Source organism: Nymphalis io, chromosome Z, assembly GCF_905147045.1.
Source record: "Nymphalis io chromosome Z, ilAglIoxx1.1, whole genome shotgun sequence".
In the NCBI taxonomy this organism is placed as follows: Eukaryota; Metazoa; Arthropoda; class Insecta; order Lepidoptera; family Nymphalidae; genus Nymphalis; species Nymphalis io.
In genome coordinates, this window is record NC_065918.1 from 10,603,222 (window position 1) to 10,675,310 (window position 72,089).

Here is a 72,089-nt window from a genome sequence, read left to right on the forward strand (position 1 = left end):
CGAACCCGTGTTTCAAGCCGAAGCCAAAATTAGTAAAATCTATTATGTAAAGCTTGTTCATGAAACCGTCGCCATATTGTGGACTATGATCCATATAATTCCAATTCTAAATTACGCGTGATCAAAAAGTGGTCACTCGCAATATCTGTTACAGAGATACCTTTTAAACCAAATGAATGACTTTGTGTTTCGTAACATTATAAATGCGAAATGTATTAAAATAAGTATTGCTTTTAACCAAACCAATAACATCGTATTTAACAAGTACTTTCTGACATTTACGTTTTTGATATTGAGGTTTACCTACTTTGTACTTTTTAAATTCATAATTTTCGATTAATTTAATAAAAACATGGACAGGGGACGAATTCTACTAACTTCTATATGATTCCGATATTTTCCAGATTCAATTCCAATCCCACTTACTACTCTATATTTATAGCGATCGGAACCGAACCGGTATTATGTTAACATATATGTCGTTATGCCAAAACCATAAACCTTAATTGTTAACTTTTACGCTAATAGTCGGTAATTAAATTAAAGAATAGATAAACGGCAACGATCACGATTCGATTCGATTGCGATAGTGAAAATTTGTTAGTAGAATTGGTTCCCAAATATGTAGAAAGGTATATATGATATCCTAGTAGCGTCGTGCTCCAACGAAAGGGATAACGAATATCCTTCAAGTCTATCTCCATCGTTTTAATTAATTGAACTTTCAATTTCTGCTGTCAAAAATATTACAATTGTTTATAAACATTTATGTATAAGTGTACTTATATATAACGATAATATATGATGAGGTTTGTTTTCGTAGTCTACTCCTTATTTTTGCATACTTTGAATGGTTAGAATCCATTGGCGCTTTGTACTTACTACTTAATGAATTCCGTGAATTTAGGATAGAAAATAAAATTAAAATAACAAATATAGTTATTTTACAGAATAATTAAAACTTAATCGAAATCCTTTTTTTACTAATAAAATCTTTAATTTTTAAGTTAGCGATCTAATAAATATGTATATTTAGGTACCAAATAGGTAACCTACCAATTGATTGTGTAAAAAGAATTGCACAATACGGCAAATTATAAATGGCCGGTCGTCTTGACGACATGACCGGCATTTTAATTTTTTTTTTTTATTAATGATTTACGTACCAAATATTTAAACAAAGGTACTATACGATGTTAGTATTTTAAAGCTGTATGAACCAGACTGGAAATCATCAGAATGCACGCGCAAATTAACGCGGGTGATACGTGTTGCACAACTTATATTGAAATAAAAAAAATATTAAAATTTTCATCAATTTTTATTACGTTAAGAAACCTAAATTTGACAATTTTCCATTATTGTTTAAAATAGCATTCTTATACTATATTGAATTTTTGTATTTTTTTTTAATTCAGTTCCCAAAAACATGCACAAAGATAATTATCATATTCATTTAGTAATATTGAGGTAGTTATTAGTTTCTGAACTTATACCAATTATAAATGGTTCTAAAAATAACAGTAAAAATTCAAAAGAAAATTTGGTTGAATATGTAAGAAACGTCCAGTACGAACAGATACTGAATAAAAAAAAATCAACCTTCCTAAAATGTACATTGGACCTTAAAATACTCAGACGAGAAGCAACAATAACAGCTCCCCAATACATGACCCTCGGGCTCTGCGCACGGGGCATTGCGCTCTCGGCGCCGAATGCCGTGTGCTCGACCGCGCTCTTTTTATAATATTAAACAAGTCAATCAATATTTAATCGTAATATTCCTTTTGCATAGGTACTATTTTAAGATACATTCATGCACATAAAATGAAATCGATAATTCAGTCGATCACACGCCAAATACACAAATAATTGATTACACACATGAGAAATGAATATTAAAATGTCTATAACAGTAGAACCATCAAACAAGAATGATAAAGTATATTTTACCAGCGAGAATGACATTTAGATGGCTGGACGTGGGCAACGCGGCGATGTAGTTCAGTCTCGGGCCGCGCGCCCGCGCCTGCCTCAACTTAACACTACTTCACAACGATACAATAATCAACTAAAACTATTAATTTCTGCTTCCTAACACAAATCATAATGTGCAACATTATGATACTCTTGCTTACAAATGGAAGGAATTAACGACATGCCTATATGTACACTCCTCCGGTCGCAGTCGAGTGGCCGTTTACAACGAATAAGATACTGCAAAATAAAATATAAACGGCCGACGCGCTCGCACATATTGTCCTACAGTATATCATGTTTTATATCTGTTTGTGGATTGTCGTTTATAATTAAATCATGTCAATCGAGCAGACAGTTTTTGCAATGAACTGATATTTTAAAAAACCAATTATTGGCCAGTCCCTGTTAAACCTGGTTCTAAACTGGCGCCTTTATCACCTAGACTATAAACAATCTAGTGTAATTACTAAGTATTAGAACTTTTTCTATAACGAGAATTGTTATTTTTAATAATACATTTCAATCGCATTATTAGCCACACAATTACAAAATATGCCCAGAGAGGTTGAGGAACTTTTAAAATTCTGTAATTGAGCAGCTAATAAGATCAAGAGACCATATCATGTAAACTTTGTTAATATTCAATAAAGTACACGCCTATAGTACAAAACATATTCCCAATATTAACAAACTGTTACATGATATGACGTATTTATACAAACAAACAGGAACAACTTAAGCTAAAGGCTTGTTTACAAAAAAAAGCCTGTTCAAGCAAAATGACAGTTCGTAAATCTTGGGCAAACATAACTTAGCAGAAATCTAGTTCCGCGCAGGTCTTAATTACCTATTGTTTAAAACTAAGACCGTAACTGCCCCGCGCACTCGCTAAAATGTCAGTAAATCATAATCATCGACAAACAAGTTTATATTGTATTTTTTTTCTATGTGATAACAATTAAGGAATGTTAAATAACACCTCAAGCGTTAAAATAAATTGTTAGAGATAGTGTTCTATCATTGTCAGATATGTATTTTAGAAGACATACTGTACGAGGTGTTATAAAAAAAAGCGTGAGCGCGGGGTTATATTTAGGGGCAAAATTTATATGCCATTAAAATTGTTTAAAAATCACAAATATATTATTTGCCAACAATGTTTTATTAGTTACTTTCACTATTCAAAAATACACAATGTTTTGAATAGGTGCCCCCATTATGTTTTTAGATTGTCATGATACGGCAAAAATATTATTGATTACCAGACTACCTACTGTCATCATATTCAAATTTTATTACGTCCTTAATGCCAATACTGTCAAAACCGTTAACATTAGTGATGTTCCGAATAAATAAATATAAAATAACTCCCAAAGTACATGAAGTAGTCAGGGAAGATTACAAAATACTTGGCATAAATAGGTCCATAATGTACGGTACGCAGAAAGGTACAGAAAATATTCGCACAGAACGGCTATTTATTTTTATTCGATGAAAGTATGTAGGTCCGTGTTAAAATCATTAAATCGTTCGGTAACAGTACATTCGGTGAAAATTGAATGCCAATAGCGAGATAGTTTTAAATAATATGTGGAAGTATCCAGGTGGGGTCGGCAAACGATGACTGCTTAGGCGCTCGGTTGTTCAGAGCGGCGGCGGAGCGGTGGGCCAATTTGAAATGAAAATTATTTTATGCACCTGGGAGCGAGCGCAAGTTTACGGCGCCGTATAATATAATTCATATATTCTAACCTCGAGAGCAGGGTTACAACGGATGTAATAATTAATAAACACACAAAGATAAGGTCTCAAATTTGACCTCCGCGGAAAGCAAAAAAAAAAACACTACTGGGGCTTGCGTAGCACATCCATTGTATTATCTTAAATATGCAATTTGATGACATCACATTATTGACTTAAGTTTTGATTTATTATATTGAAAGTATGCTTTCAGAATATTTATATCGCCGCTTACTTCAATATTTATTAACTATCTAAAATTTAATAAATTTTACTTTAAGATCGTCTATTACTAAAAAACCATTCATTATAAACTAATTTAATATTTTATCTAGACACTATCTGTCGATAAAAAAACACTAAACGAGTAACGAGTAATAACGCATTATTCTACGGGGGCAACTCGTTTATCTTAATCAGGTACCAACCCGACTCGAGCCTCATTACGTTTACTACGTTTTTGCACATAAGAGGCGAACGGACGTGTCGCGTCAAATTCTCCATTGCGGAGGAGAGCTCCGTTACAACCCTGCTCGAAAGAATTAAGATAATGGAAAAAGAATGTCAAAACATTCTTACATTTTTGCCAAAACTTCCATATATTATTATCACAATTATAAATATAAATATCTAAGCTTTTCATCAATTTTGATATCATTCACTTAATCTTAAACTTTCATAGTTAAATATCTCACTTGGCACAATTATAACGCAAATCGTACACTCGCATAAAACCGTATCGTCGCGTGGAACCGAACGACCGCTCCGCATCGCTCCGCACTAGCTGAGCTGGTGCGGCTCGGTGTGACGATCGCCATTGTCGCATCGATACAGGAAAACCGTTATAAAGCTAACAAAGACAAAATTACAAAGAAAACGATCAACAAATGTCACTTACAAATTAAAACTCGTACCTTTTAAACCTTACCGTCCAACGATGACTACTATATCAAAAATATTTATATCCATCGCAGGTGGAGTGCAGCGCCGCTGGTTGATTCGAGTAAATAGTCGACTAGTCAGTCTGTCGCATGGTCCGTCTTATGGTCAGTCAGTCAGTTGGTCAGCCCGTCCACAAGACGGCGGTCGGCCAAGCACCTTTTATCGGTTCGCGCGCACAATGAGTTACATTAGGATATCCTTACTTCATAGTTGCAAAGCTTTTGATTGTCGTTGAGCCTCATGAGTAAAGCGATGTCGTGTATCTCCATTCCAGATCAGAGTTCGCAACCCACACACCCTTTCGACTAAAATCAACAGTATATTGTAGTGCTTTAACAGATTAATCTATTATTTCATAACAAAACAAAATATGTATTACATCTCGTTTGTATAAAAATGGTGCTGTACTATAACCTATTGCTACTAACATGTGTATATGTATAGAGAACATAATCGTCAACTATTGCCTTCAGTGAAAACTCTTTACAATGCAGTATAATAACATGGTATGAAAACAATATAACAATTAAATATATTCCGGCTAATTAATATATATTCACAACTGTCACTATCGTTAAAAAAAAATAGTGTATATGAATAATATATATAATATACATAATATATATCCAATTACTCATCAACATTAATTCCGGGATAAAATTCGTCAATAGTATTTAATTATAATTCACTACGTTAATATAATTACTTCAACAACAACATTGGACACAGGCTGCCAACAAATCAAAGCGCTTGAGGCTGCGCATAGCAAGACTACAAAGGCAGAGCTAAACGGAGCTGGGCCTTTGGACTGGAATTCAGGGTGGGATCGGGGCTGAGGCGGAGCGGGGCAGGCGTTGCCGTGGCTGTGAAGTGGCGACGGAGAGGTGGCGGCGGGTGGTGGTGTCGGTGTGACCGGCGCCTACTGCTGGGCGGGCGGCGGCGGCGGTGCGGCGCGTCGGTGGCGGCCTGGGGCGCTCGCCTGCGCCACCATCGCACGAATGCGCCGTTGCGCTGACTGCAAGCAGCAACGCGACACATCACTACATTGTCACAGAATCAGATTTCATCGCGACAAACCTTCGTTAACGAACGATGTACTAAAACTCGCGGCGCCTTATAATAAAGTACTGTTAAAATAAGTATATGTTAATCGCATAGCAGAATAAATATGTAGCTAACAAAAACCTTTAACTCATAAATTAACCTTACACTTAATAACATAACTACTTTTCATACAACCTCTCATCCACATACAACTTCTCGCACAACCTCTGACAATTTTTGCGACCCTTTTATATTTCGTATGTAATGTACATGTAGTTACAACGTCCATGCAAACAATAATATATAGCAGCTTATGAGTAACATTGTTTTATAATAAAAATACAAAGATTATTTGTTTAAACATTTATTTAAATAAACACATCGCAGTAATTGATACATTCGCTTGATGTTTATATAAATGGAAGGAGAAACTCACCTATGGAAAAGATGAAAACGTTAAAAGTGCCTCCATGACGGCCGTCAAGTGGCATTTCATTGTGACATCACCCACTGTGCGCACGTCGTCACAGGGCTCTCATCCCGCTTCGGGCGACTGCTACAACATTTAAACATTTATTATGCCGCAGTGAGTCGCCAATAACTTCAACCATTTCGCATCGCGCCAGCTATTAAAATTGAGTACTTATCTTATAGCGGCAGACGACTCCCAGGCAACCCGCAACCTCGACACTAGACTTGTAACTACATGTACTCTTTGCTAAATCGCGATTGTTATCTTTCATACGTAGCATGTATTCTTCCTCTTACATACACATTTAAAATTCAGTCAATCTCTCAAATCTCAATCAAAAACCAAATAGTCACACATTTACGAAAGAATACAATAATTACACACACTACAAATTGAAGATGCAATCCTTAATAACGCAACACATTCAACGTTAAGCTGCATACATGTTTTAAAAATAATAAATATCAATATAAAATAATTACAAGTTTAAAGGTTTTAAAAACATATTATATTATTTAAATACTTTTAAAAAGTTGTAATTTTAATACGGGTTTAAAAGCTGTTTTTATATTTCTTTTAAAATTGAATTACAAAAACAGTTCAACAGTAGATAGTTTATATGTTAATTGTTCTAAACAAATGCAGAGTAAATTTTTCAGTATACGTTTTTTTTACCTATTATTTTGTATTATAAGAAAGTTATCTTCAAGAAAGGAGAGCATTTTGACCATTTACTTGATTGTAGCTCATAATGTTTATCTATAGGCTGGTGCTATTGTGTTTTTTACATTTTAAATTAATGTACGTGACTTTATAGGGGCAACATTTGTTTAAGTATATTAATTTATTTTATGCTATGAGTCTGCAACCAGTTTTTATAATTTAGTTACACATATTTTTCATTTTAATTTCTGCATCATTGGTTTAAAGGACAATTTTAACTACTGATAATTAAGTGATAAACCAAGGCCGCTTACATGGGGTGGTAGAAGTCACTAAGTAGTTAGTACACATTGTACATTTCTAAAATTACAAAAACTTTTTGAAATTGACCCATAAGTTAATATTTTTGTATATTTTATGATTATCAGCTTGTATAACTTTAACCCAAAATTACGCAAATAAATAGTCATTAATGTTTTATCACTAAGTAATATTTTAAGGATAGTATAGTAAGTAAAATTGTGGTGCATTGTATATCTTGTAAAAGTACTGACACATTACTGACACACCTTACTTATAAACGTTATTTAGAGAGTGATTAGTTAAAAAATGCAGTGTCTTCTTTTTTCGAATGTCACTTGAGTTTTTAACTTTCGGTAAGCAATATTTATTAAAAAGGTCGCTTATATTAATATCATATAGAATGTAGTCAGTTTTATCTTCGCTTAGCATATAAATTATTTAATTAGTCGTAATTAATTTAAAACTATGACAAAGTGTCAGAACAATATTCTCAAGTAAATTGTATGGTTTATTTAAATGTTTTATATAAGCATATAGTTCGCATTGTTCGCGTTCAAAGATAAATTATTTATTTAAACAAAATTGTAATTAAAACTCTTAAGGTAAAGAGATTAATTACACGAGTCGCGAAACCAAATAATCTAAAAACACACGACGTAGTTCAATTTTAATCGGTAAACTAACGATCGGATAAATGATTTAGGAAAGAATAAAGGACAAACATACAAACAACAATTTACATATGATATATGTGAAGATTTTTTATTTTTGCAATGGCTGTTTTTATGTTTAAACGAATACCTGTAAAAATTGCTATTGCTTTTTTCCATATCAAATAAGTAATGCAAAATTTATGACCAATATTGAGACAATACCGTACCGTCGACTTCACCGTTGATAGCTAATCTATTCCTAAATAGATATAATCCTAGCCACAAATTGAAATGATGGGCCAGTTGTCAGTTACTCCGTTTAAAATAATTAATGTACATATTTGTAGAATACAGGCTATTAATTTCATAAAAAATATTTTGTCATCACCAACCTGGACGCTGTAGAAAGGTCCAACGATGTGCACGGTGGTCTCATGATCATGAGCGGCGGCAGCCGGCGGCTGAGGTTGCTCGGGCAACTTTATCAACGAGCCAGTAACGCGCTGGAGCTCACGGACGTTCTGTCCTCCCTTGCCTATGATACGCCCAACTTGCGATGAAGCCACCACGATCTCAACAGTCAGCCGCACGTCTTCTGACCCCGACATGAATCCTTCCTCCCGCATTTTTTCAAAGATCAGATATTGTGCCTGTAATTATAAACCATAAAATTAAGATACTACTACGTCCATGATCCACATTTATAATATTCATTGTCATTTTAATATTTGATCATCATCAATCATTTTGATTAACAATTTACCTTCCATTGCGCTTCCGGGCTACCTACGATGGTAACTTTGCGCTCTTGTTGCGCAGCTGCAGGACCGACTGCGCCCGCGCTGGTGCCGCCCTCTGCGCCCTTTTCCTGCTCGAGAGGCGCTATTTTCACAGAAGCATTGCTGAATCGAATAATGTTCCGAATATGCGATCCCTTAGTGCCGATGATAGCACCCACTGCGTTGTTAGGGATGTACAAATAAGTGGTCTCTTGCGAGTCGCCAGCGCCCTGTTGCGCGCCACCTTGGCCGGCCAGCGGCGCATAAATGGGCGGTGGGAAGGGCGGCGGTGCACCGCAAAATCCGCGGCCAGTCGACATCATAGCCATCGGGTGCAGACCCGGGAACATTATACTCTGCGGTGCCAGCACCTGCTCAGTAAAGGAAACACCCGTTTTTAAATTATTCGATTTATCGTTACTTCTTATTTTTTACACCGCTTAGAAAGTGTTAGTTTATTATTATACTTGCCTGCAGATCATTTTCATAACTTTGACGCAGTTTTGCTGATATTTGTGACTCTGCTTTAGCCATATTTTCAATAGTCCCCTTTACAGTGATGATTCGCTCCAAATTGAAGCTGTTTATATCATTTATTGAAGATACAGTGATCTTGGTGTCAGTTTCTTGCATTATTCTTTTAATGGTATTTCCACCCTTTCCAATGATGCGCCCGATCAAATTATTGTGTGCAAGAATTTTAAGACATATTTCCCTGTAAAATGGAAAAAAGACTTACTGTATTTCATTGTGATTAAAATGGTAAAGAACTTACAAAAATATAATTAAAACAGCCTTATTATATAGAACTAGTACGACTAGAGTAACAAAATAAAATAAATGAATAAATTACCCTTTGTTTGTATTATTTGCTTCTTGCTGCATCACCTCCAATATTCGTTTGCAAGCATTAGTGCAATTGTCTGGGTTGCCATAAATGGTTATGGCCTTCTCCAGGGAGCCAACGTTATCTTTGCGGTGGACATCGACACGAGCACGACTTTGCTGAGTGATGAGACGAATAGTGCTGCCCTGACGGCCGATGATAGCACCAACCATATCACTTTGGACAAGCAAGCGCAACGGAAAGTCCGTAGGGCGCGCGCCAGTGCCAGGTGCGCCGCCGCCGCCGCGGCCACCACCCGGTCGCCCACGCCGGCCGCCTCGCGCCATCCCATCCGCCGCCTCCACCTTCATACGACTCCCCTCCACCTCGCACCCGTTTAGTCCGTTGATGGCTCTGTCAAATACAAATCATCTCTATTTATAACATATATATATCATACTTATTTTATGGAAATATTCAACAAGAGAAATTTTATATTACTTTTGTAATAATCCGTCTTCTTTGTAGAAGTAGAACTTACATAAAATAACTAAAATAACAAACGATATATAACATATTTATGTAAATATACAATAAATATATGTAACTTTTTTTAAATTTAACTAATTTAGAAAAATAAAATAATGATCATGTATTAAGAAAACAAAAGTACAAATGAAACTATTTCCTTAATTCAGAAATTAGTAATCTTTCGTTTACATTAAAATTCCTTAGTATATATATAAATACACAAAAACACACCCACGCACGCATTTCAAAGTTAAATGACCACATGCAAAATAAAATACGATAAGATAGAAAAGTGTTGTCCATTATGAATATATAACAGAATGTTTAATTTATAAACCACACCCCATGCAAATTTTAAATAGATTTCCTGAAAACCAGAACTATAAGAAAAAGCAATAGATTTGCGATAGTAAGAAAAGAGAAGGCAAGAAAAGAGACATCACAAATCATGCATCAATGCCTCGAGTGCACAGTACCTAGAGAAGCGAGAGACACCAAGCAGCCGAAAGAGTGACAAGGCCCAAAAGATGTCTTCAAACTTTATGGACTATACTCACTGCTGCGCTTGCTCCGGGGTCTCGAATGTGATGTACACCGCTTGGGTGTTGGCATCGCGTGAGTTCGCTTTGTCGCAATGTTGCACGTTGCCATACTGTGAGAGCAGGGGCTCGATGGTGTCGAAGCGAGCATGCAGGGGGAGCCCACTGATGAGAATCCTTGATCGGCTGTGAGAAGCGACATAACCTATCACTTATTATTACAAAACATCGTCATCAAGAAACCTAATGAATAATCTTATTCTATAGGAACGTTTCATGGCATACACCGGTAAGACATAAAACCAAAAACAGCTCATTGATTCAGTGTAGATTAATTTATTAAAATTGAGGCATTTATTATCGTCATGGCGGCGGCAGGCGGCTAGCGACCCTCAATACAAAATGGCGGAGCGGAGATGACATCATCGGCAGCGCACTACTCCGCCCCCTCCCACGCCAATTGCGCTCGCTGCCATTCACAAGTGTGTTTGGTTGTGGTTCCATTGCACTCTCGCGTTCAGCGAGTGACCCCTGATAGTGCATTTACTTAGTTAACCACTACTCACGGAGCGACTTACACATGCGTAAAGCCTTTATTAGGAATACTATCTCTAAATACAAATAAATTGTAAAGTTGCTATAATTCTTTTGTTCTATAACAACAGATAACTGAATTTTAGTAAATAACAAAACTTGTTAAGTTCAATATGTTACATATTAAAAATTAACAAAATATTAATTTCGTGTGAATCAAAACTAAAACCATATGCATCATTATAACATTACTTTAAAATAAATAAGTGAATAAATAAATGTGTTATTCATGCATGTAAAAATATAAATAATGCAAGTATTATGTACGTATACGCCCATTTTTATTTAAAGGGACAACAGGAGTATAGCTGGTAAAATTAAAGGGTCGACACGTGAATGTTTTCACTGTTTAGTGACGCTAGTGGGGTTGAACAACTCGTTTATTTCTGTTATGAATTATATTTGTAAAGAGGAAGCAATAAACCAATACCATATAAATGTTTACTGTACTATTACTCTATGATTAGTATCAATATTATAGTTTCATTTCAAGTTTTATTTACTATCATAAAATTATTTGTAATTTTATCATTAGCATAAAATCGGAATTACATATAATATGCAACAAGTCGTCAGTAAACTACTAGCAGGAACTTCTTGCATTAATATATATATATATATATATATATAATTTGTAGAAAGATTTGCATCTAATATAACGCTAATACTTAATTACTTATAATATAATAAGTCCCTTTATTACGCTAAGTGTTCATTTAAATCATAGTAAGTTTGAAATCAATATATTAACAGGAATTTAAATGCCTTACAATCGTCAACCGAGATTTGAGGTACACAAATTGCCGACCACAACAGTATGGAAAAATTAATAAATCACGAATTTACTATAATAATTTGAATGTTTATTATGGCTTTTTTATATCTAGTGTATATGACTCAATAAAAATGAAAACAGTTACAACCAGTTAGTGTACGATAGACTCCAAAAAAACGAGATTAATTAAATTATAGTTCAAAAATATATAAGTATATATATAATATTATAAGTTCAAAAGAATAAAGTACAGGTAGAACACAAAAATGTGTAAAATTTCTAGCAATACCGGACGGACGCCTATTTTAAACTAGTGATAGCGCGTGATTCCTTTATAATTATTCCTTTACCTTATTACCTATACCTTTTAAGTTCGATCTATGAGGAATCAGATAACAAAAGAATACAAGGTATTAAGCTAAACCTGAATTATAAAAAAATATGTATAAATATATAGAATTCTAAGAATGCGGAAATGCGGTATTCTATCTTAGTTCTTATGTTTTTCATTTTTAGAAAAGAAACAATTTAGTTGCAAAGACTGACAGCCCACAAATTAGCTATGTATTAACAATAATTTTTCAACTCAATATCAAAGGAACAATATAGTTAGGAATTTGTGTCTAATATGATTACGTTATATTTAATATAAGTAACAAGTTAAACTATATACCAAATATTGTTGTTGCAATGAATAGGTCAAATACTACATGAAAACCGGTTTTATGTTAGTAAACAGAAATCAACAAAGAAATGAAAGTAACTGAAAGGAATTTCCTTAGAATGACTATGGGGGCGTACATTATTTTATTGGAATAATTTGTCACTCGTCATCCAACGATATATGTTTTATCAGCGTGTGCTTGGCTCTCGGAATGGTGACTCATGCCGCGCCGCCGCCGGCGCCGCCATTTTACTTTTAACTTTACGCACCACGTGCTCAAGTGCAATTCATTTTGTTCAAGAACTACTCCCAACCCAAGGTATCAACCAAGTGAACGGTAAATATACAAACTAGTTTCATACGACCCAGTATTAAAAACTTCGGAAAAAATATCACACAACAGGGTGTGAGGAAGTAGTAAAGAAGTGTCATTTAGCCGCTCGGATAGACATGTAGCGTCTTCGATAGGCATACCTGCGGTATTTCGCCATTGTGTCCATAAGTAGACTGCGTAACTGGCGCAGCTCAGAAGACTTGATTACACAGGCGCCGAAGCTTTATAAGTAGTGGGTATAAGAGACTGCAACGGGACTAATGTACTGCTCGAAGAAGTAACAAAAACAAGAAATGGGTTGGAAACTGCCGGAACTGTGTGCGAAAATGAAACTGGGATGAGGGGGGCAAAGCGGGGACGCGCTAAAAAGTGGCACCAGCGCGAGCGTCGCCGAATGACTGAACGCACAGAGCGGTGCGGAGCGCGGCGGGCGCGGCGGGCTCAGCGGCGGCTGGGGTGCGGGCGCGGGCCCCGTCACAACGGCCATGCAATGCAAAACAGCGACCGCCACTGCCCCGCCGCCCGCGCTTCTCCCGCCGCCTACCTGATAAAAACTAACAATCCATTCACCCCACTCACTAATTACTCTACTCTGCAACTTTCAAGGACAAAATAATCGTACCGACATTGCAGATAATTTGACCGCAATGCTATGCGAATCAACAGAAAAGATTATTTTCCATAATTTATCCTAGCCCTTACAAGAAATAGCCAAATAAAGAAAGCCAGAACAAACTGTTGGTCTTTTTTAATTGTTTTAACGCACTAGCGTTATCTCGTGTTAATCATTATTATGATAACGACTTCAGAGGTGATACAAAAAATAACTAGTATCGGTAATTTACTATCTATATGTATAAAATATGTAATACACTAAGGTGTTATTCTATATGCATCAAGAATTCAAGCGAAATTCAGTAGCCATATTCTTTCAAATTACTAAGGGTTGAAGGATTTAATGAACTCCTCTTACCTATATACTTCTCACTGACTACTAAAGTCTATTATATATATCAATCAGGTATTTAATTTAATTTACAATAAGGTTTCTCGACGGGACACCCCAAAACTTTTTATTGCCCCCGATTCTTCTTTATTTTTTTGATAATAAAACAGAAATGATGTATGTAAAGTAGGAATATTCAATACTACTATAAAATACTATAAAACTTCATGTTAAAAGGGAAGACGTCGCTTAAAAATCAATAGAGGAGGTAAATTAATATAATTTTTGGTGTTTTAACTTTCTTAAAACCAAACAAACCATTTAGAAAAACTTAACTATTTGCTGTAATAATTTGGACTGACCTGAATTTACCCATTGCAAAACATGATCAAATTTTGCTTTATACCTCTTGAAATATTCACATACGGTCGAATACAGTTAAAAAAAAAATGAATGATGTATTTAACATCAAAAATATACCGAGGCAAATAGTACTCTCGTGGAGATTATAAAGCGAAAGACATACTAATGAACCGAAAGACTCAAAAACACTCATCAACTCCTAACTATTAGAATAAATACCACAATAACACAACTTTAAAATAAGCTTTCCGAAGCTTGACGGTAGTGTTTTTCTCGCGGCTTACGAAAGTCGTTGAAACATAATCTGTACTCTAAAATACACCCCCCCCCCCCTACAGCGTTGGCTAGTCTGTCAAATCAGAATCAGTCAGAAAGAAACAACTATTTTAGAAATATCTTCGAACACAATTTTTAAAATTAATAATATTCAGTTTAGTACCTTGAGTTTGTTTTTTGTATTTTTTATAATATCCTTGTCCAAATTTGAGAAGTTACCGGCTAAATTAAAAGACTTTCGTGGTAGTGGTTTGCAAAGTAAGTCAAAGAAAACGTTTCTTACGAACGCTGCCTTAACGATGAGACATATATAATTGAGTTTTAGAGAAAAGTTGTAGAAAAAGTTAAAATGCCTACAAAAATTAAGTCACAAAAAGTAGTTTTTTATAATAAAAAAATAATTTAAATCGTTAGGTCACGTCCATTAGTCATATTATCAACAATTATGAGTTAATATCAAAATAAGTTAACCCTAACGTCTCAAGTGTTTAAAACGAAAGACTTTTCCCTTTTACTGCATATAGTTTGGACCAATGGTTAAAGATACTACGACATGGGTATGGAACCGCAACCGTGTCGTAATCTATTGAGTGTTATTTCTATTAGACGGTTTTTTTCATATACAACACGTCAATCTATTTAAAAATAAATTGCTTTATTACCAAGGAAATTTTAATTAGATAAAGACAAGAGACAATTTAATTTATGTGACCGAACATAAATTCGATCACAAGTAAAAATGTTTACCGCCCAACGAAGTGGGCATGGGTCAGCTGTTTTCATATAATAATAGAAATGACTACTTACTGTACATAGAGGCTAAATTAAAGTTAATTGTAAAATTTGTATAAAAAAATATGAACACTATTAATGATGAATAACGTCCAAATACATGCCTGTAATTTATCAGGAACCCCTTTTAACATTCAGGTAATATAAACCAACTGTCGTTAATAGTACATTAATATTCTTACGATTGTGTAAAAATAAGATTATAAAAATAACAGATGTTGCATGACCTCGCAAGTAACTGCCGTGCATACGATACGGAGTCCGTAAGTGTATATATATATAAAACACTGTCCCGCGTGAAACTCGCGAAATGTGTAAGAAACAACTTTTTTCATTAAAACGTCTAGAATTTATCTCAAAAAAGAATTAACTGCAGCATCGTATAAAAATAAATAGCATATTACTCTTTTTTGTAGATAAATGATAATGATAATTCATAATAAAACTTCATATCTCACAATACAATAAAGGTTAAAACTGAGGTTAATTTAAGGTTATTGAACTTACTGTAAAAAAAAACCACTAGGTATAATAATGCATTATTTGGGTACAGATAATATAATATCGAAACTGATAAGTACTTTTTAACACGATTCCATTGACCCAATAAAATTAACATTTAATTAAGTTCAAATTATTAACATATATTCTTTTAAAGTAGATAACATATATCCCATTCATTAAACACAAAACAATTATTTTTACGATTTACCTTTTAAGTCAAGTAATATTAGGAGTTTTATAGTAACTAGTAATAAGTCGGCTACGATATTTTAACCTAAATAGTAGTAGTATTGCTTATCTTTTTACAAGAACTAATACCAATTAATGGCTACACGCTCACCGACATAACTAGCGTAATTTTAAAAGGCAAAAACAACAACATTAAATATTAATCGCATTCTGAAACGGAAAAGAAGTCTATCCTAAAGCGATATTACTTCCGATGCTTTATCGACGTAAATCCCATCAGTTACTGTCGATGGATATAAAAAGCCTACTGCAATCGGACAAGGGCCGGTTGCACGGCGAGGCACGTGCGCTCCCGTCGCCACCTGCCGATCGGCAGGTGCAACACCTCCGGTCCACGCCGGTTGTAAGTCATTCTTTTACATACATAATATGTAGAAATCAGCTTGGCATATAATATGCAAAAACAATAAAACGTAATATATTAAAACAAATAGGTACTTTTGAATCTAGATAAAGTCAGCAAGTGTAAATCTTTTATTTTAAAATTTATTGCGTATTATTTGTTCAGTCTATCTGTCTATTTTCCACAGGAATTATTTGAATGAAATATCGGAAAGTTAGTATTAAATTCGAATTTTGACTACATAATATTTATAAAAATATCGCCCCAGTTACGATATATGATCATCGAACTTCATCCCATCTTGGAATTATATCGTAATGTTGAGTTTGTATAATGTCAATCGGATTAAGTTGTAAATAAACGAATCACGTTTATTTTATTTGCTATTTATTATCTAGCATATTTTTTTAAAATTTAAACATTACAGATAAATCGCAGTCTCCTACTTACTGTTACATTGTTAATGAAAATGAAGCTATATTCAAATTAAAATAATACTTATTCTATAGCTACAAATATTGTTTTAATTAATATCAGTATTCTGAGACATTTCCCTCATTAATGCCTCACTTTATATTTAATCATGTTGTATATATATACATACATACATTATTTTGGAATCTATTGTGTTTGGTCGATTGCCATTAAAAGTAATGAGAGCTGCATGGAAGGTACTCGTTATATCATTACTTATTATATATTTTTATATATTATTAGTACATTCTAACGATGACGCTGAAGTAATGGTGACAATACGTCCTATTGTAGTTATGGCCACATTATAAAAAAAGCGGTACAAAAATTACCCTAATCATAAAAATATTGTACGCTTTTCATTGATATAATTTTAGGTGTATTCTATTATATTAGGACCTAACGAGTTATTTGTCTTGAACTTCAAATCTTTTAAGGCTACTGCTATAATTCCCTTCTTGTTGGCGAGCATTTCGCTCAGGACACCGATAGTGATTTAAAATTAAGGTCAATTACAAATCGATACTGTCAAGTAAGCACTAGCTATTTTACCACTGCGTTTTTGCGTAAAGCTAAGTTCTTATTTGAAAAAAAAGAGGTATAATTGCTATGCATGTTGTGGCTGATGGTCTAAAATGACACATGAGGCAGACAAAGGGTTATCATGGATGGTGATAGATTTATATAAATAAGTAAATGTGTCGCTTCTACATTGAATAAAGATTTTATGCTCTTTTTTGACTTTATGCTCCATGACAATGTTGTAAAGATGTAGAAAAAAAACTACTATGCCATTTACTATTTTCAAGTTGTACCCTACAAAAAAAAAAATTACAAAATTCTGTGCGCTGGCTATTTGGATTATTTTTTTTCCTAAATTTTCGATGGTTTCGGAAAATGAACTTCATAAAGTAAAATAAAACCACCTATTATTCAAACAAATAACAATAAACATTACAGAACAAGCAAATTTTTTTGGCTGATCAATAACAAGTTGTGTTAGAAAGCAGAAAATTTTATCGTTTTATTTCCAAGATATATGAGAAAAAACTTCAATCGCCTAATAGGCATGATGACAGTATTAAAGAATTAAAAAATAAAAGATTTTAGAGAAGAAACTTTTTTAAATGGATTCTTTTATAATGGATTTAGATGAATAAGATTTTTAATAAAACAAAAGTATAAAATTCTGCAATCGGCCATTTTATTTGAAACACAAATCAGAGCGAATGACGTCACGCATCAGTATCTATAACCCTTTCTCTTGAACAGTTGTTGTGTTTACGCGTTTCAAAAAAAATTTTGCATCATTTAATTAGTTGAGTCGTTGGTTATTCGGGGTTTTGTGAAGAAAATAAAACATCCAAGATCCGTCAATGATGGAACAAGGTTAAGGCAAATTCCTCTAATCTGCCCAGGATTGATTTGTTGATGTTAGAAGAGTTTTCTTTCATCAAATAAAGACTTTTGTTCATATGAATTTCGGAAAGTGAAAACTTCCTTGTAAATACATTTTTATTTATGTTTAGTGTTGTCATAGGTTTTTTTCTGTTAACTATGTAGTATTACTCGCAGATGAAAACCCTTATTGTTACCAGCAAGAATTTTTAAGACAATATTTCATTTGGCTCCACTAGTACTGAATTTACCTATTTACGAATACTTCTGTAAATCTAAATATATCATAAGTATATAATTAATCTTTATGAATCTCTGCCTCTATATATTTAAATGAAACGTCTAATCTCAGGTGATTATTTTAAGCTAATAAACACCCTGTCCATTGTCACCTTCTGCTTTCGTCTATTAATCTCAATCATCAATTTTGTTTATTTTTGATCCTCACGACTGTCATATGGGGATGATGCTATTAGCTAAGTGCAACTTAAACGCGAAGGGAAAATTTGCACTGTGAAATGCAAAGGGAAAATTTGCACTGTGAAATGCAAAATTAGCCCAGAACACAAAGTCCATGCCAAGTTGTATGCAGTCACATTGACAGTTGATGAAGATGAGGAAAAAGTAACATCCATTGAATGCCACGATTATGTTGCTGCTCAAGGAGGCTGCAAGCATGCTATAGCACTCCTTATGTGGGTCCATCGCAGAAGCGAAGAACCATCTTGCGTTAAGCCACTTATTTCTCACAATTTTCTTGCTTGGAACATACACAAATAATTTGTTAGATGTTGATATTGATGTACACTGGCCGCCAAAAAAATCGACCCACCCGTATTTTTTTACTTACAAAGTTGTTATCTTAACTATGCGACGACCTAGGTGGATTGTTTTACTTATGGGACATACATTTAACATTTTATATATTGATATTGATTTGGAGGAGTTGTAAGTGTTATTGAGGATATTTGGAATATTTTTAAAGTATTGATAAGAAAACGTTACTTTGTGCACAAAGTGCATGGTTAGTTTATTTCCAGTTCTTAACGCGGAGTCATCTCGGTTCGATGTTTATTATTGATTAAGTGTATGAAACTTTGTTGAAACAATAATTTTAATAAGTTTAAACATAAAAAATGGATACTACTGAAGCAGAAGCTGCTCAAGTCGTAGCTCTTATTCATGAGGGGTTAAGTCAGCGAAATGTGGCTAGAACACTAAAATTAAGTCGTTCAGCGGTGCGAAGAGTGTACAAACGCTACTTGGAGACTGGGGAGTATCGCCGGAGACCAGGATCTGGCAGGGGGCGTGTCACGAACCCGACCGATGACCGTTTTATTGGTTTGACGTCTTTAAGAAACCGACATCTTTCGGCTGTTGACGTTCAAGGTAGACTCCGAGAAAGTCGTGGAGTGTCTGTGAGTGAAAATACTGTAATAAGAAGACTTCGAGAGCAAAACTTAACCCCTCACAAGCCAGCAACAGGACCAAAACTCACAGCATCCCATCGACAAGCAAGACTACAATTTGCTAGGCAGCACGTCGATTGGACACTGGACCAATGGGAGACAGTATTGTTCAGTAATGAAAGCCGAATGTCTCTAGTAGGCTCTGTTGGGCGACGTAACGTCATGCGAAGGCCAGGAGAACGCTACTCTCAGTGTTGCATTCGAGAAACAGTCCGATTTGGTGGAGGCTCTACAATGTTTTGGGGAGGTATTTCTTTGACGGGACGCACAGAGCTGGTTTTTTTCCGTAATCGTGCTGTTAATGCTGAAACTTACATAACGGACATTCTTTTCAGATTTTTCAGACACAACAAGTTTATACATACAACGTTTACTACTGTCGTTTACTGTGGCGTGACGTCACGTGTAGGCGCCATTACACCTGCGGGTGTTTTCGAGCGAAATTCAAAATAGGTAAATGAAAATACAATTATTTGCGTAACAAGTTAGTTTATTACTAAAATATTATTATTTTCAGTAATAATAGAAGTGTACCTACATTATAGAAGGTTATTTCAAAATCAGTCATCATGCCTATTAACGATTTTTCCGACGGACGATGTTCTTTTTCGGTATCCATTAAAAAAACCTAAACATTCGGTTCAGAGTTGAAATTGAATTCGATTAGTAATTCTATATTTACAAAATTAAATAATGATACAAACACCAACGCATTTTATTAGATACTTAATCGTGTGCATAATTTATTTAATTTTTTTCAAACGGTTAATTGAATAGATCTTATATCTGTCGGTTGGAGCCTTAAAGTAATAACAAGTCAATATACATATGCTAAAATAAGTAATCTTAAAAAACCAAACGATAAGGTTATGTTGGTTGACTTAACTGCTCTTAACACATTATCTTTTATAATGTATTTTTTTTGTATATTTTATTATAAGATATGGTACTACCGTTTAGTACAAGTAATAAAATTAATAACGAATATAGTAACTAGCTGCCAATCTCTACTTCGTACGGGTAAAATAAGGATTTTATCCCGAGATATTAACTAAAAATATATAAACAAGTCGTAAGCGTCGTACAACGCGCACCGTGTTTTTTAGGAGTTTATTTAAATATATCGTAATATTTTTAAAATTACTGGTTTAAAATGTTATAGAAAAGGAAATATTTTTTACGTTTTACGTTTAAAATTAATATGCTATACTTTTTGATACGGATTAATACCTTATTGTAATTAAAGTTTACAATAATAATTGTGGTTATTGTTTCGTCTTTATTTTAAACATAAAAATAATATATCATAAAAGATATGTTGTAGCAGATTTTTATAGGTGTAGCAATAGTTTGTCTTGTCTATTTTGAGACTCATTAAGTAATTGATTTTAAAGCGATGACGACACACAAATAGGGGGTGCCGAAGGTGAATATGAAAGTAAAAATAGTATCCACGACGTGACTACTATTTTTTATACGTATTATATAAAAAAAAAATTATAACGTCCCTGTGACCCGTTACCATCCTAGAATCAATTACCAACCTTATAATACCCTTAACCTATTCCTAATTTCCTTGGTAAGCAGGAAGCAAGAGAGCAGTATATATACGTTTTCCTTCCCTTTCTCCTTTTTTTCATTTCCACCAACTCTCAAAACTTTTTTACTAGCACCATTTCAGACTTCTTCTTATACATTATACATATATTGTACATTCTTGTCATACAGCTCATTATACCCAGATTCCATCGTTCCTTATTTCGATCTATACTAATTTAATTGTTGGCATACTTGTACAAGGGATCCGTGGTAACAGAAAACTGAACAGACAACACTTATGTGCAACTAATTCTCCAATTTTTGTTACTATCTAATTAACTGTTTTGGGCCTATATGGTAACTCGTCATGTATATTCGACGTAAAAACGATGATTATTAGAAGGAAGATTCTAGCTAGTGGCTAGAAGTTTACGAATTCTCAAAGACGGTTACGAATTACTAACGCCAACTACGAATTTTTCAGTGGCTGCACAACGTTAGACTACATATTAGGTTAGCGGTACATGCTCCGTATCAATAAACATCATGTGCAAGTTCTTGGGAGCGCTGTGTCGGGAACAGCGATGTCAGATGGTCGGAATTCGTCTGGATTCTTCCGACATTTTACATGATCTCTAGGCTCCCAACAAAACTCAAAACCTCCAGAGCTTCTCGGAAATTTATAGACTAATTAATAATTTGAAATTGAACCGCGTTTTCACATTGCGACTCGCGGGTTGTGGGAGACTGTACTTAGATGTAAATTGATGTATCTAGATGTTTGTGATGAATCTAGATGTTTTGTGATATTGATAATACTTTGTTTTTATAAAATTATTTTCGTTTTTACTTCAATTTAAATCTTATTTTTTAATTTAAAGGTTCAAATTAGTAGACTCAATATGGCAAGTCAATAAGTCAGATCCCAATACACACATGTTATTTTAACAGCGTAGAGCAAATACTAACCGAAACAGTAAGGGTAATGAGAATTTGTATGTAAGGAAAATTGTATTCTTACTTGCCAAATTGCCATTTTCGATCATCACATACAATAAAATGGAAATACAAATTTTAATCGAAAGGCCTTGGGCTTGGCTTGTGGATTTTTATAATAATGCAACGAGTTGACCCGCCAATCTCGCGGCAGTTTATTCAATTTTCAAAATAAACACCACTAAGTTATTATAAGCCGTGATTACTTGAAATAACGCGTTTGTAATTGTTAATTGGCTCTGTGATTTAAAGTTCACCATCACGCCTGAACAAATATACATGACACTGTACCGTCAGAAGCTACATAGCAGTCCCTTTATGTTTGGTCTAGCCTTAAAAAACTTTGTACCTAATTTGTTCTGGCAAACTATTAATTGAGGGTTTTGTTTATTTATTTATTTTATTTATTTATTTATTAACACCAACAAGATATACATTAACAAAAGCGAGTAAAACAATTAAACAACTAATATTAAAATCTAAATGTTGTCTTAATTATAGGTGTTATCTATAAGTTTAGATAAAGTAAAGTAAGCGACTGAGAGTTTAAATTCAAATTATCTTATTCAATATAGATAAGTATTATTATTAACTTATTGATAGTACAAGAAAAAACTACCCAAGGAAAAAAAAATAAAATTTTTCATAAAATTTTGTATTTGTTTACAATTTTTTAATTTTAAATTTAACAACTTGGCCCAAAGTTTTGAGTTTCAACACTGATTTTTCTGTTGCAAAACATAATATTATGTATATAGATTATACAATATATTGATACAAAGTATCACCTAATAAAATTGATTTATTTAATAAATATGAATAATCGCGTACTAATTCGGTAATATTTGTTTGCACATACGTGCATAGATATAACATATGGCCATATTATGAATTGAGGAGGTTTCAGTCAATATATTTATTTCTTTAAAGAAAACGAGCAACGACGTATTTTCTCTGTTTTCCTGTCGCTCACAGGCTATATTCGAATTTCAAGCCAATAACACAAGTATTAACTGGACCCACACTTATTCTTAATTTTTTCTGACTTCATTATGCGGCTCCTTCGTTCGTGATTAACCCTTACGTTTGTTTGTAGAATCTTAAAAACGTATGTATATATTTAGGTAGTACGTCACAATTAATGCAACAGGTGGTAAGTAATAATAATAAATATTTTGGGACATTGTTCACACACGGCTATCTGATCCCAAACTAAGCAGAGCTTGTACTATGGAAACCAGACAACTGATATACTACATAAACATATACTTTTTCTTTTCTTTTGTAAATACATACCTATAAAGATAATTAATCAATAAATAATAATACACGCAGACTCAGGACAAACTGATATGTTCATGCACACAAATGTCTGTCCTGGGTGGAAATCGAACCCACAACCTTCGGCGTGTAAGGCAAGTATCTACCAACTACGCTAACCGAACCATCTCGAATTTTTAAAAAATTACGACGTGTTTTTATGTGGTGAGCTTAAAAAAAGTGATGATGTCGAGCTCAATCACCATCAAGTTGCAGATTAGGAGGTGCAACGGTCGTCATAATAATCAAAATAGACGAGCTTAGTGTTATCAATAAAAAGGAATAATGAGTAGAAAAAAAAATGTTCGAAACATGCAAACTGATATTTTTTCAAATTTTCAATTATTATTATGTATAATATAAAATAGTAATGGAAAAGGCTACTTAGTTAAGATTTATTTTGCAACGTGAGTCAACGAAAAACAGTTGAGGCAATGGCGCCTTAACGGTAAGATATACATATACGAATGATTTATAAAACTTGTTGAGCTTAAAGACACTATACATTTATAAAATATGACATATGTTTAAAATTAATTTTAGTATATTATACAAGTCAGGCCAACATCTGCCTGGTTTTGCTAGCAAAGCAATAGACTGACTTGATGAAAATGAGAATATATGGCGTATTTAAGGTAGAAAAATTTTGTAAAATTAAGACACAATATTGAATAATAAATTTAAAATAAGAAATAGCAACGACCTAAATATAATATATCTTAATTGTTTAGTGGTATAAAGTTGGTAAAAAATATATCTGCAAACAATATTACGGCACATTTGAAACTGTTAAAATAGTATATTAATTATTAGTGTTAAGTAATGGATACTACAAGTTTTTATTTTTCATTAAAATAAATCTGACAAAATTTAAATACGGATACGATTTTCTCTTTGAAAAATGATCAATTTACATAATACTTATAAAACCTAAACAAAAAAGATAGGTAGTTTTTATAATAATGTATATTTGCTATGAATCATTATTGTGGCGATTGTAATTGCTAATGCCCCTTACATTAATTAAAAACTAATTTCTCCGATAAAAATATAAACTACGACAAAACAAAATTAAAGCAGTAGCTTGTGTGAGTGCTTATAAACAACATCAAAGATATAAAAAAAACTAATTTTAACTGCTTAAACTTAATGAGATTATCAATATTATTCAACATTATTCCAAATCATTTAAAAATAATCGCAACCTAAATATTAGAAAATCATTTTACAAATTTAGGTTTTCTTTAGTTATTTTAGTGTACTAATCATCGTAACCAACGTCTGTAGACTATATTAATTAATATGATTTAAATATTAAATTCAGTCGCATAATTAACATGTAGTTTTAAGAAAATTCACTGTTTATTAAATTTATCGTTTTAAAAAAAATAATAAAGTTTAAAAAAAGTACGTAATATATTAAGGTAATAAAATTATTTTACAATTAACCAACCTTTGATCCTGATGGTCCTCCTGTTCAAAGATTTGGTCATGATCTTCCTGTGAGAGGCTCAGTTCACCAAATTGCTGTTCCATTGAGTTAGACATTTCGCAATGATTGAAATTAGGCAACTAACAACAATCCACTACAACACTATCACCTTTGAATTAATTATACGGCAATTATGGCACCGACAAACCAAATTTGTGAAAGATTGAAAATATATTCTCGAAGTAGACGCAACTGGAGCTACACAAATTGAAGATGAAGAATCGCGTTTTCTTAGGTTATGGAGATGAATTGGTTGGTGGTCGGATGTGGACGGCGATGTACAGCAGCCGGTGCGCACACGTGCTCGCTGTTAAAGGCGCGGTGTTTATTTTCGTATTACATAATAGGTCAAAAGCGAGCGAGGCACCGGTCGGATCGGCACCGAGAGCGATGGTCGCGCGGAGTGCGGCGGTGTGGATGTGGATAAGGGACGGGCGCGAGGGCACGTGTGCGCCGTGCGTACGGTTCGCAGGCTATCGAGATCGCTACTCGACTGACTGATGTGACGTGCGTGACTGAACCGCGCGAGCTACAAGCGACGCCGGCTCGACTCGATTCTCTGTGCATCCATTTCGTGTGTATTTTGTTGGAGAATGCGCGCGCTGGGCGTGGCAAAATCGAGGCCGCGGGGAGCGCGGTGAGGCTAGTGAGGTACCGGTATCGACCTTATTTTATCGAAAAAAAAATATACTCTGTCATATGTAGGATAAAAAACTAAGTCTTCCAGATAAACAATTTAACTTTTTAATGAGTTTAATGGTATAATAGCGTAGTCAATTACTTTTTCTCGTTTCCAACTTAATATTACCAAACGTCTGTGGTACGACGTTAATGTTACTTTTATTCATTTGAAAGAATTTATTAATTTAGACTATATCTTACACAAGGTTGTGCTTTTATAATACATATTAAGCGTTTAGAATACTGTTGTCTAAATTATTACAATAAATTAATCGAATCGGTCAAAAAACGGTTCTTATCGATAATAATAACGATTAAATTTTCAACCACTAAAACGATAGAGTTCGTGAAGTATATTCGTTAGTGGGTCCGTGTGACGGCGCCCCGCGCCAATGCCTTTTCTACGGCGCCCGTCCGAAACCCGCGGAGGGCGTTCGGCAGATACCGCCTACTTCGTCCGGTACAGGCGTCACCCGCCTCGTGTCCCGCTTCACCTTAGAACAACAACCGACCGGAGTACGGACGCTAATCCAAGGAGAAAACGCCCTTCAAACGGCCCGCATCCAGACCCTATGCCCTCGCTCGATCCGGACCTCGTTAAGAAACAGCTTACGCTGTCAGCTGTCTAATCAAAAGAACTAGAACACCTCGACGGAGCTTAATACAGATTGAGTAAAAAAATAGATGTTAATTCTACAGTATTATAATAAATTAACGCGAACCGTTGTAGTGGCGCAGAGAGCGTACCGACTACTGATCGAGCGCAGTGAACGAGAGCAGCGGAGTGAGTGCGGCGCGGGCGCGCGTGCTTGCATAGGACGGTACTGAGCACTGCGTCACGCGCCATTCATAATCGCACCGCGCGCGCCGCCCGCCATCGACGCAGTACTAGCGGCCTCTTCTTTTTAGTTTTTATTTTAATTACCTATATATATATATATATATATATATATATATAATATGTATAATATATAGTATTTTTTAGCCAGAATGATTTTAATTATTTATACAGTTATATGTTATATACTTTTTTATACATGAACATTATTATTTTAAACATTATTATATAGCTTGCCTATTACTTGATGGTATATAGATACGTAGATCGAAATAGGTATAATTACACTCACAATAATGCTTTCTTGGGAAGATTCAAACTAACAAAAACCTATTATTTTTTTACTGCTTTTTTATATTGATATATAAATATTTTATTTGGTAGGGTAAACAGCAGAAAACATACTTAATATGCTTACCACTCACTAACATTTAAATAGATTTTAACATTGATGCCGACCGTAATGAATAAATAGCCTATAACTGAGACAGTGCAACGTGATTTGTAGGTGATATTTTAAGAAATACCTACTTTAGAAGTTGAACTTTAGAAGTTAAACAATTACAAAACAATTAAGTGTACATAGTCAAATCAAAGAACGTAAAATAATACCACCTACTCTTAATGTATCCATAGATATTAAAAGTTTAACGGAATGTACTTCAGAGTACAGATAATAGTAATATACAAAAGCTAACCACAATATAGAATCTCAAAACTTTGCGGTATTGCAAGCCGCGCAACAAAAACAGGTTTGGTGAAGGCGACGAGACTCATGAGCTAGTGTGAGCAGCGGAGCTGTCGTTGCAACCGCTAAGAACGTTAGATAACATCCGCTGGCAATGAGAACCCCTTGACAATATGATGAATTAATTACCGATCTGGTTTGAAGGATGTTTTTACTTGTGTGACATCCTTTATAAAAGGGTTAGAGACGTTATTATCGTGTCCCAGATCTTTCTGAAGATAAAAGGCATCTGTAGAACTTGTATTAGTATAACGATAAGTAAAAATATTAATAGCAATTTAAGTGTGACGGTCTTTAAGACGTACACAAAAATTATTTGTATATATTGACACTTATATTTATGAAAGCATTTATGTACCACCAACAATAATTCCGTAAAATTCGAATCGATTATATTTTTGGATTTTCTGTACCTGCTTCAACAACAATGATCATGACGGCCTCGTTTGAGACGACAAGATACAAAAGGGCGCGGATGTTATGGGCAATGGGCGGAGTGCATCGAGGTGCATGCGTCGCGGCTTTTCACCCAGTACCGCGATGGCCAATGGCACGCAGCCCCACCCGACCCGCCTGCAACGCGCCGCCGCGACGCCATCCGCACCCCGCCTCAAACATCATCACGTCACCTAGTCATCCAAATAACTAGTGTGCCTACCTATCGTATGCCTAAACCGTTAGATACATTCATTGGTTTCCTATTTAAAAAACATATCCGTTTTAGCTAAAAAAAAATCACCTATTTTTTTAAAGAGACTTTCAAATGTACGCATAATTACTTGTTTTCGTATATTTTATACTCTCAAATAAAGATTTAAAAATAGTTTATATTGGTGCAATATTAATGAATTAAAAATATTATTTTTAAATTTTTAGTGCGAAAGAAGGAAAAAAAAAATTTTTTTTTCATTTACTTTAACAAGTATTTAAATCGTATATATAATATATACGATTTAAATACGTATTTAAATCGTATATATAATATATACGATTTAAATACTTGTTACTATTGATTATTTCATAAAAAAACAGACCATAGGATCTCACTCATCACACTCATCTCGAGTGTTCTTATTGATCTTAACTCAAAATTAAAATACTAGTATTGTTTAATAATCACATCAAAGATTTCATTTAAAACTTCCATCGGTTAATGTAGATTATATTGTTGTAGAGCCGGTAAAGTAGAAAGTAGTTCGTACATAGGTAGAAATAGTTAAATAAAAACTAAACTAAAAAAAAACTAAAAACCCTTTTTTTCATCTATATTTATTCTTATATTGTGGAATAATCCAATGTACTATGTTTTTATTTTCATAATATTTAAATATAGTAATTAGCAAAGTAAACGTATCTAGAAAATTTAATTATAGAAAAGAATAGTATGCCCCAGGTATATTGACTTAGCGGCATCGGGAACAATGTTGATTTACACGTTCACTTATTGTGTTTTTACAATGATTGTCGTCGTTTCTATCAAAATCTCTTATGTTATTGTAAATGTAAAGAAATAATTAAATATAAGAAATAGGCCATATTTACTTATTTTAATAAAACTGCAATACAAAAACGTAAACGGTATTAAAATATATATATTATTTTTTATTTATTCGCTTTGCACAAGTGCTATTTTTTAACTCTTGAAATTTGACTATTTCACGAATATTATAGCATCAGCATAATTTGCCTTAGTATTAAATGCGTAAAAAGATTTTACACGTCACTACTTGTGATCCATTAGGGATCGCCTTTAATTAAACTGAAAGTAATAGATAAGTAGCAATAACTCTACAGCCAATTAATTAATCAAGATTTACGTAAGAAAAGTAATGTTACATTAATAAAACATTTTTGGATAAAAATCGGAAATTAAATATGAATATCTTTATTCTACTTATTAAATCTTTTCCTTTTCCAGTGGGTCAGAGTAAACTCGTCATTTTTTATTAAAATATTACATTTTTCTTGATATATTTTAAAAGTTATATATATGGTAATAATCGTAACTTTTATTATTATTTGAAAAATTTATATTTTTATCATACACTAATATTGATCCTTATAAAATAGTATAGTGAGTATTAAAATATTATTTTTTTGACTTATAGTAGTTACAAAAATTAGGATTATTAGTATTATCAAAAATATTTTAAACATTTAATTAAAGGGAATAAAATAAACGTTAATTCGACATGGATGGCTTGAATTTGGCCATAATAGTGTTACTAAAAAGTCATTAATAAAATAATATATTGGCATATATACTGCACATTTTAAAGTTTGCCGCGATTGCTTTCGTGGCGGGTGTCGTCTATATTTAAATACGAGTTTTAATGTTTTCAACGGTAGCCAACGTTAAGATTGTTTTAAAGTATTCGGTTAAGTCAGCGGTAGAATGCATTTAAATAGTTTTACCGATCCACGAATGTAAACAGGATGTTCGTATGTACCTTTGTATTTTCATATATTATAAGCTCTCTTTCATTTAATAACATTCAACAAAATGTTGAAATAGTTCTCTTTGGTTTCTTTTATAATATTAAGTGTACAATATTAGTTTATCAACATTCATATTATTTATTTAAATTAACCACTAAGGCATAAGCATATTATAAGGTATAAGAGAAATTAGGGAAATGTGATCCGCATATGATGGGTACGTGTGGTGTCGATTACCAGGCGCCAAGACCATCACAGGTTTCAGAAGGAGATATTGGCTGTACTATGATTTTGACATCGAACTGATTGGTATCCTTTTATTATATATATAAATGATCATCTACTGGTGGTAGATCTTTGTGCAAGCCTCTCTGGGTAGTTACCACCCATCTGCGTTCGGAGCCGTACGATAATTTCATAACTACGTACGATGTACGATGGTACACTACTATCTTAGGCAGATCGTGCGATAATTTCCAATATGCGAAACGAATTTTAAGTGATATAAATAATGGTCATAATGTGCAATGTTTACCGCCCAACTAGGCGGCCATTACTCAAAGGGAACATCATATCGTTCAAAGAGATTTATTAGAGTAATATTGCGTATTTTTTGTTTTTTGTTTCTTGTTTATTTTGTTTGTCTTTTACAAAAAAGATTAAGATATTAGTTATTAAAACGATAACAAAATCAATGATATATGAAAAAACATTAAATTTTGTTCATGTTATGTATATATATTTTTTTAGTTTACAACTGATTTAAACTATAAAGCATTAGCATCATATTATTGTCACTTTTTGTGTATTATAATAATTTTCTAGTCCGCCTACCTCTTTCATATAAACAAAACTGAAAAATAAGTAATAATAATACTTTCAATATTTTTATGTTTACATTACAGTTATATAATAAAACATATTGCTCTAACTACTATTACTCCATCAACTATTCGAAATACTAAAAGAAAATTAAAATGACTACGTGACAAGCGTTTATTTTATTCTAGGTTAAACTGGTTTACATAATTATTTCTTTAGCACCCGGTCGTTAGTTTAGACTGGTCTACTCACATTCTACCGGGTCTATGCACGCCGCTGGCATTAGCTTCAAGCTTACATGCATAAGCTTTAAACGGTCTCACGGTACAAGACAAGCCTAACGTTACTAAAGTAAAATAGCTTATTATTTAGCACTTACTTCTTGATCTAGTATAATTGACCTGTGTGTCATTTTTATACACCGTAATCGGATTTTTATGTGGAATAATCACGAATCTCGAAATGAGATCAAAAAGTTAATTTAAATACCTATATCAAAAGTATTGTGTATTCCCAAAAGATATTTTGTAAAACTTTTAACGTTATCATTAAGCACAACCCTCAATTATGATGCACTGAATTGTGATTTGCCAATGTTAGACGTGTGAGTCATTTTTGTACTGTAGTAGTTCTCCGAGGCGTAGGACACCAGCGAGCGTGACGAACACGCGCAGTTTCCGGTTGGTACTAGATCGTGAGGGCGCGCGACGAGGCGGCTGGCCGGGACGCGGGGGGGCGTTGGTGTCAACGAACGCGCGGAGGAAATGGACGTCTAGACCACGGACACTTACTTCAATTAATACGAGATCGAGGACATAGTGCCCACCCTACAGAAGATACACGTGCGTATACAGTAGAAAACTTCAAATTGAGACCGCGGCTACTTCGCTGAAGTCATTCACGAAAAAGAAAATTGTAAAAAATAAATGCAAATAATTTTATTCAAAGCTGGATTTAGCATTATATAATTTTATTTGTTTACTTCAGAGAAAAAATACCTGGTACATAAAATAAAATTATTGTCGTATATTATATACTAGACAAGCATCTGGTCAAAAATTATTCGAGATCTTATCTTGGTTTAAAAATTTAAATTAATTAATAAATTAAAAAAGTGACTACCAAACTTTCAAACCCGGTTTTGATTTTATTATAAATATTTTCTATTCTTAAATAATGAATTAATTAAAAGCTAGAAACTATTTTATTATGCGCTTGTCTCGTAAACAAAGATATAAATACCACTTATAAAGACCAATGTCTCACTTTCCCAACAATTGTACATTTCACAGCCCTGACCAATTACGTCTATAAATCGGTCGACGGCCTGTGGTGTGAGTACTACTACAACTACATTGAGAAATGGAGGTCTCTCAACGTAGTACTCTACTATTACGTTTATCTTAGGGGACTGCGCATGCGAGCTTCGTCGAGATAAAAATACACACAATGCATTCGACCGTATATTGTATCTATACAAAATTCGGTCTCGAGCCAGTATTGATTCGTATGACATCCTTCGTATTTACCATATTATTATATTATATTATATTGCCGCGTTTTTCTCATGGCTGGCTTATATGGTTACAGATCCGCGGGGATCTAGGTTTGAATCTCGGTTAAGATTAAAAAAAGCTTTCTTTTTTTCTGTTAAGGTTAGATTATTATTGATGAAGATTATTATTTATAGAAGAATTGTGTGATAATAATGCATGGGGCATTAGGAAAAAACGTAAATCTGTGGATTCTGCAGTGCTTGTCATTATTGATACTAGGGCTAAATTATGAAGGGACGAACATATTGTCAATTATTCTATTATCAAATATCAGTAGGCACTCAATTTTTTCCCGTATAATGGATAATTGACCGAGCACTTCAAGTACCATGGTTGGTGAAGACGTAACTTCTTCTATCTTTGTAACACTACTGACTGTTTAAATTCTGATATATATGTGGGAGATAATATTTTTAATCAAGTTCCAGTCATATAACACGATTAAAATATAAAATGAGAAGTCTTTATATAAGGCTCGACAGATATCAACAGATCAGAAGTGGCGTAATTACCCAGGTGAGCGTATTTTTGTATTTATTCTGTTAATTATGTAATTTAACTAATTTATTTTATGTATCGAATTAAACAAAATAACTTGCTGTTGTATTAAATATACTTTGTTTTCTTATAAATTGGTTTTACTATTTATTTTCTCCACCCTTTCTCTCTCATATATAATATATAGAGGTCTAATGATTACTATACTAATTTATGGGTATCGTAATGTTTTCATCTACCAAATCCATAATATATTTTCTCCTAGAACTTGTGTGGAGTTACGGGATATCTTATATATATAACAATATAAATACGTGAAACAAAAACTTTGTACCCTTTTTTACGACAATTATTGCGTGGACGACGAAGAATGAAATTTTGAATTTATTAAATTTTTATTGATTAGATTGAGGAGGAGTGAAGAAAGAAGCAAAAATTTTTTGTGAAATATGCATTAGAAATATCTTAAATTAATAAAATAAAACATTACTCACACACTTTGGACAATTTGAATATTTGATTATGTAATATATTCTTTTACTTATGATTTATACTATAATTTTTCTAATAGATATTTGTGCGTTATAATATATTGATTTTGCCATTTCTTTAATTATTTATTAAAAGTTTTGCTTCACAACTAAAAATCAATAAATTGTTATCTGTAGGAGCCGCACGCGCACTGTCAAATGCAGTTGTCAAAATCAAATAGTTTTGTTGCCAATTTTACATAAAAACTAATATTGCATACGTATTGTGTGTATCTTTATGATCTCATCTTATATCCATCATAACAGTCCACCTCGAGGCGGTTAAAAATTAAACTTTTTACCTGCCGAAGTTGCTTATAAACAACGAAATAAGTAACAATTGAATGTGAAAATAGTGGCTACAATCTTTCGAACTATAATAATTAGTCTCTGGCTTAGACAAGGAGTATGAAAGGAGAAAAATCGCAATTTCATTACACTCGAATGGTGGAAAAAGTGTCGAAATATTCAATTAAATCAACATTGACAAAAACAGAAGACCTTTAGAAGACCTCGTTAATAAATTTAACAAATATGGACAGACATGCTTTTTTCATAAGAAAACAACGCGACCATGAAAATATTAACAACTATGATGAATCTAGAAAATCTTATCGCCAGCTTAAAATGTGATTTCGTTGAATTAAAAGAGTCATTGTCCATGATATATTTTTAGCAAATATGTGCTCGAGTAATCGCACATACGTCAAAGATTATTTCGACGGTCGGATCTTTCATTAGAGAAAACTATAGAGATAGCTAAAGGAGTGGTTATCGCGCAACAAAGCACAGAGCACATAAATAAAAGCAGCGAGTCGTCATCGTTGTCATTGTCAACATCTAATGTATATCAAGTGATAAAGGAGGAGAAATAACACACACTACAGAATAGAGAGGATGTGCATATTCTAGCGAAGTCAGATGGACAACCAATTAAGACAAGAACGGAATTGTGAAATGTAGTCATATTTGCCCAATCTGAATAAAAGTATTTTGAAGTCTCTGTTTTATTTAATTGGTCTTCGGTTAAGGCTACAAAGCTTACATCAGCAAAATCAAGAACAGGAAGAAGTAGATCTGTGCGAGCATTATTTAAAAGAAAATGTTGAAGATAATGCAAAAACCTCAGAGCTGCAAACACTTTCCTGTTCATTTCATTCATATGGCAAGTCAGCATAGAATATTATCAAAGAAAACTACCAGGTTTTTAACAAAATCACAATAAGGGATGAAAATATTGTCAAAAGTTATGGATGTCAAGATAGACTTTTGATATTTGTTTCCGGCTGCCAATAATTATGGCTTGAGATTAGGTAGGGTTGACATTAAGACGTAAAAATTTACTCACCCCAAGAATGATATTGAGGTTGTTATTCACCCTTGGGATAGCCATAGCTGCCAAAAATTATAATAGAGTCTATTCAGATATTGAGTGTCATATATTTGAAAAAATCAAGGCTTTTTAAAATAAAAAATATTTTAATATAATAATATTTAATATTTTACTTAAAAAATTTGCAACTGTAGTCATATTCTTAGTTGCCTTTAATGTATGGTTAGAAAAGATATATATTTATATATGTCATTTATTTACTGCACTTTTATTGGTCTTATTTAATGATACAATGTTTTCGCTATGTGATTTAATTTGTTTTATTTTTTCTTAATATTATGATGTTTTAGCAATGTGATTTTATGATATTTATCAGATATTCTATAGTTTAAATAGCAATATTTTGGCATTCCAAATTGAAGGATGAGTAAGCGAGTGTAACTACAGGTACAAAGGACAAACATCTTCGTTTCCAAGAGGAGGAATGTTTAATATTTCAAACATAGCCAATGTCTAAGGATGGTGGTGATCATTTAACATCAGGTTGCCCATCCCCTGTTGTTTAGGGTCTGAATTGATGAATTAGTCAGGAAAAGTCATTATATATGTATAGATATAACAACAAAAATGTGTATGTTTTTATAACTTTTGACAGACTCAACCAATTTTGATGGAATAAAGACTAAACGAAACCTTGACATACTTCTTATTATTCAGTTATTTCAATTTGTAATTTTTAGCCGTTTCAAAGATTAGCCAGGACTGGCAGACAGACGAAAATAAAAATAAAAATGATTGTATTGGTTTGGGTAAATCGCAAATAGCCATTTTAACTTTAAAAGGGGCAGTTATTTTGACACAGACAGACTTTAATTTTATTTATATGTATAGATTTGACAATAGAATATCGTAATTAATAACATTCAAACTTTAATAAAATTTAAATAAAATATGGCCAATTCTCGACCACTGGGAGATCATTAGTATAAGTAAACAGTTGAGTTGCTCCGCAAAGATACTCCGAGCAGTTTTGAAACTGTTCAAAATTAAAACAGTGCAATATTAAACTATTGTGATTGTGTGTATAACATATTTCAAAAGAACATTGTATGTAATATTGGAAAGTAAAGGAAAGTATTGTAAAACTAGTTTCCGCCTGCGGCTTCTAGCGCGTGTGACGGGGAGGGGCAAACGGTGTCAGGTATCCTATGTCCTTTTCTGTACCTCTGATAACGTGTACGTAAAATTACATAATGACCGGTTGAGTAGTTAAGACGCAAGAGAGTAACAAATAAATAAATGAAGTCTCTTTCACATTTATAATATTAGTAAGGATTAAATCTAAAGTTAATGGGATATAATTATTATTTGATAAACTACAATCTTATAAATGTAGATATCGGGTAAAGAAAACATACAAATAAAGCACTAGATACTACTACACTTCCGTCAAATTCGGTTTATTTATCCATAAACCTGTTTCATACATATGACGAATATTCGCCGACAATTTGCCAGATTGGTTGGTTGACGTTTATCTAGATAAACACACTAAACGCAATTATAGTTATAAATCGGGCTGGTTCTATGATTAGCACATTCTACAATACAAATTATTCTGCTTAATAATATAAATATACACATGATCATGGCTTCGCTCACTTTAACTTAAACGCAGGCTTATACTACAAAAACGTATTTATTACGTTTAAAAAATGTTTTTTTTTAAATATTTACTAACTTTTTCTTACTTGAGTGTTTCTGTAATTTTATGTTGATTAAATGGTAGTAGATATCTATGTATTTATTTATTGCTAGTTAATAACTCTATACTAATATCATTAATGCGAAAATGTCTGTCCTGTTACGCTAAACCACTAATCGCTGTACCGATTTTGTTAAATTCGGTATGAAGCAAGCTTTGAACCCCGAAGAAGGACATATGCTACTGCTTCATACGTAACACTAGCTCCTCCTCCCAACACGCGGTTGTAGCTGCCGACAAACACTAGTGTAATATGTATAAAAAAGATCTTGTTAATTCTGACTTATATTAGTAGGTATTATATTTTGTACACATTTTCACTTTATGAATATTTTTCGTTAGCAGCCGCCATTGCAAATATACGGGCTTACTTATAAACGTCGTTTAGCTGCTGTTAATATATACGCTGATTCTCTCTGTAATTATTGATTTGAAATTCGAAAGAAGAAGACGACCATTCACTAATCATTCGCTAAACAACTTTTATAAGTAAATCCGATAGTTCGCAATCACTTGCGTGGAGGAATTTTCTTGTTGTCAGAATTTGTCAAAAAATGTATAGTTCTGTTACAAGAGTATTTTTTCCTCAAACTAGTTGAATTGATATAAAAGCACAGCTACGTCTTTACTTCATACTACCTATTTATTTTTTTATTAGTATCTACGTTATTTCTACAAGCCGCTTCACAGTCGCTGTTGTGTGTTTAATACAGCTTATAACAATATGGTTAGGGGATATTTAGTGTTAAATAACCTTTAAATAAATGATTCTTGGATGAAATAAATATTTCTCCGGTAATATGCGCGACCTTCGTACAATAGCCTAGATACGCTTATTTTCATTAAACTTAAAAATATAAGTTTACACTAGATATGAATTGACAATAAAGGTTTACTTAAATATTCACAAAACATAAATGTTAGTCAATGGCATTTGCACTGAAAGACTAGTTAGAACTGGTTGCAAACCATAGTTGCCGTGGCGGCAAAATAATAGGGAAAAATATATATTTTTTAATTTTCCAAGTTCAACTCGAAATCAACCGTCATCGTGGTAATTTGTTTGTTATGCTCTATACATGGTTTTTTTCATCAACTATTTCGATAGATACAAGAGTGATTCTATAAAGGTTGCGAATAACGAAGACCTCCGTTTTTGCTTTAAATCGAAATTACCAACCAAAATTTTTAATCGCACGTAAATAAGAAACTATAAAACAATACAAAAAAACAAACAGTTAAAGGTCATAATACAGATATGACTGGAAAATAAACTAAATGTCTAATTAGCAATAAAAGCGCTCCGTGTACTACACATTAATTACTCAAATGCATTTTCTATACTACTTTTTGTAATGTATAATTAAGTAAGTATAAATAATTATTTGATAATAGATAGCATTTTATTAAAATTATCCTCCTCTGTTAGTTTAAATTGGGAAAATACTATTCTCCTCTATAAGTCATACATATTACGTCAGTTGTCAGAGATTTGGAAGTCTTATTTTAATTCAATATTATACTATTTGACGAACATATCACTCGCATTCATAAAGTATCTACGTAAAGCGTACTTTATGTAATGCAATTAATTTTGCTTATATTTTTTTTTACAATACAGTATGTTTTACAAGATATAAAAATAAATAAATACAATAAATGTTATCGCACCGGTAACGAAGGTACCGTTGCCGTCGTAACGTAGGTCACTGACATTTATTACTCATACGGTACAATTAAGATTTTCCCAGACAATCTACCAATCTCATCTACCGCCTCTACCAAACTTACTTGTCCACGCGTCCTCATTTGGTAACAAATAAATACATCCAGTATGTCAATAGCTATTGTTAGTATCAGTGATGCAATACTCATTCTCTAGCCTAAACCACCTACCCTATTATCCTCTACACTCTACCCGCCACTCCTCAACACAACATCACTTCTCTTCTTTAATGTAATTTATATATCTGTTATGTACATTAGACACATTTTTAGTTTTATTATATTTATATTTGGCTGTGTATATAGTATTACAAGCTGTTCGAGCGGCCCACGTACGTAGGTACTTATGCAATATTATGCATTAAGTAAACTGGAATTTTTCAAAAAACGAGGAAAAAGATACATTTGACCGAAACGATAGAACAAAGTCATTGTGGACTTTTTTGTGGCTATATACTTTATTAATACTATATTATGAAAGAGCTGTTGTAAATTTTGTTACATTGTAATACGTATATAAGTTAGCGCTCGGCATTGGTCGAGATCTGCGTCTTTACAATCTAGCTATACTAGACCACCAAATTGATCAAATGTTTGAGGTATTTGAAGCTTATGTTTTTAAGAGAAACGCTTTTGAATTACACCTTGTATAGTTTATTATATCATTCGTAAACCGTAAGCAAAATTAGTCGTTTTTTAAATTTAAGTATAAGGGGATATAAAACGACAAATATCGAAATAACGTTAGATAGTTTGTTTATGTAGATCTTAATAATATTAATATTGTGTGCGAAGGTGAGTTTGTTTGTTATGATTTCACTTCTGAAATTTTAAACCGATCGTCATTAAATTTATACAGAAATGGACTTATGGTTACTAGCACCTCCAAACTATTGGGCTTGAAATATGATTAAAAACCACTAGGTAGGTATTGTGTTATTTTTATGACAAATAAGTAATTTCTAATGAATTATTAAAGTTTATCAAAACTTGTCTTTTCGCTTGTATTAAATAATAAGTAGTTTTAATTGTATTTGTTAGTTGTTATTTGTATTTGTTATTAGTTAGTTAATTTGATTCAGCGCTTTATCTCTAGTAAACTGACACACAGTTATTATATAGAATTATTGATTTTTATATACCTATATAAATATTTTTTTGTTGGATATGATGTCGTCGTGTAGTCGTCGCAAACAAATATGTTATATCGTATTAAAATTTTACAAAAAGTCAATTCCGAGGCGGTCACAAATAAACGTTTTCGGTGAGGCCGCGTGTCCAATAGTCGGTAAAGGGAAAGACGGCTTTGTGCAATGGTGATAATTCAAAATCACATAATAGAGGGTCGAAGGGGATTGAGAGATGCACTGTGTTTTGCGGAGAAAGTACATGTAGAGTGAACGTGTTCGTCCCATAACAAGGGGGGCTCGCGCGTGCCGAAGACGCGTGCGGTTGCACTCACCGCCTCCTGAGTTCAGTCTTTGCTCTCTTTTGAAATATTTTACAATTTCTTATTTATAAAGCGTTTTCCAAAAATTCTTATTAATATGACCCAGTGACGGTTTATTTATTTGTAAATAACCGGTAAATGGTAAAATATAACAAGTATAAAAAAGTGGATATCGTTTCTGTTAGCTAATAATAAGTATCCAGATATTTGTATAATGTCAACCTACTATCAGACTACAATTGGGGTATATAACATATTTTGTAGGTACATTATATTGTTGATATATTTCTATAAATATACAACATATATACAATACTCTTTAGTAAATATCTGTAAATACTGGTGGTAGAGCTTTGTGCAAGCTCGTCTGGGTAGGTATCGCCCACTCATCAGATATTCTACCGCAAAACAGCAGTACTTGTTATTGTTGTGTTCCGGTTTGAAGGGTGGGTGAGCCAGTGTAATTACAGGCACAAGGGACATCAAATCTTAGTTCCCAAGATTGGTGGTGCATTGGCTGTATAAGCGATGGTTGACATTTCTTACAATGCCAATGTCTAAGGGCGTTTGGTGACCACTTCCCATCAGATGGATCATATGCTCGTCCGCCTTCCTATTCTATAAAAAAAAAAAAAACTCTTGAGAAATCTTTATTCTATATTCGTACATACATATTATACGTAGGTACGTACGTCTTCTTTATATTAGGTTACGTAGAAATTAAAAACGTACTATTTTATTTTTGTCGCTTTGAAGTATCTTTGAGTATCTCAGTAGTCAGTAGTTAAGTCGGAAATATATCGTATGGAACGATAAGAACGTCATCATGTTGTTACGTTTATATACAATATTTTTATTTTATTTGCACAGGTCTATTGTATAGTCAGCATAAAATATTATACTCGCTTTTTTTAAACTATTTATATCTTATTTGCAAAATTTATATTGGTGCAATAAATTATAACGAATTAATATAATAATTTACAGTTTCATTTAATTATTATTCATCTCAGTGTCACCTTTTGTCTTTATGCAAATTTTGTTTCATTTTTATTTAGCTTCTTTTGTCAAACATTCCAGTGAGCGGTAGAGGTAGAGCAGTTTTAATAGTTAGTGATTATCCAACAATCCTTACTTGCTTGAAAATTTGCGATTCCAATGAGAGCTAGATGCTCATGTCCCTGTCCGATTCTTTGTCCGTGCAAAATAAGAATCTAATCCCTTTTATATTGACCATTATACGTTATTTATAGCAATTTAATTGAAGACTTCTCTGAAGAAGGGTTAAGATACATAAAGACGAAATAGGCCCCCTTTCATTAAAATAATATAAAAAAACTCCGTCAATTGAAATGCGAATTGAATAAATTAAGAAATTGTTTTTTTTTTTTTTAATTATACAATTTGTATTGAATAAGTTTTTAAAAGGACGTCTGATATGTGTAATCTATTGTGAACAATAGACGCAAGACGATCTATTAAATCTAGTAGTGTCTACTAATAGATTTAATTATTAAAATAAATTACCCACCAGGTAATTTATTTTGGTATAGCTTCTATCTCCGCTCGAATTACTCTCTTAGAGCAGCATATAGTAGAGTTTATATATTTAAGCTAAGGTGACACCCCAAAAAAAGAAAATAATTGGAGGAGACATCTGATGAACAACAAAACAGGACTCGAAAACACTCAATTCATCTTCAAGCATTGTGTGCTTCTTATTGAAAAACACACAAACACATTTTTTAACAGCAGCAAGTCCACGAATTTAATCTGTAACAAGCTTTCAAAGAGCATATGTGGTAAAGAAAATATGTTGAAAAATTAAATAACTTTGTTAATGGGTAGATATAATATCCTTAACTCATAGGACACAGATACTTAGTAACTGTTTCAGTTCTATTTTATCTTTCTTAATAAACACGTTTCTGTCTGCAATACCTTTGTTTTATTTACAAATGTATTAATTACCATATTATTATTGGTAACGGAAGAGGTGGCACGTGGACGATACTGATTATAAATAAAAAAACTAAATATTCAACTCGGCAGCGATTTATTATATCCACCTTCCATGTTTACAACCCTTTTTACAGCCTTTTTAAAAAGGCCATGTTGCCAACTTAAAAATATTAAAAATACAGTTACCATTTAACCGAAAAATATTACGACATACCTATTTATAAATTATAACAAAATCAATGAAATATAAGATAACAAAATTGTATAAATTAAATACACTATTAATATGAAATATTAATAAATCTTAATCCTTAATCACTAATTGTCTGCCCGTCTGACTTTGAGTCAAGTTGCAGGACGTACTCGATACCCCCGCCAAATATTTTTAATAATACATACATTATATTATTTTGCATGAATAAGCTTGAACCCCAAGGATACTTTTTTAGACCTAATACTTGCAAAGACCCCCCCCCCCTCCTAACGCGGGCGAAGACACCGGCTTAAAGTAGTAGTCAATAAATATTTGATAAAAATCGTTAACTAAGTTTGAACGAATTAGAATTAAAATTTTGAAATTAATACGATTAAATTACCTACTTAAATGTAATACCTAAAGCATCGAGTTCATGTATAGAAGACGATAATATTTACTACAGTGCTTATCAAGAATGAATAGGCAGAGTAGAGGATGTTTAAGCGACGCAAGGTTATGTAAGGAGGAAGAATATTGAAAAATGATATGGCAATTTTACTAAAGCGTAACGTTGAAAAGGGTCTCATACTTCGCTTTGAGCGAAGTCCAAAAAAAAACTTTACCAAAAAACTGGTTGCACTTAAAAATGTACATTCCAGGAGGTATTATTATATAAAAATAATTTATAAATATGAAAATAATACTTACTTTTGAATCATCATGTTAGAATATTAAATTAAACATAAACTATTTTTATTCAGTAATTTAAATGAACTATTCAGTGTTATTTTTGTCGAGATCTTATTTACAGACTTCTCAATAGTATGTAATTGTTCTCTGAATGTTGATTAATAAAGCCTTATCTACGTTTATTTCATATAATTTAAACATAAAGACTATCCTATAACAATAAATATATAATATATGTGTAAATAAATATTTCGTTCGTATGTCTAGAAAATTTTAAAAAGCTATAACACGGTATAGACTAACGACAACACCTAATTGGTTGTCGTGTGGAGGTAGCAAATCAAAAGAAAATATTGAGCAAATATACTTGGGCGCCATGACAGGGGTGTGAGGAGGTGCACTTAAAGTGCAGGTGTACCTCCACAGCCCCTGCAATATCAAATAAACGAAGACGGTAAATTCAAATCTAATATTACTTTAAACTATTTGATTTAGAAAGTGTCCATTACAAATATTAAATATGATTACTTATTTTCTTTGAATATGTTTTAAATAATATTAGTGAATATTAATGTCTATGTATATTTTTTATCGAAGTTATTTTTTAAAACAATTCGATAACATATTTTATATTTATAGGAAATTTAATTATAAATATAACTTAAAACTGTATACCACATAACTTTGATAAATGTATAGATAAGAGTTGTAAGTAAACATCAAATAAGTTGGTGGCAACGACCTCAGCGAACGCAACAGTTCTCAGGGCGTAGTGACGCGCGCACAGCTGCGCCGCGGCTCGCGACAATTCCACGCCCTACTTCAAGCAACCATCGATCACTTGAAATTGAAACCACAGCATTAAAAAAAAAAATCTACTTCATCTTTTTACAATTATTATATATGCGGAAGGCCTCTAAGACTTATTAGAAATATATGTTGATATTTCGGACGGCATTGAAATAATGGTAACTAAGTGAATTGTAAATTGCAAACACTACGCACATAGTTTGACATTGATAAGTAGCACTAGAAACGGATATTATTCGAATATGTATCGACTTATTTACAATTCACTGAACAGGGACACATTTTACAAAGGCAATATACATTTCAATACATACTTTGCTATTTTCTAGATTTTAAAACATCTTTAAAGGAATGTTAGTAACTTGTACTTAATACTTATGACGAGCGTGTCAAGGTGGTTGGTTGATAGACAAGCTCGCTTAGTCGTGCCAATTACACAAAATAAAATTGTTTGTGCAATCACCTGGTATGAATTCAGTATGATGAACTATGTACATTTATATATAAATAATGCAGCTCCACGTCAACTGGCCATTTCAAGTTGCATTATTTATTAATTTCGTATTAATAGAGGAATAGAAAATTTTTTTTTTTATGATTTAGTTAAAATACTGCTGAACACGATCTGCCAGCAAAGTAATGCGACCCCGAGTTTAAAAGCTATCGTTTTATCAGACATGCATTAGGTATACAATGTATGTCCAGAGGTGAAATCTAAATAATTTATTTTGATGTCTATGTACATTATCGTATCCTTATGAAATCTCCATAGCAACTAATCGTGCAGTACTACAGACAAAACAAACTTGGGTTACTCAGTTTGTTTTCATATAAGGCTAAAGCCGAGCTTGACGACTAAAAGGAATGCGAGCAAATACAATACAAAGGTCAAGCTAATTTTGTTACTTTTGTTCGTGTAGGGTACATTATACAGTACATTAGTGTACACTGTACTGTACATTAGGGTGCACTGTACTGTACATTAGGGTGCACTGTACTGTACGTTAGGGTACACTGTACAGTGCATTCTTGAGTCGGAACCCTTTAATTTTTAATTATATTAGTTAAACCTTAATTGGCATTATATCAAAGTGTAGTGAGTAAAATTATTGTCGCGCGCGCTTTTTAAAGTGAACGCTGCTGTCTTACCTACCTAGTCGTAACTCTGAATAGATAATTAATAATTAAAATTTGTATGTAACTGTATAGGTGTGTAATCTCTTAAATCTTAATTAAACTTTAATAGAAGCGACTTGCAAGAGAAAAGAGTAGCCAGTGTGTGTGTTAAGACGTTTAGCACAGTTTGAAGAGGATATATTGTTTGTTTGATTATTATGTATATCGCATTATTTTGAAAAAATGTTTTACTGTATCAATACCATCGTAAAACGCAAAATCGTCACTGGTAGTTAGCATTATTGTTATATACAAATACTGATATATCACTTGGTGATATGGCTTTGTGCAAGCCCTACTGGTTGGTAACACATACTATCATCGTTATTTATTCTACCACCACCTAACATTGCTTAAAATGACCCAGTGTAACACTACTGGTACAAGGGTCATAACATCTTAGTTTCCAAGGTTAGCAGCGCATTGGCGGCGATGGTTAATATTTCTTACAGCGCCAATGTCTATAAGGTCCGCTTACCATTAGGTGGCTCATTTGTCCGCCCGCCTAACTATTTATACAAAATAATTATAGCGTACTACTTGTACCGACCTAGTTCCTGCGCCTTATACATATATACAAAACATTGCAAAAAAATACATACCTGTTGTTATCGGATGCCTTAGGGCTACCACAAATAAACACGTTAATACGTCGGGACGTGACACGTTGCGACATCGTATCGTGGAAATCAACGTTGCGCATTGTAAAAATTGACGTCGCAACATTCTAACATGCCATGTTGAACCGAACAACGAAATTAACTACGGCAATTCGTCGTACCGTTTTCAATTATTTTTAAAATGTCTGTAATGTACTACTCTCTCATAACTAAATTATACAAGATCCACAATTCCAAATGGTCAAAGACATGCTAATAATTAAGTGTTCAGTTAGTAGTTTTTAAAGTAACTCAATTATATAATACGTAATAATAGTAGGTATTTACTTAAATCAAATTTATATTTATCAAATGTATATTATTAGCGTGATGCGACATTCACTTACATAAGTATATGTTACACAACTCGTAAAATCATGTTGTGTTTTTTCCGAGAACGAAAAGTATTTGAGAGCCGCTGAAATTGAAGCGCCCTTTTTTGGTTTTATTTTATGAATTAATGAGTCTTTTTGAAGGTTTATTTTTCTTAATAAGGTTTCCCCACAGCAGAGCAATCGAGAGCAGTTTTATTTTTTAGAAAGTAATAAAGGCTAAAATTTAATCATGCCTTTATCTCTAGAATAGAGAAGGATTATAAAGATATTAGATTATTAAGATGTGAAAGTTTGTGTGTTTGGATGTAAGGTAATTTTTATACCTTTAATTTAATTATGTATTTTTATTAGAAAAAAATAATATCTAAATGTTAACTTGGCACGATGGCAAATTCTGAAAGATTTACGTAACAAACTTAAAGCTACGCGGGCTTAGCATGTAAATAAATAATTGACGAAAAATGACGACTACTTGTATGAAATTATATTAAATTTATATTTTTCACCTTCTTTGTTACTTTGCGATATTTTATTTAGCAAGAGATTTATCTATTCAGAGTTGCTTTCCAAATTTTGTTATTAATTATTTAAAATAGTACGAATAAAATGTAGTACAAAAACAACAGTATATTGTTTTCACACATAAAATCGGATTAATTTAGACTTAGTATAAGTCTATGTAAGCTTATTTTTCTCCATTGTAAATGTCTCAAAAAAAAGCGTAAACAATTATTGGCCGCTTCAATTGCTGTACGTTATTTATTAAAGCAGAGCTGTACTTCAATAGTCTAGTATAGCTATAGTCGGAGACTCAAAAATAACATGAAAACATTTTAAATGATCATGTAATCACTAACTGATTTTTAATGATTAATAATATTATATTCTTATTAAGTAATGTGATGTCAACTTTAAAGGTTTTTTGGAATTAAAGCAAAAATAATTAAAGAAAATAAATTTTATGTATGAAGCGTAAGCAAAGTTTTGTTTGTTAATTTTATTGTAAATTCATTTACGCAGGCTGACGAGCAATCGTCCTACCCTTATGTGGTCACCTATAGGCACAGATATTGGTTATATAATAAGTATAAGCAACTTTTTACTCTCTGAATTAGCCGCCAACTATGGGATCTAACATTTCATATGCCTTGCGCCTGCAATTACAGCGGCTCTAACCCCGTAAACCGAAATACAGCAACATACAGAAATATTGATGTTTGTAGGTAGAATAATTGATGAGTAGCTGGTGTATCCACTCGGACGATTCCGTTGTCTTACAATCGCGTGCAAAATGTATAAGAAACTTTTCTTGGAAGACATAATTTAATGTTTTAACGTTATTTTATTGACTTATTTAGCTGAAGTGACAATATTATTCAAATAAATTTCATAAATGTGATGTACTTATAGTCATTCTCATTTTCTTTACAATAATAATTTGTAACTTACATTAAGTGATTATTTATCGTAGTGCTTTCGTTCGTAAAGGTATGATGAATTAAATGAGCTTATGAGCTTCCAACATATGCTTGAAATTAATAAACCGAATGCTGATAGAACGCTTTGCGAATGCTTTCAAGCGCTGTATTTGTAGTTAGCATGTGTTCGATGTAAGCAAATTGGTTATTACGACTCTGTTAATCCTCGTTGGATATACATATCCAACCCAAACTTTATTAAGGTCGTTACCACAATGCCGCTTTCACCTCATCGGATAAGATATATTTACGTATATATATATAATAATAATATTCAATAAATGTACAATTTTCAAATAGGAGTTATTTTTTTATAAATGGACTTAGTTAATGACTCTCAAGAAAGGGAAAATAATGAAAAAATAAAAAATCATTAAACGATTTAATTGTAGGCTAGTTAGTGAATGTTATATTATTTATTAATTTTATTCTTAAGACATTTCGAGAGTAAAATTTATTTAAATATGCCTTCACCGCGATGAATAGGTAAAATATATTTTCCTACATATTAATACTATATTTTTAAAGTATAACATATATTATATTTTTTGACATCCTAACATAATAACGGTTCATTTTAAAATGAAAAAAAAAATACAAGGAAACATTTGGAACATGGTATGTAAGAAAAAAGTAGGTAGGTCGTTTTATAGAAACACTTTTCCCCCTATGCAATTGACGCTTGTTGTAAAATTCTATAATAAACCGTAAAAAATAAAATTGCAGAGTAATTAATTTAAAAATGGCTTCAAAGAAAAGTACGGAATGTATTTACATAATAATGCAAATAGTATAAAATACACGTTTCTTTATTAAAAAATAATATTTAAAGTTAAATTTCTAACAAATCATTGATTAAATTTCTAATGAAAGTTCAAAGTTCCCGCATATGTAATAATATACCATCGAAATGTATAAATGTATGATGTAAAAGTAACAACCAATTTTAGAGTTTGGGTATATCTGATAATTCTATTTAAATAGCAAAGTGGGCGAATATACAAGTAATAGGAATACAAATAGCTATTCCAATAAAGGCGATAGCTGTAGGTGAATGCATAGTCGTAAATAATTTAGTGAGCACCAAAACTCCAGGCTTACGTTTATTGGAAGTAGGGCAATGTTCTTAAGTAGCTCGAATTTCCTTTTATAGTGAAGATAATATAAAAGGATAGGATAGGATAGGATAATGCGGTAATTAGACGGAAAACGATGAAGATTAGTGACATGCATTAGGACATTTATTTTGCCTTGTGGAATACATATTTTCCAACCATATTAGAGTATATTATATATTCATGTACGAAAAAAACAGTACATGATATACAAACTCATTGTACCCATAGTTTGCATGTTCATATACATACATACTTCTATACTAAAACATCATATCTTATAGGGTTTTAAATGTTTGGACATTTCTAGATTAATTATTTAAATTAATAGGTATATAAGTTACTGGCGGTAGGGCTTTGTGCAAGCTCGTCTGGGTAGGTACCACCCACTCATCAGATATTCTACCGCAAAACAGCAATACTTGATATTGTTGTGTTCCGGTTTGAAGGGTGAGTGAGCCAGTGTAATTACAGGCACAAGGGACATAAAATCTTAGTCCCCAAGGTTGGTGGCGCATTGGCTATAAGCGATGGTTGACATTTCTTACAATGCCAATGTCTAAGGGCGTTTGGTGACCACTTACCATCAGGTGGCCCATATGCTCGTCCACCTTCCTATTCTATAAAAAAAAGGTACCTATAAAATAGGTAAACACAAAAGTCGGATATAAATAAGCAAGTGCTGCCTGAGTTCTGCGTTATTCACCTATTTAAAGTAAAAAAATAAACCGTCTAAGTTTAATACGTCGTCGTTATACTAGTGAATAAGTAATTTTAGCTATATAAATAAAAATGAATGCTTATATGTTTGTACTCTATGCGTTGCTAACCCAATTCATCCGATTGTGATGAAACTTTGTTGAGTTATTCTGCGTATGAAACGCGAAGTCCGTAGTCCAAAGAATAACTTTTTTTGTTATCCTTCAATATAAACGTTATATGTAGAATAATAACTATCGTGTTATTTCGTTTATTGGATATTGTTAAGGTTACATAATTTAGAGTTACGTTAACAAATCTATAAACGTAAACGAAACTAGGCAAGTACATACATATATACCATACAAATTTAGCTACATACATATATACAATACAAATTTAGCGCGGATAAACCCTCAGGTCCTTGCTTGTTAAATTTTTAAAATTGGGAGAGTTTGTATGTCCAATCTGTTTCAGTTTATTTTTTGGAAAGTTTGTGGAAGGTTTTTTAAAATTTTTAATTGCTACAACCACGTGACTACGTACAGTTGCGTTTAGTCTGCTACTGCACCTCCGAAAATAACAATTATCAGAAAACTTCTCATAGGTTGTCATCAAAAGGCAATTCTTATTTAAAGAAAACGCTTTAAATTAAAATGTTATTTATTCCGATTAGGATTAAATACTATGTGACAAATAAATTGAACTTTTTCGTCAGTATATATTTTTAAACATTAACGATTACTTTGACATGAATTGAATGACGAGGAATCAACTCACCAGCTAAAGAATTCCCAAAGAGGGTTGGCGTCAGACAACACCGGCTGTAAAAGTTTGGCAAATACTTTTTTCACGCAGATTACACTTGGTCGGCCACAAATAAATGAGATGAGGGCAAGCGAATGATGATCGTTTTTGAAACATGCTAATCGTATATCGTAAGAACGCGTGAATCTTAACCGATGATCGTGGGTTCAAACCCGGGCAAGCACCACTGAATTTTCATGTGCTTAATTTGTGATTATAATTCATCTCGTGCTTTACGGTGAAGGAAAACATCGTGAGGAAACCTGCATGTGTGTCTAATTTCACTGAAATTCTGCCACATGTGAATTCTACCAACCCGCATTGGAGCAGCGTGGTGGAATAAGCTCCAAACCTTCTCCTCAAAAAGAGTAGAGGAGGCCTTTAGCCCAGCAGTGGGACATTCACAGGCTGTTACGGAATCGTATTATAAATAGGATATTTTTTAGTTTGCACAGCGCTCGCTTGGGAAGAAGCCCGTACCGACAGTTTTATCTTGGAAATGTCTTGGCTATTTAGTAAATGTATGGTCGCGATTAGTGATTTTTCACGTTTTTTTTAATATGACCAAAATAAATACAATTTAATAATACAAATTAATAAATATGTCAATTAAAATCATAGACGATTCTTCTCTTCTAATTATATCAGTATCCGCATCAGTAAATTTCACTTAAATAATTATTAGTTATCATAGGATATCCATTCTTTGTTAACCAATGTTGCTGTATTTTTTCAAACAGTTTATTGTTCTAAATTTTGTTAATAAACTTAGAATTCGAATATTTGAAAAATATAATATGATTTAAGTATTTATTTACCATGATACTATGTAAATTTTTCGGAATTCTTATAATTTATTTTAAAATATATGTTGTATCTATATTTTAATATGCACCCATTTAAAAGATTGTAAATTAGGGCTGCCAACTCGAACAAATTTTGTTATTATAGCGAACATACAAAAATTGTAGAAGTTGTAAATATACGTAATAAATCTTATTCCATTTATTAAACAATTAATGTATTTTTCAACTCGTTCACGGGTTTTCCATCTATTTTATGATATGAAATATTATTTATTTTATAGTTAACAGTTATTATTAATGTCGCAACACATTTTTACTAGATTGTCTTCAATTTATGACCTTTATTTATTAAAAAATATGTTTAGTAAGTGTAAGTATAGATAGAAATGCCAAATTAAATTTTAAATACCAAATACTAATAATACTAATATTTATAAACTAAAGCTTACAACTTACCGATTCTATGTAAAACAGTAAAATTGGCAAGCTTACATTATGTCAGTGCTATGTCCGAAATTCTACGCAGATCAGTAAAATTGGCAAGCTTACATTATGTCAGTGCTATGTCCGAAATTCTACGCAGATCAGTAAGATTGGCAAGCTTATATTATGTCAGTGCTATGTCCGAAATTCTACGCAGATCAGTAAGATTGGCAAGCTTATATTATGTCAGTGCTATGTCCGAAACTTTACGTAGATCAGTAAAATTGGCAAGCTTACATTATGTCAGTGCTATGTCCGAAACTCTACGCAGATCAGTAAGATTGGCAAGCTTATATTATGTCAGTGCTATGTCCGAAACTCTACGTAGATCAATAAAATTGGCAAGCTTACATTATGTCAGTGCTATGTCCGAAACTCTACGTAGATCAATAAAATTGGCAAGCTTACATTATGTCAGTGCTATGTCCGAAAATCTACGCAGATCAGTAAGATTGGCAAGCTTACATTATATCGGAACTATGGGTGAAAAACTACGTAAAACTGTAAAATTGACAACCCTACAGGATGCTTTTCTGAACTAGAAGTCAATTGGCCGCATGTTTTCGATTAATATATACTTTCCAAAGTCATTGAATAAAATTAAAATGCTACATACAAAACTTAAAACAAAATTTGCTTAAAGCATGTCTTAAAATTAAAAACGAGTTTGTATCAATCTGCAATGTTGATTCATTGAGTTATTTTTCATAGGTCACGACCTTAAAACTTAAATTATAATTCTAAAATTAAAAAAAATGGAGCGGAATCAATTCATCGAAGCGAATGAGAAAAGCAGGATATCAAAAGCAGGGGAAGTGGGACGTGTTGCATACCTTTCCTCAAACGTAGGAGAGCCGCCTCCGGAAGGACTCTGGGACACGTCTCCATCCATGTCGATAGATTCAATGGTGAAATGCAGAATGATTATGGTTAAGTTAGATCAGTTAAGGGTCACAGTGCACACACCAGCGGGTGCGGCTGTCACAGAGTTCGCGCAGAGTAGGCGCCAAATACGGCGTATAAGCGAGCGCTCTCGGTGCCGACTGGTCGGAGGCGCTTGGCGGCACGGTGGCCCGAAACGTGTTGCGGGTGAGACGCGCGGGCGGCGTGAGAATGTGGCGCCCCGACGCCCGCGCGTCGCCAGGCAACGCCACGGCCCGCACGTGGCCCGCGCCTTTTCTTCAGCCCACGTCGCACGCACATCGCACACACATGACGGAAGCTCATGGAACTATCTCCTTAAAACTCATTACGGCACAGCGCTTTACAAATCTGAGCCACACTTTTCACAACTAAATAGAATTCTGAGATCATTTGTGATAATATTAGGTTAGATTACGCCCTCTTACATATTTTTCCATCAAACTTGTAACATCTTCATAATTAGTTATATAGTCTTTTCATATTAGTGGATTCTTTAAAATAGAAGGTTTTTTTTCATATATATACTATCTATTATTGTTTTGATGTATCAATTGGCGAGCTTTTTGGCGAGCGAATTATTCGGCATTTATTTTACAATCGCCAACAACAACCTTTTTTTTTAGTTTAGCCGTAGTTATTACATAAAAAATGTAGACGAGATACTGATTGTTGATTCAGTGTAATATTTTATTTAATACATAATAGGCGCGCTGGAGATATATATAAATTCTTTAGAATGTTTTGTGCCTACTTTTGAATGATTATGTTATTCAATGGTAATAAACACTCACTAATTCAATTTGTACCTATTTTCAGTTTTCATTATTAAATTAGTTAATAAACGACCTAGTACTTAGGTACCTATACAATTATTTCAAGCAGATGGTTATATAAAAATCGTCAGAATACGGTGATCGATTCGATGATCGAACTCAAGTCGGCTAATAAAATGTTAACGGACTTTTCTGTTACGACTTTTCCGTAGTCTAAAGTAAGGAAGTTTGCAGCGATACACTAGCGTGCCTCGGTACGGTGTAAAGCAATAGGTGCTGTGTATTATAGCTGCAGTCAGAAAATAGAGAATATATTTGTGCTTGCACGCATACTTGTGAACTATAGGTAATATTTTCTGCGCAAATCGGCTGCGTTGTCAAAATCGGGCACAAAAGGACACTATAAATATCATGTGGTCAAACAGAATCTTATATTGTTGTTTCCTAAGTTTTTTTATTCTAATGAGCTTTTTAAAATATAAATAATGACATGGAATTTAATTAACTATATACTCTGATCCAAGTGTAGAGCTTTAGATTAATCTTAACCAAAATTATAAAAATCAATTTATAAGCCTGGCCTATAGGCCTATAGGCCTGGCATCAAACTATATGTATATGAATGTTATGATCAACTTATTATTAAGTTATTGCAGTATTGATTGCTTGTTTTGACTTTAAGTGCTCATTACGTGCCTACATCAAACATTGTTTGAAAATATATAATACTAGCTGACCCGTGCCCACTACGTATTTCACTGCGTATTTCATATTTTAAATTATCTCTTAAACTATGCAACCAAAAAACATACAAATAATTACATTAAAATAATTGTATCTAAATAAAATTTCCTTGGTGATAAAGCAATTTATTTCTAAATAGATTGACGTGTTGTATATAAAAAAAAACCGTCTAATAGAAATATCACTCAATAGATTACGACACGGTCGCGGTTCCATACCTATATCATATTACCATAATACTCTTTAACCATTTGTCCAAATTATATGCAGTAAAAAGGAAAAGAAACACTTTTAAACACTTGAGACAATAAGTGATTTTTGATAAGAATTCATAATTGTCGATAGTATGACCAATAAAGATAACGTAACGATTTAAATTATTTTTTTAATACAAAAAACTACTTTTTGTGACTTTAATATAAAAGTTAGACATATGCTGTCACTGACTTTTTTATAGGCATTATTAAGCTCTACAACTTTTCTCTAGAACTCAATCATATATTCTCTCATCGTTAAGGCAGCGTTCGTAAGAAACTTTTTCGTTCGACCGTCTTTTCTCAGATTTACTTTGCAAATTCCACTACCACGAAAAAGTCAGTTTAATATATAACACTCACAAATAATGTGGCTTGCTATTGATAAAATAATTTTCAAAATCGGCTTAGTAGATCCAGAGATTACCCTCTACAACCTCACAAACTTTACCTCTTTATAATATTAGTATAGAAAAACTATATCAATTAAGTATGTTTAATGTTTATTTATATGTAGTATATAAATAAACATTAATTCATTTGCAACGTGTTATTTATTTTAAATTATGTATATAATATAATTGAGAGTGCAAATAATAAAAGTAACAGAGTGCGTCCAATTTCTATGTATATGAGTATTTATTAGTGAAAAATTCAACACACGCTTAGACAACAGCTTATAAAGGCATACCGCGTGTGTTGGCGACTAGAGTATGTGAACGAAGTTCTTCTTGATGTGTATTACATTTTTATTATATTTCCTTTTCCATTATTATTTTTCTTTTAGCTTGACTAAATAAATAATTATCACATATTTCTACTAAATGTCTTTGCCTGATACGCCACCGGGATAATTAGGCAGCTTACATTATATTTAGTTACGTACCTAACGTATATAAAGAGCTTATCACTAAAGTTTAATACTTAGTTTAATGAAATACAAAAAAAAATATTTCAGCTGATTCCAGAGTAACATTTCATAATTATAATTAAGTAGGTACATATGAACACAAATATGACTTTCAAACAAATATAGTTTAGTTTAGTAGTTACAAAAGACACATATCCGAAAAATATATAATTGAATTATTAGATGAAGTATCATGTCTATACGTAGACAGAAGTAAATTATCAAAGGGCTCGAAGCATGCTGTAGTCTACATATACGATACATTTTATTATCGACGACCTGTCAACTGTGTGGGGTTTTGTGGAAGTCGTAATGTCCCTTGGGTTTGTAATTAAACTGGCTCAGCCACCCTCCAACCAAACACATATATGCACATATAAAACATAGAAGTTTGTCGGTAAAATTTGTCGGAGCTTTTGTGGTACTCAGACGTGACTACAACCAATACAGTTACCTCAATGTCTGGGCATGAAGCTAAGTATCGAGCGAAAAGATTATTAACATTTGATACGAACTTATACGGCTTTATACCGTCAGACAAAAACCCGTTAGTCGAGGCGGCTTAATGGTATTCTTGTAATATTCCGTATTAATTTAAATAATTTTTAATACCTGATTAAGTTTTGAAGTTTATTCAAAGTAAAGTCGAATAAATTGAAGTGAAATCATTAAGTTGTTATACACGACATTTATGTACACTACCTAGGTACTTTCTCCTTTATCTCTTTTTAAAAAAAATCTGAGCTACTATTGGTTAGTCATATATCAAAAATAAAAAATAAAAAATATTAGCAATGCCCATTTTTTTAAATGATGAAGTTACTAATACAAAATTAGAGAGTAAATAGCTCTTTCATTTAAGTCTGTTTTAGAAGTGAGGATGACAATTGTTCAAGGGGTTAGGATCGACCCTGCGTTTTTTACATCGCTAGGCGGTCCCCGTAAACCATTGCCCTTTTTTCCAAATTCCGACCAAAACTTGTAATCGGATTGATATGGACATTTCATTACGATGTGCAGATCTATAGTAATGTGACTCGCATTTAAGAATATAAAAGAAAGCAGTAAAAAAGGACGTGTTTTGACGAGTAAAATAACGCGTTTTTAAGTATATAATATACTAGTTTTCGACCGTGTGTTAAGAGGAGACGGGGGTCAGGTTTTAGGTCAGACAAAAAAAAAACAAGCGATATTCTGAATCCACTAAGCATTAAAACAGCAATAGCATTGCAAGTCTAATAAAAGCTATAATCAGTGCCGTCGAGAATGCGCAGTTTGACAGCTTATCGTTTGTGCATTTAATAATGTTAAATATGCTCTAGTAATATGAAAAATGCTCTTCGGAGTGGATTTAAAATAGTATCATGGTAGGACCTCATAATATGAGGTTTTAATACATGATTTAAAGATTTAAATTTCGAATAGGCAGTAACGTTGACTCTTAGTAAAAGTGCTGCCGCTACTGCCATTCGTCAGTGAGTCTCACTTGCAAACAGATTCCTTATAGATATTGAAGATGCCAAGTAAACAATATGAGTATGCAATATGTTAAATATTAATAAAAAGAAATTGCAGTCAAAATAAAATTTACGAAGACAAAGCAACAAATATGTCTATGATTATAATTTTTGTATAATGGCTAAAAGCCGAGGTATAAAACAAACAAAACAAAAAATACCTTTTTTAAGATGGCAGAGAAAGCTCATAGGAAATCTTGTTCGAAAATTTCAAATTAAGCTTTTCTAGGCCAACTGAGTTGAGACAAAAATTTAAATGCAATTTTTTCGACGTAAAGAATGGACTCGGCAAAAACGAGAATTCTAAACAACATGGGTGGCACAGCTCGCTGAGTAAAAAACTCGATCACTAAAAAAAAACTCGTTTGATTTATTTTAAAAGTATTTTATATTCATAAAATTATATTTTTCCTGTCGAAACTATATAACAAATATATAAAAACTTTTTATCTAATACTTATATATCTGTAAATTTCGTAAAGGAATTCCGTGACAGCATATATATGTCTTTATCTATTATAACGAACTCGTAAACAAATGCAGCTCATAGGGCTTCACCAGCTTTACAACGAGTGTCACGTTCATTTATTGTATTAAGTTTAATTTATCACAATTAAGTTTAGTCAGTGATCACGAATGTCACGTCTTCTCCTGACGTCTCCTGCCTAACCTCCTGCGTTTCCTTTTTCTCCATCGTTAGTTACATTTTTATATTATCTGTTTTATTTTAAAATATATATGACAACAGACAACAGTAGTTGACAATAACTTTTTTTTTTAAATAAATTTGAAATATTGTTTTTTAACATTTTTATGCCATTAATTGATAGAGTACTCATATTATAAGAGTTAAGTTTTGTTACTCGCTGTTGAAATTCTGCTTTGTGCAAAATCTTCCGAGTTATATAATACTAGGCTTTAACAAAGTAACTAGCTTATATCTGCGGCTACGCCCGCATCTTTTGCTAACCGTTGTTTTGCTTACATTATAAGCATACGTTTAGAATATATGTTTTGTTAAGCAGACGACAAAACATCAACGAAGCTTAGTCAATAATATTTTTATGACAGCAAAATGCAGAACGCAAATAATTAAAACGATAAATTAATTTACGCCCCAACCCCAAATGCAAATAGCAGGTGAAAGCAATGAAAGCAATGCAATACTTCGAATTTCTATAAACAAATAAAAATGAAAAAGAAATTTGTTAATAGTCCTATTATATATAAAACTACATAGTGTATATTACAAATAATTGGAATATGTCTTAGTTTTTTTAATTATATCTAGCATATAATGTAACGTACTCTTCAAAATTAGTTACTAGATGATATTATACCATATGTCTACTGAAAAATTTACGACAGCGTATGTGTACTCTATTATTTATTAAATATATATCTTTAATAAATAATACATAGCAACCACTATCGAACTTTATTTTAAAAGTTCTTTATGTGAATGTATGGAAAAGAATGCCCATTCTAGTCTAGTCTAGACAAATGTACTGAATTAAAAATGTTTGTGTCATACCTAAATACTTCTTTGAATGTTTTGTCGAAATCGGTTTCGTGGTTTAGGAAATATTGAACGAATAAAATTGTATATTTTAAGGTTATGTTCAGCGCCAGTTTTATCAACAGTAATGTATTAACACATCTTACTGTTGACAAATCTTTTTAATAATTTAAATTTTCAATAATGTTCGAGATACCATTAATCGAATCGGACACTAGTTCATAAGCTTACTTTACTTTAATCAGTTGCTAAGTGACGTATTTAAATAGCAGTCAAAATAAACAATGCCAATCCTTTGTTTAGGACATAATAATAAAATGGCGATCGTATATCAGCAACGAATTTTTTATCAAAGTTTACAGGTAATATGTTAGTCATCAAATAAAATAATACTCAGCTCAATTATGCGAGTACCAGCATTTCTTTAAGACTACTCTATTTCTATTGGAAAAAATAAGAATCTGACTATTATTATTACTATTACGATTTCTCAAATATTCGAAACTATTGTAAACTTTCTTAATTTCGAAGGTATTAAAATTCAAACATTCTTCTCCGTCTTAACAGTTTTATTATTTTAATATAACTCAATATTATCCACAGTGGTAATACAATTTGTTTTACAATTGAAAAATTACCGTTCCTCTTTTTAAAAAAACCAAACAATGCGAGCTTCTTGCTAGTACTCAACTGAATAATCATAATATATGAAATTACAGTATGATTATTTTATCAACACTATAATCTAACTTTTTTCGTAATTATTTTAAAATCATATGTGTAAGCTGTCATAGTAAACATTTTAGATTGAGCACTGCAAAATAAAATATATTTACACATATTACTATATACATATACATATTATTGCGTCATAATAATAGCTAAGATATTCTTAAACAGCGGTTTCTGAGTAGGGAAGGTAATAAAATTATTGGGAAGTTAAGTAGTAAATAGTTGTTTTTTTATATATGACTAAAGTCTTTAAATGATGGAAAAAGAAACAAAATAATAAAAATAGATAAACTAAATTGAACTTATATTTATATGTATTTGTAACATTGTATTAATACTTATCCAAACAAAAAAAAATAAGCGTTTACTTTAAATTAAAATTACAGTTAACATTTTGTTTTTTAGATCTTTAAATATATCCGGTAAAACTACGGTTTTTTAAAGAGCTTCCCGTGCGCAAACACAGAGCAGTACTGAAATCTGTGAATTTCATGTCATTTACCTTTATAATTAGTTTTAATAAAATAACTATCTACCATCAGAATACTTAAATCATTATAGTCCTCTATACCCCTTATACACCAAAGAACACCTTATTATAGAGGAAGGTTATAAAGTAATGTGAGGTTCTTGGACTAGTACGGAAGGTAGTGTTGCATTTTAGATATTGATTTTAAGCCGATCGGTTGCCATCATTTTCGATAGATGTCGAATGACTAATAAGTGCACCAAGCGTCAGCGGACTTGCGATGGGTTTGGCTGTGGGAGGTTGCGAAAGTGACAAATTAAAAAAAAAAAAAAAAGTAATAGTACGCCGGCTGAACCTTTTTTCATGAATAGTTTACATCATACTGAGTTGGAAAAAAATTGTCAGCTGTACAGTAGAGAGGAAGTTATGCGTCAGCTGGTCGCATGGATTTGAAAAAAAATATGAAAAATAAAGTCATAGTACGCCGGATGAAACTTTACTACGTCATTTGCTTAAATATTTGAAAATACAAAAACGATCGTTCGTCAGTTGCCTGGGTATCGCGATGGAAAGACCGTCAGCTGACGCGGTAGAGATTTGGTCGAAGGTAGCGTTGCAAATACAAAAGTCATAGTAAGCCGACTGATGTTGACATAGACAGTTGATCTTTAATGCTAATAAGCAAACCGACATTACGAAATATAGGCACCGTCTCAATTTGTAAGTTCTCTTATTTAAATATATATTTCAGATTTGAGTATTTGTCTGTATTTCTTAATTGATAAAATGGCTAAACTCAAAATGACAAATATTAAACATTTGCATCATACAATTTTAATAATAAAATTTATACTTCCACAATTATTCCCGTAGTTAGAAATTTTAACTAGAAATGTTGGAATAGTTCAAAAATATTGTTTCGAGCTTGTGTATAATAAAATGTCCTTCGTGGAAATAAGGAGTGATTTGTTGTCATAGTACAGAAAATAAAATAATCAATTAAGCCATTTAACTACTGGTTCCCAGAGTTTCAGAATCTTCACTGAAATCTCAGGTTGCTAACTGTTCATTATAACTTCTGAAAGTAAACTGAGCACGCCGTCGTGGATATTTGTGTACAGCAATTATTTCATAGCGGAAACATGCACGAACTTTGTTGAAAGAAAATACACATAACAATAAATAATAATGACCTTCCGCTAGTACCGAATATATATTGCACGCTGTAAACAGCTCAACAAAACAAATGTAATTTGATTTTAAGGCAGAAGTTTTCTATCGTCAAACGTCCACTTGTAGAGTACTTAAGACTAGTTATGCTTTATCAAATGTCTTTTGAGTGATTAATTTAGCATTTATAATATACTAGTGTTTGCGGCTTCTCGTGTTAGGGGGGACGAGCTAGTATTAGGTACAAAAAGCATATGTCCTTCCTGGGGGTTCAAGCTTTCTTCATACAGAATTTCATTAAAATCGGTTCAGTGGTTTAGCCGTGAAAGCGTAACAGATAGCCTTACTTTCGCATTTATAATATATTATAGTACTAGTTTACGCCTCCGCCTTCGCCAGCACGAGGGGGAGGGGCAGGGGTAGCCTATATCCTTTTCTGTAGCCCTGACAACGTATATGCCAAAGTTCATGATGATCGGTTGAGTAGTTAAAACGTGAAAGCGTAACAAACAAACAAATAAATAAAGCCACTCTCGCATTTTTAATGTTCGTACAGATGGTTGTATAAAATTTCGATAGTGCTTTAAGGATGGAAAAAGTAAGCATATGAGATATTCCGGTTCTAAAAAATATATTATTATGATAAAGGACCTTCGAGGAAGCGCATTTTAGTATCAACTTAGTTGTGCTTATTCCTGCTTCCTCTGGCTTTCGATCAGTCATAATCTCTCAACGATTTACGAAGCGGTTCATATTGTTATTGGTCATAAACAACTCTGCACTTTGAAAATGTTTAAACGAACGCATGAGCGGTCGCTTGAGTCTTAAAAGACGAAACGAAGTACTCTTCATATGCAGGTTTTTACATCTATTCTATACATATAATAAATCTGTAACTGATCGCTGTCTGTACATGTAAGATATATAAGTAAAACTATTACCGGTGGCCTTTATCAACGCAATAGAACCCAAAACAATGCTTGTTAGAATTTTTGTCTGTTTGTCCGGTTATCTGTTTGTCTGTCTTTTTATCTAGTTGTCTGTGCGTTTGTACACGCTATTCTTAGAAACGGCTCAACCAATTTGAGTGCGGTTTCACTAATGTATTGTGGCTAACTTCACTTAAAATTTAGTGTATGTTTGATTTTAATCGGTGTATAAATAATAATGTTATGTCAATTTAAAGACTCACGTCTAACATTTATTCGATACAATTGCTATAAAATAATTGTATTTCCAATGTAAGTTGAACTCAGATCTATATGATCAATTATTTTAAATAGGGTTCAGCTTGTGCTCGTATATGTCAGCTATCTTTTAAAGTTGACTATAACCTTTTGTATGGTATTCAAATTTGTTCTAAAATAATGCATTGTTTACAAAATAATTTTTATAAAATAATAATTCTTATGAAATATATCGAGATAAGACCATAAACAGTTATTGGTACTTTTTATAGTTTTGGTAAATTATTAGTAGTGTAGTTGAGTAGGTTGTTTCAAAATACTTATTATTACTAGTTAAAGTTTTTATGTTAGGTAGGTATTTCGTTGCGTTGCCCCGCATAGATATTTTTTTCATGGTTTTGTTAAATTTATACTTAGTCGGTTAGTTTGACAAATGAAGTAAAGCCTTACAGAAACACAAATAAAAATTAAAAATAGTTAAAAATAATATAAATAGTGACTGTGTGGACTGGAGGCAAGAATGCTAGCAGCATTTCCCCTTTGAATCGCAATTCAGATTCTCTGGGCGAAAAATGAACCACTTAGACAGTTACTTGATAATAAGTAATTATTAAAAAAAAAAACAGATTTACGTTGTAGTTTTAAAAGGACACAATTTCCTGTGAAGGTATCCTTTGCAGTCACAATAAATAAAGCACAGGGAAAGACATTCAAGTATCTCGGAATAGATTTAAGGGAATGATGTTTTTCTCCTGCATGATTCCAATTGTATGTTGCCCTATCTAGATTCTGGTGCGGCCAAACTTAATAAATACTAATATATCATATAAATACTAATATATAATATATTATAAGTAAAAATATCTAATAATGTTGTATATACTGAAATATTTTAAGTCTGCTTTTAGTGATTTTTTTAAGTTATACGCGGGTAAAACCGCAGTCACAGCTAGTTTATAATAAAATACCCACCCACCATATTAACAGAGTTTTATACAACAGAATTCAACAAAATAAAAAATATAAACTGTTTTTTATTTAATTTATTATCAATCAATCAATCAACAGCCAATCGTTGTCCACTGCTTAACATAGGCCTCTCCCAAGGTGCGCCAAAGCTCCCTGTCCTCCGCCTTCCGCATCCAGTTGGTGCCCCCCACCTTCTTAAGGTCGTCGGTCCACCTGGCTGGAGGGCGCCCTACGCTGCGCTTGCCGATTCGCGGTCTCTACTCTAGGACTCGTCTGCTCCAACGGCCATCGGTCCTACGACATACGTGACCAGCCCACTGCCACTTCAGCCTGCTAATTTTGTAAGCTATGTCGGTGACTCCGGTTCTTTTCCGGATAATCTCATTTCTGATCTTATCCTTCAAAGATACTCCGAGCATAGCTCGCTCCATAGCACGCTGAGCGACTTTGAATTTGTGACTAGTCCCGCAGTTAGTGTCCACGTTTCGGCACCGTATGTCATGGCAGGTAAGACGCATTGGTTGAAGACTTTCGGCTTCAAACATTGCGGTATAGACGACTTGAGGACTTGACGAAGGTTGCCAAATGCTACCCATCCCAAGCGAATTCTTCGATCGGCTTCCTTCTCGAAGTTGTTCCTACCGACTTGTATTATCTGTCCTAGGTAGGTATATTCACTAACAACTTCGAGAGTTTTCCCCTCGACGTATATCGGTCCCGGCACGACATGCCTATTGAACATGATTTTGGTCTTGTCCAAGTTCATACCGAGACCGACACACCGGGAAGACTCGTCTAGGCTACGCAGCATTTCGGTGAGTTGTTCCAGCGACTCTGCTATGATGACGATATCGTCGGCAAATCGAAGGTGTGAGATGTACTCGCCGTTTACATTGACTTCATACCCAGTCCAATCCAGCGTCTTGAAAACGTCTTCCAACGCGTTGGTGAACAGTTTAGGGGATATTACATCCCCCTGTCTCACCCCTCTGCGCAGTTGGATCGTCTTCGTCTTACAGTCCTGGATGGGGACAGTCATTGTAGCGGCGTTGTACAGACATCTCAGTACCTCGATATATCTTCAATAGATATGACATCTCTGCAATGAGTCGAGCACTGCCCAGGTTTCGATGGAGTCGAAGGCTTTCTCGTAGTCCACAAATGCCATACACAGCGGCTGATTGTACTCTTCGGTCTTCTGCACAATCTGCCGAACAGTATGGATGTGGTCGACGGTGTTGTAGTCTGATCGAAAGCCGGCTTGCTCTGGGGGCTGGAACTCGTCAAGTCGTCTGGCGAGACGGTTCGTGACGACTCTTGAGAACAACTTATAAACGTGACTCAGGAGGGAGATTGGTCTGTAGTTTTCAAGAGGGTATATATATACATTTTCGATTGGTAGAATGTGTGTTTACCCTTAAAATTAACTTTATACGCTGAATGATCGTTTAACTAGTTTCGATATTAGAAAAATAATAATATTAAGCTCGCATATACAGCACAATATTAGTTTACAAGAGTATTCAATTACTACCGAAATAGTATAATTAATCTACTGCCTTGAATGAGTTTAAAGTTCAATATGGGTCAGTTTTAGAAAGTGGTAGAAATTATAAAGTCTTTCTATATGCAGTGTTTTATTAAAGAATATAAATCTTGTTATATATATAGGGTATATATCTCCCGGAGCTTTGTTGTTTTTAAGCTGTTCTAGAGCCGCCCTAATCTCGCCTTGGTCAACGACCTCCTCGGAATAATGGCGCGTAAGAGGGGCGCGCTGGTCATCAATACTGATTCCCACGGGTTTATCCGATCTTGAAGAGAACAACTGCCCATAAAACCTCTCTACTTCTCCGACAATCTCAGGCCTAGAGGTAACGACCCCACCATTTTCAGTTTTGTCAGACGCGGCCTCCCAAACTTGCGAGCGAATACTTTTGATCCCCGATTTTGCTCAATCGCAGCCTTGATGGCACGGGTATTGGAGCGTTGGAGATCGCGTCGCGTCAGCGTTTATATTGTTCGATTTAAGGCCTTATCTGACAAAAACGATGGTAGTTCTCGTCGTTTTCTCATGAGCTCGAGTGTCTCAGCAGAGAGTTTTAGTGCGTTGTCTCTTCTCTGTGGCGGAAAACACTTGCGGGATGTGTTTTGCAGTATTTTGACCAGCGTGTCGGTTTTCTCATCAATGTTGCTTACGGTTTCCAACGCGGTGAATTGATTTTGAAGTTCCATTTGGAACTTTTCGGAGCCTTGAGCAGCTTGGAGCATGGTAGGTCGGAGAGTAGACCTCATCATTCTCGATCTTTCGGCTTTTAAGTCGATATTTTGAGTGCCTCGAACCAAGCGGTGATCACTTCCGGTATTAAACCTGTTGATCACTGAAACATCTCTAAATATGTGCCTTTTATTCGAAATGATAAAGTCTATCTCGTTCCTTGTCACGTTATCGGGGCTTCGCCAGGTCCAACTCCTCTGAGGCTTCTTTTAAAAGAAAGAATTCATCAAAAAGAGCCCCTGCGCTTCGAAAAAGTTTACCAGCATTTGCCCCCTGTGATTTCTGCAGCCCAAGCCGTAAGGTCCAACTTTCGATTCACCGCTATCTTGTACTCCCGCTTTAGCATTAAAGTCTCCCATAACAACATTGTAGTGGGCCTTCGAGGTGTCGTTGAGGGCCTTTGCGATGTCCTCGTACATCGCTTCGACCACATCATCAGAGTATGTCGAAGTTGGCGCATATACCTGCACGACCTTCTGGGAGTACCTGTCGGTAAGTTTTAGGACAAGGTACGCTACCCGGTTCGACACACTACTGATTTCCACAATGCTGCTAATGAGATCCTTTTTGACTAGAAAATCGACACTACCCCGGGAGAGGTTATCACCTTCGCGGAAGTGTCCTCCCCCTGTCTTCGGACTTCAGATAACCCCAGTATATGGCAGTTTATATGACTTAACTCTACTTCTAATTCGGCAAGGTGATGGTCCAGCCTCATCGAGCGTCCATTGTACGTTGCCATGTGCAGTTGTTTTATACGGTAGCCTGCCGTGAACCGGTGATTCTTAGCACCCCCTGCCCTGCCGATACCGCGACCGGAACCTTGGTCGGGCCTAGCGGGCTTGCCGGTAATTGGGGGCCTTTTTTTTGGGCGCATCTGCCATTAAGGAGGGTTTGCCCATACTCGCCGCGCTGGGCAGGCGTGTTGGCCAGCGCAGTAGGGGGGGTAAGATGTTTATGGGGGGGGGGAAGCTGCTGCCAATCCCCCCTTTTCCCCGTCCCTCAGTCGCCTCTTACGACACCCATGGGATGAGATTGGGGGAGTACTATTCTAAGCCGGTACTCCACGGCACTTATTAACCAATAGTAAATACACTATAGTAGGTAAAGTTACTTGATTGTGTTGTCGCCAACACTAAACATCGGTGGAAATGGTTTAATATTCAGTAACAAGCTTTAAAATGCATTCAATCTACAGTTTTACAATTAACTATATATTTAAAGCAAAATCAGAATCAACACCGAGTGAATAACACACGCCTTAACACTTAAGCCTTGAACTCTGCGTCGAGATTTATTTATACGAACAGGTACTTATTCATTTATTTTAGCCGCGTTTCATTTAAAGCAAATATTTTATTGATTATTTAGTTTATTTTTTTTTAAATTTGATCGAGATATGGATAACGTGGATAGTAAACGCATTTGTTCGTGAGTACTAAGTAAATTCCTTGATTTTTAAAATATTTTTGGCGAAAGAAGTGTCGTTAAATGAAAATATTTAGATTGATATAAAATTATATTTACGGATCGTCATATCCACAAAAAATCCAAGGTACATATTGTTCATAATCGTGTGACTTTTTTCCATTTTTGTATATTTTCTCTTTTATCTTTCTCTTCTATCGTGGAATGAATAGTGTTGCATTATTTTCGATTAAGATAAATAACTTTTTTATAAATAAATCTAGGTGGTTAATTGTAAAAATCCTATAATCATCAATAAAACTATTTCTTTACACAGCGCTTCGCATTTGACCAGAGCTTTCTGACAACTTTAGGAAGACTTTTGTTTTAGAATAAAATTAGGGCACTGGCGACGAAATCGGGGATGGTGGGAATATGGGCGTGGCAATAGCTCTACCTAGAAGTCCTGGTCATTACCTGGAACTGAGCCCCCGATGCTTACCTATCGCTTACCGTCTCCGATTCTGCCTTTGTTTATTTTCATAAGTAACCTAATACTCAGCTCGCTTTAATCAATGGTACACTTTTTACTTCACATTTATTGGATCTATAAGTGCTTTTAATAATTTTAATTACACGAGTAAAGGACCACATAAATACTATATTTAGTAGAATAGGATAGATTTATTAATTTTAAAAATTTACTAAAGTATTGTCTTAAGGTTAGTATTTTTTGTGAATAGTCTTCAGTATGGAGGTAAATTAAGTTAGTCGGAAAGATAATTAAAATAAATAAACTTTAAAATTATAGAAAAATAATTAAAATAAATAAACTTTCAACAGTAATAACCATTTTGTGGCGTGGTAGATCTATAGGATTGGCCATTCTTATTATAATATGTAATTTATAATAAGAATGAGAATGTAAATATGTTTCAATCTCCGTAATTTATACCGTCGAATCAAGGTATTCTAGGTAGAGTTCTAGATACGTCTATGACATTGATTCATGATATGCACTTCCTTTATTACACACAAAATGTAGTCCGAAAAAAAACAATGCGAATTTTTAAAGTGGACACTGACAAAACTGTTCCAGTTACATATGTACGTCTAGGCCTTGTATGAGTCAATAGCGGATTTGAAAATATATTGAAATATGGTAAATGTATTGTAATCTATGTAACTGACACCATCTGTCTTAATATTTATAGTCAAACTGCTTACAAAACAGAGACTAATGAATAAATATTTCTAATTTATAAAAGTTTACCGACATATTTTTGTTAAGATATTTTGTCTATGTATAAAACCTTATTGAATTAAATTTCATAGTATTTTTAATTGCCTTCATGCATCATTCTTGCCATCATTTTTACAGTAATTTAAAAATTTATTTAATTATTATTTGCATACATTTCAGGCTTTAAGGTAAAATATTTCTTTAATAAAAAATAATATTTAAGATAGGTAATACATAATCTGTAAATAATTTTTCCTCCCAAACGATTTCTTTATGTATAGATAGATGTACTTTGGTTCTGTACAATATTACATTTTTTTTATCTAGTACCAGTTTTAATAAAAGACTAAGTATGTCTAATGAAGTTCATTCAAAAACCTGTTATTACAAATGATTTTCACAATCAATTTTTTTTAACAATTAATAAAAATAACAAAAATATCATGTAGTATACATATATACGTGTAGGTAAATACAAATTTGAATTTATCTCAATAAATCACAAAGCTCTTTGAATATGCCCTAACAATAGATTTGAGCACGGACAAGGGGCATTATAATAATAATTTCATTATCCGAGCTAAGCCTTGAGATGTATTTGGTCTTTTTTAAAAATACTCTATTGACTCTGTCTTGAGTATTCTCCGTATACGGTGTTCCTGTTTTAAGAATATCACTATCGTATAATATCAAATCGGTTATATCCTATCAATGGAGAACACTGAATAAATTCAATTTTTTTTTAAACTAATATAAAGATTAAATATATAATTCTAAGCGAAATTAAAAAACGTTAGGGGAGATGTTCATAAACAAATCATAAACAAATTTAGAACTACAAGCTTTAAAGTTATTTAATGTTAGTCAATTCACTGAACGCGAAGCACACATAGTTTCTAATGAAATGCCACGTGATTATAGTACTAACAAGTTTTACATTTAGTTTTACAATTAGAATTACATTCTCTCAGTAAAGAAATTAGTTTTATTAAGAATCTTTACATAAAAAATTACAATGGGATTTTAATACTAAGAATATAATACCTAATAATAATTATAGTAATATTTATAAATAATTAAATATAATAATACAAAAGACCCCAGACTCGCATAACTAACTAGTCGTGGGAAAGAACACCTAAATTTAAATAACTTTAAATTAAATTCACGGTTTTTTTTTAATTTATCCGGGATATGATAAAAAGTAATATGTTATTAAAAACTGTATCCACCAATACGCACTCGAGCAACGTTGTGAAATGAGCTTCAAATATTCTCCTCAATCGGTGAGGAGGCCGTCGACGAAGCTTCGAAAGGAGGAGGAACGTTTTCATACAGAATATTTAAAAAAGTATACAAATAACATATGATATAACTTAATTAGTTAAAAAGATTAATACTGACTTTTTACTCTTTATTCTGGGTCATGTATTTCGAACCGAATTAAGTAACTTTATATTTAATCTCGTAAAGGTTTTTTAATAATGTTCCTTTTTATCTTGATGCTACCAATATGTCTAAATTTATGTCAGCTATGCATCATGCGACTTAAGCCATTGTGAAGGCCACATTTCTATATTAAGGTTAAATCCGAACGCGTTTTAAAAATAAAAAAAAGCACCGATTGTTGCATTGCGGTTTATTTTTAGGTCCAATCTTAGATAGAGACAACTAACGTCTGACCTTGGTAGGTAGGGCCGTGTTTGTGGTGTGGTGTTACTAACATATTGAATACCAAGTCGAGTAGGTTTACATGGCAGACAAAATAAATATCAAGGTTGCATCATTTCAACGCTTAGGTAGTTATATATGTTAAATTTTCTTCTACCGCTTATCGCTATCAGATATGATATATGCCTGGCGAATATATTTATTATCATATTACCTGTTACCTAACCGTTTCGGTTGGCGTAAAACAAATTTTAATATATATTTTTTAAACAATATTATTCATATTCAATTATATCATACGTTATCATCAACTACATCTCAACACATACAACCATTTATATTATAAATAAGGTAATAAAATAGGCTTTTATGTTTTGAGGTACCTAAACACATTACAAACACAAAGCTAATGAGAAAAAATAATTATAAAAAATATGTTAGTACACAATTATAAGTACATATATTAAGTTGAATAATAAAATAAAAAGTATTTTGACTAAAATTTGAATAGGAAGTCGAAATGTCAATGTAATATTTAACAACTTTTAGGTAGCCCATAGTTCGGTTTCTATAAATATGAAAAATAATTTAAATACTATGTCCGCAAGGAATAATAACATTTATATAATAATATCAAGTCGAAGTCGACGTCGCGACGACTGATTTCCGACAAGGTAATTGTGTCAACGGTCGGAGTGGCTACATATAGGATCGCTGGGTGCTCTTGCCTCTCTCCCTAGGCTACTCTGTGCACTTAGATGGACCAACGATCGCTTCATGTATTTTCCAAACCAACATCCAAACCAAACCACAATCACATCTTCCTATTTGCTTGGTAGAATTTTTAATATCCATATTTTTAATTAAATTTAATTATTTTGCTATCCCCCGAAAATTTTATTTCGATGAGTCACAATTTAATTTATAACAGAAAAAGAAATCTCTACGTTTTTTTTGTTATTTGATGTTTACTTTGATGTTAGAAATACCTTAGTTTTGAAAAGCCTTTAGGAAAAAAATGTTTTATGTTGGACTTAGTCCTTAATATTGACGTAGAGTTAAGATGACAATGTAATAATCTGTAGCACGTTACAAATTATTTATATGGTCAACTTTATTAAGGTGGGTACTATGATATAATACCGTAACCGTAACAGCCTGTGAATGTCCCACTGCTGGGCTAAAGGCCTCCTCTCCTCTTTTTGAGGAGAAGGTATTGGAGCTTATTCCACCATGTATGATATAATACGCAAAATAAAAACAATCAAAGTAGAGTATAACTAAAGAGATAAAGATAAGAAACCTATTATTGGAAAATATATAGAAAATTAACATGTGCAAAGGCGGAAAGGCCCTGGAATCAATGACAAGGAAAATCGGTGAACAGCAATCACTAATTCTTTTAATGGGAAAGATTTTCAATTTTTTTAGATTTATTAGGAATTAGCTGTTGCCCGCGGTTTCGGTCGCGCTTAAGTATAAATAATTCTTTGGAAGTCTGCGATTTTAAAGCAAGAAGCATAATCGGTAAGTAAAAAAGTAAGGTTAAGAAGTTTTTTTTTTATTTTTAGGTTGATGATTATTTTTTTAATAATTATCAGTAAATTTATTGTGAACCCCTGTACCCCCCCCCTGTTTAACTTAATATATTTTATAGTGACTTAAATAACTTGAAGAAACATGTATTTTATACAAATCTTCCGATCTACGATTCTGTTGCATAAATACCCCGACATCTATCCACGCCGTTGGATATAGTTAATACTGTAAATGAGCAAGCGTTTTTTTTATTCTATCAAACTCAGGTTAAACAAAACTATTAAACTCACTGAAAACTTTATTTATAATTAATAATCGATGCACCTCTTTGTAAACGTAACGTAGTACGGCTTTTTGCAAGCCCGCCTGGGTAGGTACCACCCACTCATCAGATATTCTACAGCTAAACAGCAATACTTAGTATGGTTGCGTTCCGGTTTAAAGGATGAATGAGTAATCCAGTGTAACTACAGGAACAGGAAGGAAATAACATCTTCGTTCCCAAGGTTGGTGGCGATGTAAGGAATGGTTAAAATTTTTACATCGCCAATGTCCAAGGACGGTGGTGATCACTTAACATTAGGTGGTCCATTTGCCCGTCTGGCTACGTATAACATAAATAATAATAATAATATTTTATTTGCACACAAAAACATGCACACATTCTTATCTAAATATAGGGTTTTTACATAAGCAACATATGTGGACCTCTGACTCCGTAACGAATATAAATGTTAATATTAGAGTCAGCGATTCTGATATTAATTTTGTATATATATGTATTATTTACATAAAAAAGACGTTTGCAGTATTTCCTTTTGGGTCTAAAATTACTAAGTTACTCGCAGAGTTATTTTGAAGGCAGTTATTTTGAAGTCACAGACAAACAATTCAATTTTATTTAGGTATATGTATGGATGATCCATATTACGTTTGATAAGAGAATGAATAGAAATATTAATCTCATTAATCTCTAAAAGCGACGTTGTGATAAAAAAGTTACATTACCTTTTTGCTATTCGATAGAACTAGTATACATATTACTGTGGAGGTCGGAAATGTAGGCAAATTAATAGGCTCGACGAGTAGAGTAAGTATGAGCCGCAGGCGAGAACTGCCATTATCACTTGCCATATCCGCCGAGTCTTAAATTATGATTTTCTCATTAAAAAAAACAGTAAATAAATATAATTCTAGGGAAAATATTGATCATGTTATTAAATTAATGGATTGTTAAATTAATAATCTTTTTTCATTCAAAAGCAAAATCAACTTTTGCTGTCAATCGTATTCATTTTGTTTGTTCGCCTTTGTTCAGGGGCAAAAGTAGCTCCACAATGCAGGCTAGGTTGCATTGTTGTCGCTGCAGTCTTCTTCAAAGGACCGTGTACTTTGAAGAAGACCAGATTCAAAAGCAAACCTATGACAATTAAAAAAACCTACAAAACGAAAAAAAGGGTTTTCATAGTATTTCCTCCAGCGTTTTATTTTCGAAATATAAACTAGACGAGACAAAAAATGATTTTCATAGTGGTTTGCTCAAGCGTTTTTTTAAATTTAAATTAGAATTTTGTTTATACCCCAGCCCGTAAATGTAATATTTCGCGTCTTCTTTTTTCGAATGCAATTTGAATATCTCTCCACGAATGTTGTGAAATAATATTTTATATTTCATTTTTGTTATTTTTTTATAACTAATTAATTTAATGTCGTGTTTCATTTTCATCATAAATATTATATATAGTACAGAAAATAGTGTACACTCAAAACTACATGGAAAAACTTGATTTTGCTTAATAATCATGTAATTAATTTCGCCATCTTAATATGAAGTAAATATTAATTGTTAAATTATAATTAATAATTATAATGTAATATATTGTAATTGAAGACAAGATATTTACTGGTGGTAGGACTTTGTGCAAGCTCGTCGGGGTAGGTACCAACCACTCATCAGATATTCTTTCTACCGCAAAACAGCGGTACTTGGTATTGTTGTGTTCGAAAGGTGTTTGAAGGGTAAGTAAGTCAGTGTTATTACAGGCACAAGGGACGTAATATCTTAGTTCCCAAGGTTGGTGGCGCATTGGCGATGTGGGCGTAGGTTAACATTTCTTACAATGCTAACGTGTCTGGGTGTTGGTGACTACTTACCATCAGGTGGCCCATATGCTCGTCCGCC

General features: G+C 33.1%; 1 protein-coding gene across 6 annotated transcripts; it reads right to left on the reverse strand.

The window, feature by feature from the left end:
• Positions 1-1,302: 1,302 nt before the first annotated feature.
• On the reverse strand, positions 1,303-51,604 carry LOC126780782 (insulin-like growth factor 2 mRNA-binding protein 3). Of its 6 annotated transcripts, none has more exons than XM_050505482.1 (8): positions 26,404-26,418; positions 24,962-25,307; positions 10,491-10,658; positions 9,430-9,816; positions 9,048-9,291; positions 8,561-8,947; positions 8,190-8,447; positions 1,303-5,677 (listed from the first exon to the last, which is right to left on the reverse strand). In XM_050505482.1, exons 2-8 carry the CDS (start codon positions 25,054-25,056, stop codon positions 5,582-5,584), a joined length of 1,635 nt encoding a protein of 544 aa, XP_050361439.1. In that variant the 5' UTR covers positions 25,057-25,307; positions 26,404-26,418; the 3' UTR covers positions 1,303-5,581. The 6 variants fall into 6 exon arrangements, 4 of the variants coding, with proteins under 4 accessions (XP_050361439.1, XP_050361440.1, XP_050361437.1 ...); XR_007670537.1 differs by lacking the exon at positions 26,404-26,418 and adding an exon at positions 6,143-6,259 and having other exon boundaries at positions 5,535-5,677; positions 24,962-25,662; XR_007670536.1 differs by lacking the exon at positions 26,404-26,418 and adding an exon at positions 6,143-6,262 and having other exon boundaries at positions 5,535-5,677; positions 24,962-25,662.
• Positions 51,605-72,089: the final 20,485 nt, after the last annotated feature.

Coding starts and splice junctions, on each gene's coding strand:
- LOC126780782 (XM_050505482.1), bottom strand. CDS start 25,056: ATGTCTAACTCAATGGAACAGCAATTTGGTGAACTGAGCCTCTCACAG. Junction 10,659..24,961: donor GAGGACCATCAGGATCAAAG/GTTGGTTAATTG, acceptor CGCTTCTCACAG/CCGATCAAGGATTCTCATCA. Junction 5,678..8,189: donor GACCTTTCTACAGCGTCCAG/GTTGGTGATGAC, acceptor TGCTGCTTGCAG/TCAGCGCAACGGCGCATTCG.